Here is a 72089-nt window from a genome sequence, read left to right as displayed (position 1 = left end):
TTCCCTCACTCGACCATCTCTTCCCTGCCTGACAGGGATATACATATCAAGGACATGTAGTATATGTTGCTTGAACAAGTTCCACATTTTAATCGTGTCCTTCCTTGACAGCCTATGTTCCCAACTTATACACTTCAGTTCTTGTCTGACAGCATTGTATTTACCCTTCCCCCAATTGTAAAACTAGCCTTGTTGCACGCACCTATCCCTCTCTATTACTAAAGAGCAAGTCACAGAATTGTGGTCACTATCCCCAAAATGCTCCCCACTAACAAATCTATCACTTGCCCTGGTTCACTACCAAGTACCAAACCCAATATGGCCTCCCCTCTGGTCGGACAATCTACATGCTGTGCTAGAAAAGCTTCCTGGACGTATTGCACAAACACCACGCCATCCAAACTATTTGATCTAAAGAGTTTCTACTCAATATTTGGGAAGTTGAAGTCACCCATGAGTACTACTTTGTGACTTCTGCACCTTTCCAAAATCTGTTTCCCAATCTGTTTCTCCACGTCTCTGCTGCTACTGTGGGGGGGGGGGGGTGCTATGGGTGACTCCTCCTTTCCTATTTCTGACCAACTCATACTACCTCAGTAGGCAGATCCTCCTCGAAATGCCTTTCTGCAGCTGTTATACTACCTCTAATTATCAATGCAGCCCTCCACCTCTTTTGCCATCCTCCCTAATCTTATTGAAACATATATAACCAGGAACCTCCAACGACAATTGCTGCCCCTCTTATATACAAGTTTCCGTGATGGCCACAACATCGTAGTATCAAGTACCAATGCAGTTCACCCACCTTATTTCTGATGCTTCTTGCGTTGAAATATACACACTTCAACCCATCTCCGTGCCTGCAAGTACTCTCCTTTGTCGGTGTTACCTTCCCCACTGCCTCACTACATGCTTTGACGTCCTGAACATCGGCTACCTTAGTTGCTGGACTACAAATCCGGTTCTCATTCACCTGCCAAATTAGTTAAAACCCTCCAGAAGAGTACTAGAAAACCTCTCTCCCAGGATATCGGTGCCCCTCTGGTTCAGATGCAACCCGTCCTGCTTGTACAGGTCCCACCTTCCACAGAATGCACTACAATTATCCAAATACCCGAAGCCCTCCCTCCTACATCATTCCTGCTGCCACGTGTTCAACTGCAGTCTCTCCCTATTCCTAGCCTTGCTATCACGTGGCGCCGGCAACAAACCAGAGATGACAACACTGTCTGTCCTGGCTTTTAACTTCCAGCCTAACTCCCTAAACGTGTTTATTACATCCACCCCCCTTTTACTACCTACGTCGTTGGTAGCAACTTCTGTCTGCTCACTCTCACCCTTAAGGATCCTGAAGACACGAACTGAGACGTCATGGACCCTGGCACCCGTGAGGCAGCAAACCATCCGAGAGTCTTGCCCATGCCCACAGAACTGTCTGTCTGTACCTCTAACTATTCAGTCCCCAATAACTAGTGCTCTCCTAATCTCCCCCCTTCCCTTCTGAGCCCCAGAGTCGGACCTCGTGCCAGAAACCCGTTCACTGCTGCCTACCCCTGTTAGGTAATCCACCCCAACAGTATCCAAAGCGTTATACTTATTGTTGAGAGGAGCGACCACAGGGATCCTTGCATTGACTGCTTCCTCCTCTTCCCACCTCTAACTGTTACTCAGCTACCTTTGTTCTCAGGTGTAGTTATGTCCCTGTAGCTTCTATCTTCACCCCATCAGCTTCCTGAATGATCCTCAGTTCATCCATCTCCAGCTCCAGTTCCCGAACACGGTCTGTGAGGAGCTGGAGATGGCTGCACTTCCCGCATGCGAAGTCAGCAAGATTGCCGGTGGTCTCCCTTACCTCGAACATTCTGAAAGAGCAACATTCAACTACCCGAGTTGCTATCACTTCTACTTCCTCTCCCAGTAAAAAAAAGAAAGAAAAAAATAAAGGAAATAGCTTACCTGCTCACAGCACTGAGTCTCTTTTTCAGAATGTCGCGGCTGGAGGCTTTTCACAGTAACTTCATTGAAGCCTATTTGTGACAATAGGTGATTATTATCAAATGAAAGGAACGTAAATATGTCAAACACTCCCGAGTGATTTCCCTGATTCACTTCCTATTTCATTCATCAGCAAGGATTCACTGAATATTCAGTCAGAAATGGAACAAAAATTAAATTACCCGTCCGACCTGGGAAGTCACACTAGGAGAGACCATTCACCTGCACTGAATGTGGGAAGGAATTCAGGAAATTATTCAACCTATTGACAGATAAGTAAATTCACACTGGGGAGACACCATTCGCCTGCTCCCAGTGTGGGAAGGGATTCACTAATTTCTGCTCCCTGCTGTCACACCAACAAATTCATACTGGGGAGAGGCTGTTCACCGGCTCAGAGTGTGGGAAAGGATTCGCTACCTCATTCCACCTGCTGAGACATAAACTAGTACATACTGAGGTGAGATCTTTTCAATGTCCAGATTACGAAAGGTGCTTTAAAACTTCAGAGCCCAATGTTCCATCAACCTGTTCACACCGAGGAGAAACTAAGTTGAGCTTTACTCACTCACTTCATAAATCTTCATGGTGAAACCTTCTGTGTTTTTTGTTTGAGTGGAGATTTTTTTATTGACTCAATTACACAGCGGAGGATGATTGAAATTTTCACTGAACAACTTAAACAGACAGCGGACTCACTCGGTGTGATGGTGGGTACCAGTTCGATATCTGCAATCACACAATCAGTTTCTATCAGTTGCTTTGAACCAATATTGCTAATGAGTTGGATGTTATGCACATCTTGCTTGATGTAATGGTTGATCTAATTTATCTTATTTTAGTTGAAACTAATATTCATAAATCTATTCGTGTGGAAACTTACTGACTCACAACAGGCCAGACAAAGATTGGGCAATATTTTGTGATAGTCAAGGTGTGTGGTGAATGTACATCATGTAATTCATACTGTATAGTATTGCGTTCACACTGTATAGCATTGTGTCCTTGTGGGCTCTGTCTGTGAGCCATTGCGCAGCTCTGCCCACAGGGGGAGATGAGGACCTTGTACAGGGCTCTACCCTCGGCTCCGCCCATGGCTCCGCCCATGGCCCTTCCCACTACCGGAAGTATAAAGGGCTGCAGCCTTGTGAGCCTGTCCTCAGTTCTTCTGGTCGCATGCAGGCTCAGTTGTAAGTCTATTAAAGCCACAGTTTACCTCATATCGTGTCTCGAGTGAATTGATGGTCACATCAAGGTGCACAAACCAAAATTATGTTGGGAAAAGAGTAGAAGCAAGAGCGCGCAAGCAAAAATACAGCACACTCATTGGCCCTTTCTGGGCATCATTATGTGACTGGACCATCTTGAATTAAAGAAAACAAACCAAAGCAAGTAAAGGGCAGTAAGAAAGAGGATTGTGTGATTAATGTGGAAAAGGTATTGTGTTCCTGTCTCTGAGGGAGAACAGGAATCAATCAGTTTCAGAATCTCAGTGACAATGCCAACATGTATATCGGGAGTTTTCATTGCAATGTTTAAATGTTCACTCCCACGTTTTCTTCCGGATGATTAGACGATTTTCTCGGAATTTCAGCAAGGGTACACCGGATAGTGCTGACGGAGCTAGGGGATTGAACATTTCAGGGGAGAAGCTGGTGTAGTGGGTTAATTTTGGTTATTGATAGACAACTCGCCTCAAGAAAAGACAGTAATCACGTGATGCAAAAGTGGAATAAAAGGAACTTTCATGGCGAAAGGAACCAAATGGACTTGGTCACGTGGCCGAGCGGTCTAAGGCGCTGGATTTAGGCTCCAGTTTCTATGGAGGCGTGGGTTTAAATACCACAGCTGCCAGCATCCCAGCTGACTCTCTTCAGCGTATCTTTTTGATGAGTTCCAGGCAGTTTACTAGGATTTGGTTGGGTGGGTGGAGGAGGAGGCGAGGCAATGTAATTTGCAGCGTGACAAGGAACCTCGTTCTCCTCTGTAAGCATTCTATGATTTTGTTATGAATAAAAGTGGCATCATGACAGCTGCAGATGTGGCTGAGTGGTGAAGGCAGTAGATTTAAAATCCATTGGGGTCGTGTCGGCGAGGAAAATCTCACTGACCACGCTGCTCAGGGTTCCTTCCTCAAGAGCCTTCATCAAAATTACAATGCAGAAGGAGGGCATTCTGCCCATTAAGTCTACACCAGCCCCTGAAAATGCGTGTTACCTAAGCCCACACGGGGCCACACCCACCCGGAACCCAGCAACCCAACCTGATGGGACGACGCAAATGGATTTCAGCGGGGAGGAAGTGAATACTCCACACAGTCACCGGACTCTTGAATTGAACTCAGGACTCTGGATCTATGAGGCAGCAGTGCCACTCACATGTGGCACGTAAGTACAAATGCACATATCTGTCATTACAATGGGCTGGGCTGAGAGGTGGCAAATGGAGTTTAATGTGGAGAAGTGTGAGGTGATTCACTTTGGAAAGAATAACAGAAATGCGGAATATTTGGCTAATGGTAAAATTCTTGGTAGTGTGGATGAGCAGAGGGATCTCGGTGTCCATGTACATAGATCCCTGAAAGTTGCCACCCAGGTTGATAGGGTTGTGAAGAAGGCCTATGGTGTGTTGGCCTTTATTGGTAGAGGGATTGAGTTCCGGAGCCATGAGGTCATGTTGCAGTTGTACAAAACTCTAGTACGGCCGCATTTGGAGTATTGCGTACAGTTCTGGTCGCCTCATTATAGGAAGGACGTGGAAGCTTTGGAACGGGTGCAGAGGAGATTTACCAGGATGTTGCCAGGTATGGAGGGAAAATCTTATGAGGAAAGGCTGATGGACTTGAGGTTGTTTTCGTTAGAGAGAAGAAGGTTAAGAGGTGACTTAATAGAGGCATACAAAATGATCAGAGGGTTAGATAGGGTGGACAGCGAGAGCCTTCTCCCGCGGATGGAGGTGGCTAGCACGAGGGGACATAGCCTTAAATTGAGGGGTAATAGATATAGGACAGAGGTCAGAGGTGGGTTTTTTACGCAAAGAGTGGTGAGGCCATGGAATGCCCTACCTGCAACAGTAGTGAACATGCCAACATTGAGGGCATTTAAAAATTTATTGGATAAGCATATGGATGATAAGGGCATAGTGTAGGTTAGATGGCCTTTAGATTTTTTCCATGTCGGTGCAACATCGAGGGCCGAAGGGCCTGTACTGCACTGTATCGTTCTATGTTCTATGTTCTATGTTCTAATGTTCTTTGCTGTAAACTGCTCATTGAATGCCAGGGTCTATTCCCCATTACCCACATGTTGTTGCTGCAGCAAAATGTCTGCTTTAGGTGAGGATCGAACTCACAACCACAGCATAGTCCGCTGTCTACACTGCTGTATAAGTACCACGCGCTTGGGAATCCTCTGAATTCTGTAGCCCAGAGCTATGTGGATCCGTCGTCCATGAAGATATTGAAGGCTGAGATGGAGAGATTGTTGGATCTGAAGGGAATGAAGGGTTATGGGGGGTCGTGTTGGGAATTGGCTTTGAGCCTGGGGATCCTCTGTGATCTTACTAAGTGTCAGAGGAAGCTCAAGAAGACTTTTGGTCGATTGCAGCTCCTTTATTTATGTTTTATTTAAATGGCACTACAGAAAAGAGAGTCGCAAATAAAAAATTCCCAATCTGGTAGTATGGCCAAGTAATCCAAGGATTGGAAATGCCGGCGTTGGACTGGGGTGGGCACAGGAAGAAGTTTTACAACACGAGGTTAAAGTCTAATATGTTTATTTGAAATCACTAGCTTTCGAAGCATAGATTTGCCTTGTGTTGTAAGACTTCTTATAAGTGGTCCAAGTCAGTGGATTTCGACTCCAGTCTCCATAGCAATGTTGGTGTGATTCCCACTGCTGTCAAAGTTTATCTGTGGTGACTGAATGTTCTCTTCTGTAGAATCAGTTAATCCCAAAGTTAATGTAATTGTGTAGCTCCTGCTTTTAAAAAGTAGAACGAAGAACCACAATTCCAATAACAATTGTTTCGAAGGCAGGGCAGTGCAATTGGGTCAGCTGCTATTCCAGTGCCCGCTAGAGCAGTCGGTAGAGCCTGAGATTCGGATTGTGGTTTGGAGCCCCACTTTGGCCCAATTGTTTAAACCTTGCTACTTTCATGGATTAACTTCAGCTCTCCATTCCTCCAGGAGTACCACCCCTCAAACGTAGTCTTGTCTCCATTCCGCCTTGTTCGTATCACTGTTACTGGTTTATGAGTGAAAACTGCCTCAGTGTCACTGGAAGTCAGAGAGTTTAATGCTTAATTCAGCAAGAGGCTCTCTTGTCATTTTAAATTAAATTTGGACCCAGATCTGTGAGATATTTGTGCGAGTCTGATCGGCAAAATCTGACCCATTCCCACCCAGATTTTACCTCACTGCACGATATCCATGGTCAGTTCTTTTCAGCCTATCAGTGTCCTTCTGTTCTGGATTTGTTCCCGACCTGCTGCGCATGTGACATTTCCAGCCCTGATGGGAAAATGCAGCTCTCATTCCACTGATTATCAATTCAATCAGGAAGCAACTCAGGTTCGCTTATCAGCTTGATGGACTCGTGCCCAGGCCGGAGTGGTTCCAGGGTCAAATCCACTAAACCACCAGAGAATTGGGGGCAATGTCTTTAACCTTGTTTATCAAGGAGAGATTTACTTTTTAATAACAATAACAGCTTATTGTCACAAGTAGGCTTCAGTGAAGTTACTGTGAAAAGCCCCTAGTCGCCACATTCTAGCGGCTGTTCGGGGAGGCCGGGATGCGAATTGAACCCATGCTGCTGGGTTTGTTCTGCATTGCAAGCCAGCTGTTTAGCTCACATTTTCTTTTAATTTCTGACCTTTTTTTTATACTAGAGACAAGTATCTCTAACAAAATGCCATGTTCAGCTGTAATACAAGTAACTTCTTCAGCGAATGGCACGCCGATTGCCGTTGGCTGGAACATGAAACCGAGAATGAGATGAAATAGTCCCACAAGCTGCTCATGTACAAATTCCAATTTCCAAAACCCACCAACCTTATCACCGCATCTCCTGTGAAACTTGCAAGACAACAGACGGCAGATATTCATCACTGAAAGTAGCTGACACATTTCAAATTCTAAACCCATTCATGTCACATCTCTTCCTGCTTCTGTCGCTGCCTCACCTATGCAGCTCCCTCTGCCCGTCCCAGGGTCAACGAGCTGCTTGATGCAAACAGACAGTTGGCGAACCCGAGCTTTGCCTAGAAAGCAGGAACAGGGAGTGTAGGGCACAAGGTATTGAGAAGAGATGGAGTTTACAGATGAGAAGGTAAAGACACACCAGGATCTCGTCTTCCAGGTCCCCCCCCCCCCCCCCCCCGACATGGAATATATAAATGTGCGCAGTGCCAAATATTCACAGTCACAATCTCCTTCCAGTATTCTGCACGTTGCTAAGCTTTGACGCCTTTAACGTCTTTCGACAGCTTTTCAGGTTCTGATGAGACCACATCTGGAATACCGCGTGCAGTTTCGGTCTCCACATTGAAGAGGCAATATACTTGCATCGAAAGTCATACAGCAAAGGTTCACAAAATTCCTCTCTGGGTTGACGGGCTTTTCCTATGTTAAGTGGATGAGAAAATTGGGCTGAACGTCCAGGGAGTTTAGAAGACTTGGAGGTGATGTCATCGAAACCCACAGAATTCTGAACGGATTTGATAGTGTGGATGTTGAGAGATTGTTTCCACTGTTCGGAGAACCAAAAGCACGGAGGCAGAGTCTCAGGACAAGGGGCTGATCATTTGTGACTGAGATGAGGAGAAAATACTTCACTCAAAGGGTTATGAATCTTTGAATTTTCTGCACCAGAGGATTGTGCATGTTGCATCATTAAACACATTTCAGGTTGGGATAGACAAGTTGTTGGGATTTTGCGGAATGAAGGGAAGCGGGAAGGAAAATGGAATTGTAACTCAAGATCAGCCAACAGTTAAGGTTTTGATTCCAATTTTTAAGTTCAATCACATATTTGAAATGCATATTTTATTACATGTAATATGTTTCTAATGAATATTCATTGAATAAATAATGTTGGCAACACTGGGTAACAGTAGAGACGGTAACACTTGAGAGATATTTTGGCCAAGGACCCAATAACAACCTAGAACAGTGAACAATGAATGCTGATCGGGAGAAAACTGCAACTGAAATGAAAATCGCTTATTGTCACAAGTAGGCTTCAATGAAGTTACGGTGAAAAGCCCCTAGTCGCCATAGTCCGGCGCCTGTTCATGGAGGATAGTACGGGAATTGAACCGTGCTGCTGGCCTGCCTTGGTCTGCTTTAAAAGCCAGCGATTTAGCTCAGTGTGCTAAACTGACTTAGCACACTGACTCCATCCTTGGATGGCCTCGAACCACCAAACTTTCAGGTAACAGCCGAACGTGGTGGTCAATTGTACCAGAGAGACTGATTCTTCAGAAGTTCACAAGACCACCTAAACCAAGGGGTCACCAAGTTCTCTACATATCCCAGCCCAATTCAATTTCTGGAAAACCTGATCCAGACCAACATCCTGACCTCACTTCTAACAATTCAGTGCAAGGTATTTGGTTATTTTATCTCCAATGTTGCTGTGGTGTACAGGTTATTTCCTTTCTCCTAACACGAGCATGTGGGTATAATAAATCCATGTCTCTCAGAGAGACTGAATGCAATTGTAGGGAAAGGAATTGACCACCTGAAGCCCAAGACTCCACTGTTTTCCACGTTCCAGTACCATTATTCACAGCTGTACCTCCTTAAAACATTGTGATCCATTTGCCTCAGGATTTGTTCCTGGATTTAATGTTGACCAGCTTTGTGCCTTCATTTTGTCATCAGATTCACTTCAATATCCAACACAAATTGAATTACAAACCTGACTGTCAAACAATGGGAAACGGGCAGCACTGTGGCACAATGGTTATCACTGCAGGCTCATGGCGCTGAGGGCCAGATACGATCACTGTCTGTGTGGAATTTGCACATTCTCCCCGGGTCTGTGTGGGTCTCGCCCCCACAACAGAAAAGGTGGATTGACCATGTTAGATTGCCCTTTAATTGGAAAATAAATAACTGAGTACTCTGAATTTATATTTTTTTTAAACAAACAATGGGAAAAACTCGGTAATATAAATCCCATGGTACTCATTATTAGATTGACAACAGCCAGTTTTTCAATCAGGTGAAGCGATTTTACAGTGAAACAATTTAGAACAGTCATTTTCCAACTCAGAGTTGTAACCCGGGGTGGGCCACGGCATGCATCGAGAGGATCGTGGAACGATTGGTCGTGGCATTTCCGATCATGGGAAGAAGTGTCCAAAGGCTGTGGCTGGCTATTAAAAATGCCAGCTACGATCAGCTTTCAAGAATGGGTACCGTCCCACGCATGCATGCCCCCTGAGCTGGATCTCGCAGTGCGCAGGCCCAGAGGCCGTCTGATCCTGATGTCAGCGTGTTGCCCCAACCAGATTTTGAAAAAAATCAATGGAGTCATTGTCTTGGGTTATTCCAAGGGTTCTGTGATTCAGACACAATGTAATCAAGAGAACAATAATAGGGGTTTGTCTACTCTACTTTGGTGATAAGAATAATATGATATAAGAATATAATTTCAGAATAATATAAGATAGGAATACATCACAAGAATCTCTTGCCAATCAACTCCTTGGGGACCTCGGTGATGACGGCGGCTTCGCGATTCAGCTCCTAACAGCTGTCGCGACTCAGGTCAGAGGTGAAGTCCAGCGAACAAGCAGAAAGGCCTCTCAGTTATACAGTGGAATAAGCAAGTCGTGGAGAGATAAGCGCTGGGAAAGACAGCAGGATGTTGTAAATAGTTGGATAAATGAAGTATTAAACAAGCATAGCTTTGCTTGAGAATCCTTGAGTTTAAACACCTGCCGCTTTAAGTCTCAGTCAACATCCAGGCTCTGGAAGGCTGCCAAGTATCCTCACAGTGGACAGAATTAATCCATCCCTTCCATCTTCCCACTGGAAGCTTCAGCAGAGAGCAGGTCTTGCGTCCCGCATACTGATGTCACGTGCTCTATGACAAATGCAAGATTCCTCTATTTTGTAGCAGCCAGCAAGCAAGCAACAAGAGTGTGAAGAACTGAAGATGGATCATTTTGTGATAAAGAAAGAGAAGACCAGAGATACACACAGTCCAGGATCCCACAAATGACTGCTGGAGAGAGCTTTTCAACAGTGTCCATGGCAGGACAAAGGTTGAGCTGTATCTTGACCTCCATAGTCTCTGGTAAACAAACAATTAAGAAGAAACTGAAATCGGGAACAAGGCAGTATACAGATGATTCTTGAGGTATATCAGTGGTAATTTTGCCTGCGCAAACTAGGTTGCAAAGCCAATGTGACTTATATACAGGGATGTACTGGCAAATGAAAGGTTAAAACCTTCAAAACTTCAAAGACATTTGAAGACTGGCAAGTTCGAAGACCTTTTTCAAAGGATGCTGTGAGAACTTAAATCAGCTGAAGTCCTTCGAATAAATGTAACATTTTATGACAAAGCAAGTGAGATCATGAGGACCAGGCAGTCTCACCTGTCGCATTAATGGTAAGAAATAACAGTATGTCACGAAGGTCTACTGGCGTGGGTCGCGTAGGTTGGATTTGGTCCTGAAGATCGGCTGGTTGCTAAATGTGGGCCCAGCGAAAAAAGTTTGAAAAACACGGGTTTAGAAAATTGCTGTGTGTCGAATTTCTGATTCTCCCACTCGGGTATCGTGTGAATGCTGCTCGGAGGTTTAGTAAACGGGATTTAATCCACATACATTTTTCGCGACTTGTGGTAGGTGCATTGGGAGGTTTGACACGGGCTGGATTTTATTGTTTCCCAGGGATGGATTGTAACCCTCTGGTTGACGATGCAGTCACTATTTTCTGCTGGCAGCGGGTGATTGGAGAGTGTGGAGTAAAGTCCTGCTGCTTGTCCCTGTCCCAGTCACTATGGTGCTGGGGAAGAGAGAATCTTTGAGGGTTGTCTTTGGAGTCCTACACTGCAGAAGAGCCCATCATTTAGCCCATTTAGCCCATCAAGCCTTCACCGACAAAACTGCACTAAATCTACACTAATGCTACTTTCCATCACTTGGCCCATCGTCTTGACTGTTATGACAGTGCAAGTGATCATAAGTATATAAGAAACATAAGAACATAAGACCTAGGATCAGGAGTAGGCCATTACTCCGCCATTCAATGAGATCATGGCTGATCTTTTTTGGGCTCAGCTCCACTTTCCGGCCCGAGCACCATAACCCTTAATCCCTTTATTCTTCAAAAAACTATCTGTCTTTATCTTAAAAACATTTAATGAAGGAGCCTCAACTGCTTCACTGGGCAAGGATTCCATATATTCACAACCCTTTGGTGAAGAAGTTCCTCCTAAACTCAGTCCTAAATCTACTTCCCCTTATTTTGAGGCTATGCCCCTAGTTCTGCTTTTACCCACTCGTGGAAACAACCTGCCCGCACCTATCATATCTATTCCCTTCATAATTTTATACATTTCTATAAGATCCCCCCGCATCATTCTAAATTCCGAGTACAGTCCCAGTCTACTCAACCTCTCCTCATAATCCAACCCCTTCAGCTCTGGGATTAACCTAGGGAATCGCCTCGGCACACTTCTCCAGCGCCAGTATGTCCTTTGTCAGGTCAGGAGTCCAAAACTGAACACAAAACTCCAGGTGTGGCCTCACTAACACCTTATACAATTGCAGCATAACCTCCCGAGTCTTAAACTCCATCCCTCTAGCAATGAAGTACAAAATTCCATTAGCCTTCTTAATCACCTGTTGCACCAGTAAACCAACTCTTTGCGACTCATGCACGGGCACACCCAAGTCTCTCTGAACAGCAGCATGCTTTAATATTTTATTATTTAAATAATAATCCCTTTTGCTGTTCTTCCGACCAAAATGGATAACCTCACATTTGTCAACATTGTATTTCATCTGCCAGACCCTAGCCCATTCACTTAACCTATCCAAATCCCTCTGCAGACTTCCGGTATCCTCCGCACTTTTTGCTTTACCACTCATCTTAGTGTCGTCTGCACATTTGGACACATTGCATTTGGTCTCCAACTCCAAATCATCCATGTAAATTGTAAACAATTGTGGGACCTGAACCTTGAGGGTCACCACTAGCTACCGATTGCCAACCAGAGAAACACCCATTAATCCCCACTGCTTTCTATTAATTAACCAATCCTCTATCCATGCTACTACTTTACCCTTAATGCCATGCATCTTTATCTGATGCAACAATCTTCCGTGTGGCACTTTGTCAAAAGTTTTCTGGAAATCCAGATATATCACATTCATTGGCTCTCCATTATCTATCGCACTGGTAATGCCCTCAAAAAATTCCACTAAATTAGTTAGGCACGACCTGCCCTTTATAAACCCATGTTGCGTCTTCCCAATGGGACAATTTCTATCCAGATGCCTCGCTATTTCTTCCTTAATGATAGATTCCAGCAGCTTCCCTACTGCTGAAGTTAAGCTAACTGGCTTATAATTACCCACTTTCTACCTCCCTCCATTTTTAAACTGTGGTGTCACGTTTGCTAATTTCCAATCCGCTGGGACCACCCCAGAGTCTAGTGAATTTTGGTAAATTATCACTAGAGCATTTGCAATTTCCCTAGCCATCTCGTTTAGCACTCTGGGATGCATTCCATCAGGGCAGGAGACTTGTCTACCTTTAGCCCATTAGCTTGCCCATCACTACCTCCTTAGTGCTAACAATCCTCTCAAGTTCCTCAGCTGTCATAGCCTCATTACCATCAGTCACTGGCATGTTATTTGTGTCTTCCACTGTGAAGACCGACCCAAAAAACCTGTTCAGTTCCTCAGCCATTTCCTCATCTCCCATTATTAAATCTCCCTTCTCATCCTCTAAACTTAAGGACCAATATTTACCTTAGCCACTCTTTTTTGTTTCATATATTTGTAGAAACCTTTACTGTCTGTTTTTATATTCTGAGCAAGTTTACTCTCATAATCTATTTTCCTCTTCTTTATAGCTTTTTTAGTAGCTTTCTGTTGCCCGCTAAATATTTCCCAGTCCTCTAGTCTCCCACGTATCTTTGCCACTTTGTATGCTTTTTCCTTCAATTTGATACTCTCCCTTATTTCCTTAGATTTCCACGGTTGATTTACCGTCTTTCTACTGTCCTTCCTTTTTGTTGGTATAAACCTTTGCTGAGAACTGTGAAAAATAGCTTGGAAGGTTCTCCAATGTTCCTCAACTATTTCGCCATAAAGTCTTTGCTCCAAGTCTACCTTAGCTAGCTCTTCTCTCATCCCAATGTAATCCTTTGTTTAAGCACAAAACACTAGTGTTTGATTTTACCTTCTCACCCCCCATCTGTATTTTAAATTCCACCATATTATGATCGCTCCTTCCGAGAGGATCCCTAACTATGAGATCATTAATCAATCCTGTCTCATTACACAGGACAAGATCTAGGATCGTGTGTTCCCTTGTAGGTTTCATTACATACTGTTCTAGGAAACTATCGCGGATACATTCTATAAACTCCTCCTCAAGGCTGCCTTGACCGACCTGGTTAAACCAATCGACATGTAGATTAAAATCCCCCATGCTAACTGCTGTACCATTTCTACATGCATCAGTTATTTCTTTGTTAATTGCCTGCCCCACCATAATGTTACTATTTGGTGGCCTATAGACTACTCCCATCAGTGACTTTTTCGTCTTACTATTCCTGATTTCCAACCAAGTGGATTCAATCTTATCCTCCATAGCACCGATGTCATCTCTTATTAATGCTCGGATGTCATCCTTAAATAACAGAGCTACACCACCTCCTTTACCATCCACTCTGTCCTTCCGAATAGTTTGATACGCTTGGATATTTAACTCCCAGTCGTGACCATCGTTTAACCGTGTTTCAGTAATGGCCACTAAATCATAGTCATTCATGATGATTTGCGGCATCAACTCATTTACCTTATTCCGAATACTACGAGCATTCAGATAAAGTACACTTATGTTGGCTTTTATACCTCTGTTTTGAATCTTAACACATTGATCAGTAACCTCTCCAAAGTTATTTTTCCTCTTAACGTTTCTCTTAATTCACTGAGAAATATTTTAAAGATTGTGATGTTTCTCACTTGTACTACCCTCCAAGACTCCCCCACCCTCTGGGTGAAAAAATGCTTCCTCAATATCCTCTAAACCTCCTCCCACTCACCTGAAAATTATGCCACATCATTATTGACCATTCAACTACAATTCATCCAGAAGCTGCTGAGGTGTCTAATGAGTTAGATGTAGATAAATGGTAGGTTTTATTCTTTTTTTAAATCTTTTTATTGGCATTTCTCATATTTATAAACGACTGTATATACATTGCATTTTTCTTACCCGCGTTAGTTTACTTTATTGTACAGAAAGGTTTATTTTGCCTTTCTTTTAATTGGTCCTATATGCATTTCGCCACCCTCTGGGTCAGTCTAAATCCCCTCCCGCCGACCCCCTCCCTTGCGTACTCCCCCTATCCCTTCCCCCTCCCCCATTGGCTTCAGCTGTGCTTTGCTTTTATTTTTTGGGGGTGGGGGTACCCCCTCCCTCCTCTTCTCTTCTTTTTCTGGTTTCTCCACCTTCCTTCCGTCCTGCCCCCCACCTCCGTTTTGTGCAGTCCTTTGGTTCCTCATCTATTTTGCTTTTTTATTCTTCACTTCTTCCTCGTTGCTGGCCTCCAATAGGTTTTGGAACAGGCCATTAAACTGCCTCAAGTATCTAGGAAGCCTTCTCGGACCCTCGGATGGCATACTTAAACTTCCCCAGGAGCGAAGCACTGAGCAGGGCTACCTGGAGAAATTCCGAGATGTTCGCAAGCCAGTCTGCAGCTTTGGGTGGTGCTGCCGATCGCCAGCCAAGCTGGATTCCCCGGCGTGTGATTAGGGAAGCGAAAGCAAGGGCATTAGCCCCCTTCCCCATGTGTAGTTCTGGTTGCTCTGATACCCCAAAGATTGCTGCTATTGAGCATGGCTTCACCCTCACCCCCACAACCGTAGACATTGCCTTGGAGAATGCGGTGCAGAACTCAGTACGTTTGGGACAAGCCCAGAACATGTGGGTGTGGTTGGCAGGGCACCTCTGGCACTTTTAACATTTATCCTCCACCTCCGGGAAGAACGTGCTCATTCAGGTTCTGGTCAGGCCCGCTCTGTACACCACTTTGAGCTGCATTAGACTGAGACTTGCGCAGGAGAAGGTGGCCCTGCTCGGTGCTTCACTCCAGAGTTCCCACCCTATCGCTGTCCTCAGTTTGTCCTCCCATTTTTGTTTGCTCTTGTGCAGTGGTGTTTGAGCTCTGTCCAGTAATGGTCCGTATATTTTCCCAAATAGCCGTGCCTATCAGGTCCTCTAGTTCTGTGTTTTCTGGGGTCCCAGGGTATCTTACTGTCTCTTTGCGGAGTAAGTGTTTTATTTGGAGGTGTCTCATTTCCTGCCCTTTTGCTAATTTCCACTTCCTCGTCAGTTCATCCAGTGTTGCCAGTCTGTACCCTATGTAAAGGTCCCTGACCGTCAGGGTGCCCCCGTCCGGCCTTCATCGTTTGAAGCTGGTATCTAGTATGGCTGGGGGGACCTGTGATTGCCGCAGATAGGGACCATTTTAGTGAGCCCAAAGTGTTGTCTCAGCTGGTCCCACGTTCTCAGCGTGGCCGTCACCACTGGATTCCTTGTGTATCTTGTTGAAGGGGATGGGAGTGCTGCTGTGGCCAGGGCCCGGAGGGTTGTTCCTTTACAGGAGGGCTCCTCTATCTGTACCGAATCTGTGCCAGGTTCATGTCCCCTCCCATCACTCTTTCTGCCATTGTTGCCCAGTGGTAATATTGTACGTTCGGTAAAGCCGGCAGTTAATTTTCCTTCTTTGCACTGTTGGTTTGGGAATTCTCGGATTCTTACCCCCCTCCCCCCCCCCCCCTCCCTCCCCCCCCCCCCCCCCCCCCCCCCAACACAAGCGCCATGATTAGACTGTCTACACTTTGGAAGAAGGCCTTAAATGAAGATCAGAATGGGTCTAAACAGGAAGAGGAACCTCATTAGTACGCTCATCTTGATCGTCTGCACTCTCCCCACCAGGGAAAGTGGGACTGGGTCCCCCTTTGTAGGTCCTTTTTTACTTCCTCTAACAGGCTGGTCAGGTTCCAGTTGTGGATCTGTGTCCAGTCTCTGGCTATCTGGATCCCTAGGTTTCGGAACCTGTTCTGGGACATTTTAAACGGAAGCCCCTCCAGCTCTGCCCCTCCCCCATTTGGGTTCACTGGGAATGCCTCAATTTTGCCCAGTTAAGTTTGTAACCCGAAAAAACTCCTTCAGGTTCTGCAGTATTGCTTTCAGTCCCTCCTGTGGCTTCGAGACATAGAGTGAGACTCTGTGCTCTCTGTCTCCTCTCCGGATTCCCTTCCAGCTTTTCACCTCCCACAGGGCTATCGTCAGGGGTTCGATTGGGACAGGGGGCAGCCCTGTCTTGTTCCTCTCTGTAGCTGGAAGTATTCAGAGCTGGTGGTGTTAGTTTGGATGCTCGCTTTGAGAGCGTTGTACAGGAGCCTCACCCAGGCGGTGAACCCCACTCCTAGCCCATACCATTCCAGTACCTCGAGGAAGTAATTCCATTTGACTCCGTTGAAGGCCTTTTCTGCATCCAGGGAGATGATGGCCTGTGTGGGGGGTGGGTGGGGGGGGGGGGGGGGAAGGGTCATTATTATGTTCAGCAGCACCTGATGTTCGCTGTGTGCTGCATGCCCATGACAAAGCCTTTTGGTCCTCTGCGACCACCTCCGGTATGCAGCTCTCCAGCCTTTTGGCCAGGACCTTGGCGAGTATTTTCGCGTCCACGTTCAGCAGTGAAATGGGTCTGTACGATCCACAATCCGTCAGGTCTTTATCTTTTTTGTGTACCAGTGAAATTGTGCCCTGCGCTAGCGTGGGGGTCAGGGTGCCCTTTGCCAGTGAGTCTGTGAACATGTCTCTTATGTGTGGGGCCACGAGGGCAGCACGGTGGTGCTGCCTTACAGCGCCGAGGTCCCAAGTTCATTCCCGGTTCTGGGTCACTGTCCGTGTGGAGTTTGCACATTCCCCCCGTGTTTGCGTGGGTTTTGCCCCCACAACCCAAAAGATATGCAGGGTAGGTGGACTGGCCACACTGAATTGCCCCTTAATTGGAAAAATGAATTGGGTACTCCAAATGTATTAAAAAACATTTGTGGGGCCAGGAATGTTGCAAATTGTTTGTAGAAGTCCGCTGGAACCCTTCGGGTCCCGGTGCCTTCCCCGCCTGCATGGAGCTGATGCTCTCCATGATTTCTCCCAGATCTACTTGTGCTTCCAGCTCTCCCCTTCTGACTTCCCCTACAACTGGTAGTTCCAGTCCATCTCAGAACTGTTCCATCCCCGCTTCCCCGTTGGGGGGCTCAGACTTGTACAGTCCCAGGTGGTAGCTCTCAAATGTCCAATTTACCTCCTTTGGTCATGTTACCAGTATGCCTTTGCTATCCTTTACCTGTGCTATTTCCCTTGTGGCTGCCTGCTTTCTCAGGTGGTGAGCCGGTGGCCAGCCTTGTCTCCGTATTCGTAGAAGGTCCCCCGTGTCTGGTGGAGTTGCCACACTGCTTTCCTGGTAGATAGCAGGTTAAAGTCCATTTGCAGCTTCTTCCTCTCTGCCAGCAGCTCTACAGTAGGGTCTCGCAGTATTTTCTTTTTTTTTAATAATTTTTATTAAGGTTTTCAAAAAACATATCAAAAACATAAAATAACCGCGAGAAAACCGTAGTAACAACAACAAAAAGAAAAAAACACAATAACCCCCAAAACCAACCCCCCCCCCCCGCCCCCCCCCCCCCCACCCCGCCCCCCCCCCCTCCCCCCCCGCCCCCAGTAACTACAAAAAGAAGAAATAGATAAGCACCCGGCATATTCAATAAACACATGGACACATTTCTCCCTTCCCCCCCGGGTTGCTGCTGCTGCTGGCCTATTTTCCTACCGTTCTGCCGGGAAGTCAAGGAAAGGCTGCCACCGCCTAAAGAACCCCTGTACTGAACCCCTCAGGGCAAATTTCATCTTCTCCAGTTTGATGAACCCCGCCATATCATTGATCCAGGCCTCCACGCTTGGGGGCCTCACATCCTTCCATTGAAGCAAAATCCTCCGCCGGGCTACTAGGGACGCAAAGGCCAGAACACCGGCCTCTTTCACCTCCTGCACTCCCGGCTCCACTGCAACCCCAAAAATTGCGAGTCCCCAGCCTGGCTTGACCCTGGATCCTACCACCCTCGACACCGTCCTTGCTACCCCCTTCCAGAACTCCCCCAGCACTGGGCATGCCCAAAACATATGGGCGTGGTTCGCTAGGCTCCCCAAGCACCTAGCACACCTGTCTTCGCCCCCGAAAAACCTACTCATCCTCGTCCCGGTCATGTGGGCCCTATGCAGCACCTTCAACTGTATGAGGCTAAACCTCGCACAGGAAGAGGAGGACCACTCTTTACAGAGCATCCACCCACGTCCCCTCCTCAATCTCCGCACCCAGCTCCTCTTCCCATTTACCCTTCAGCTCCCCCACCGAGGCCTCATCGACCTCCTGCATGACGTGGTACACGTCCAAAATCCTCCCCCCTCCAACCCACATCCCTGAGAGCACCCTGACCTGTACCCCACGTGGGGGCAGCAGAGAGAACCCCTCCACCTGCCGCCTGGCAAACGCCCTAACCTGCATGTACCTAAACATGTTCCCCGGGGGAGCCCAAACGTCCCCTCTAACTCACCCAGGCTCGCAAACCTCCCATCCACAAACAGGTCCCTCAACCTTCTAATACCTACCCTATGCCAGCCAAGAAACCCACCATCGATGCTCCCTGGAACAAACCGGTGGTTTCCCCCGTATCGGGGACTCCATTGAGCCCCCCTCCTCCCCCCTATGCCGTCTCCGTTGTCCCCAAATTTTAGGGGTAGCCACCACCACCGGGCTCGTGGTACACCTCGTTGGAGGGAGCGGCAACGGCGCCGTTACCAGCGCCTCCAGGCTCGTGTCCACGCAGGACGCCATCTCCATCCTCTTCCATGCTGCCCCTGCCCTGTCCATTACCCACTTACGCACCATCGCTGCGTTGGCAGCCCAATAGTACCCACAGAGTTTGGGCAACATCCTCCCCATGTGTGCGTGGGTTTCCTCTGGGTGCTCCGGTTTCCTCCCACAGTCCAAAGATATGCAGGTTGGGTGGATTGGCCATGATAAATTGCCCTTAGTGTCCAAAATTGCCCTTAGTGTTGGGTGGGGTTACTGGGTTATGGGGATAGGGTGGAGGTGTTGACCTTGGGTAGGGTGCTCTTTCCACGAGCCGGTGCAGACCTGATGGGCTGAATGGCCTTCTTCTGCACTGTAAATTCTATGAAACGCCAGCACCCCCCTGTCCCTGCCCCACTCCAAAAACACCCTTCTCACCCTCGGAGTCCCATGCGCCCATACAAATCCCGTAATACTCCTATTGACCTCCTAAAAAAGGCCCTCGGAGTATTTTCTATCAACTTCCAGAATGGAATCCACTCGTCGTTCCCTTGCCACCGTCTCTTCCCTATCTCTGCTTGCCTTGTCAGCTATGATCTTTCCTCTAATCGCGGCCTTCAGTGCCTACCAAAATGTGGAGGGTGAGACCTTCCCGTTTTGGTTGTTATTAACTAATTGCCTATGGCCCATAATGTTTTTTGGCAGAAGGCCTTGTCGGCCAGGAGGTCCATGTCCACCTCCAAGTGGGGTGCTGGGCCCAGCCAGTCTCCAACCTCACATCCATGTAGTGTGGATCGTGGTCGGAGATAACGATTGCAGAGTATTCCGCTCCCGTGATCCCTGGAAGCACTGATTTCCCCACTGCACAGAAGTTAATACGGGTGTACATCTTGTGCACTAGTGAAAAATATGAGAATTATTTTTCTCCTGGGTGCAGGAACCCCCATGGGTCCACTTTGACTAGGTGCCCAACAGAATAAGCAACATGAAACCCAAGAAGGGATCGGTGAAATAGGTGTGTATGCAAGCCTGCATCTTAATTTTGGATACTCTCGGATGACCTTTGTGCAAGTCCTTCAAGGCGATAGCCTGTCCCTTTGCTGAGTCAACCCTTGTTCCCCACAGGAGGATATCGTTTTCCACAGTCAGCCCCGCCAATTTGGAAGAGAAAGCCTTCAACTCCTCTGGTGGCTATTGCTGCTGCGCACTGCATAGCACTGGTTGTTGCACCTTGGCAAGCACAGGTTAGGTTTGCATCCAGTGACGAACACACGAGGCAGTGACAGGCAGGGAATCCATGAAATTCAGCACAGCAATCACTTTGTCTGCTATAGGGGGTTCCACAGATTCGATCTCATAGAATCCCTACAGTGCAGGAGGCCATTTGGCCCATTGAGTCTCCACCAACCCTCTGAAAGAGCACCCTACGTAAGCCCACTCACCCGCCATATCTCTGTAACCTGTGGTGCTGAAAACAGGCTGAGAAGATACACATAAGTGAGGAACAAAAACTGTCTCATGAGACGCTGACTGGAATCGATCCTGGCCATCTGCAAGAGCACCCAAGCCGAGGTATAAACCTGTTATTGCTATATGGACTTTGTGAATGCCCACTCCAAGTCTATGAATATGTAACAAACTTCCAGACAGAGGTGATCAACTTTGCAGCACGACGAAGGACAAAATAAGCCATCAGACACCTTATTGAGCTGATGGCTGGTCAGACAAGGGGGAGTTTCATAAGAACTAGGAGCAGGAGAAGGCGGAGCCTGCTCCGCCATCCAATGAGATCATGACTGATCTTTTGTGGACTCAGCTCCTCTTTCACACCCGAACACCATCACCCTTTATTCCTTTATTCTTCAAAAAACTATCTATCTTTATCTTGAAAGGAGGACAATGGGTCTTGATTGAACCATCATGGATAAACAGGAGTATCCTGTCTTTCCCATTAACCAGTTGCGGTCTGGTTAGGAAATAGCCAATGGTGGGTGTATATATATATATGACTCAATCCAAGTTTCCCAGTATAAGAAAGCAGCATAGAACAGAACTCGAGAGTTCCCCAGGCAAGAAAAAAGGACTCTGGGGTTCAAACCCAGAGAAGATACCAACACCAAGAGATCAAAGCCTGCCAGCGTCCTTTACTAAGTGCGGGTAAAACTCAAAGCTCAGCTGTGAGTCTGAGTCATATTTTCTTGAGTGATAAAATTATGAATAAAATTGGGTTAAACTGTGAACCTGTTTTGTCCTTTGTTCATCTCGCAAATAAGGGTGCCTGAGTAAAAATGTTTGACTAATTAAACTGGTCGACCGTATCAGAGGTTTTAAAGGTACAACAAACCCCACCTAACCTAAGGGATACCAAGGGAAATTTAGCATGTCCAATTAATCTAACACACTGATCTTTGGACTGTGGGGGGAAACAAGAGCACCCGGAGGAAACCCACGTAGACAACAGGGAGGAAGTGCAATTTCCACAGTCATCCAAAGCCGAAATTGAACCTGAGTCCCAGGCGTCATGTGGCAGCACTGTGCCATCAATGCATCAGCATGCACAATCTGGGTCCCTGGGTGGTGCTCGAAAGTGTATTTATAAGCAGCCAATAACAAATCCCAGTGCTGAATCCTCACATATGCTATTAACAGAATTGCCTTCTCTTCACAGAAGAGGCCCAGCAATGGCATGTGATTGGTGGTGATTAATAAAAAAGGTCACCACAGATGTACTGGTGAACCGGCTTTTCGCCAGATACCATCGCCAGTCCTACTTTTTCCAAATGGGCATATTTTCCTTTTGCCGCAGCCAGCATCCGGGAGGAAAAGTGATGGCACGGTCACGGCTGTCATTCTTCAATGGGACAGAACTGCCCCAATGCTATGCAATAAAGCATTACACATGATGTACAATGGTTTTGAAGCGTCAGAGTGTGCCAGCACCTCCTCCACCTCCCCCCCCCCCCCCCCCAGAAGAGGACACCCGTGGTTTCATCTTTTTAAATGCCACATCCTGGGACTCGGCCCAAGCCTGGTGCTTCTTCAAGAGCAAATGGAGAAAGGCTAGGATAGTAGCCAAATTTAGAATACATCACCCACAGTAATTTACTAGTCCAAGAACAGAGCGGATTTCTGTGGTGTCTCCCGGAACGGGGGCCATTTTAATTGCCTGCATCTTCTTGGCCGTCTCGGTTAATCTGATATCCCAAATATACTACTTCTTTTGCGTGAAACATGTTGTTCCATATTTGGAAAACCACTTCAACACCGCCTCGAGGTTCTGCAAGTGTTCCTGGTCCATGGTACCTGTAACTAACACGTCATCTAAGTAACCCGCAATGTGAGGCAAACTACGCAGGAGGTTCTCCATGACGTGCTGGAATACTGTGCAGACCGAGGATACTCCGAATGGGAGCCGGGTGTACTCATACACCCAGTGCGTATTAATCGTGATATACTTCCGTGAGGATTTATCGAGCTGCAGCTGTAGATACGCATTGCTCACTTCCAATTTTGTGAACGTATAGCCACTGGCCAATGTTCCTTACCAAATGCGTGGTGAAGGATAACAGTCCAATCTCGAAGCCGTCTTCACCGTCAATTTATAGTCTCCACAGAGGCTGACTGTCTTATCCCTTATTCATTATGGGGACCACCGATACCACTCAATCAGTGAAACGCACAAACTTTCTAAACGCCAAGGTTCAGTCTCAACCTTCTCCACTATTGCGTAGGGGACCGGGTGGGCATGAAAATATCAAGGCTGGGCTTCCGTGTCCACCGTCCCTTTGTGATACAGAAAACAGGCTGGAAAACCTCTGGAAATTTGCTCAGCACCGTATATAGACTGCCAGACCCCACTTGAAGGATAGACTGTCAATCCACCTGCAGTTGGTGCAGCCAATCGGAGTACAAAAGGCTAGAGCCCCAAAACGTTCACCTCCACCCATTACATGCCATGTTCTGCGCTTTCTTGGGACAGGGAGATCTGTAGTGCCTGAAAAGTTAGGGAAACTTCACCCAAAGGTTTTTCTGAGTTTCCATATCATTACTGCAGACCAAACGATTGCAGAGCATATCTAACAAAACAGTTCCACACTCAGAAATGCAGCTATCATCCGTAACCAAGAAACAAACTCGGTAACGGACTCACCAGAGGACCCCGCCAGCATAATAAACTGATACCTTTGAATGATTATCGACGGGGTTGGGTTAAAGTGTCGCGCTACAAGTGTCATGAGCTGCTCAAATCATTACGTATCCATTGTCGCCGGGTGGGTGAAACTCTGGATCACTTAACAATATGATCGTCTGGCACTCGTTCTCTAAGATATTGTTGGGCCGCAGTAAATAACACATTTGTTCAATGAATTGGCTCCAGTCTTCAACACCAGCGTCAATTGCATCTAACCGCGCAAACAGAGGCATGGCAAATCAAAGAAATCCAAGCCTGGCTCCAGAAAATGGGGAGGTGGCTCAGCTGAGTAGGTTGCAGCATTGAAAGCAAACCAGTTTACTCCTCATCACCAGTTTAATAAAGACACAGAGAGTCTACACCGAATAAAATAAGAAACAAGGTCTTATTTACACAAACAATATGTACACTACCCAGTAGAGCCCCAACGGGTTTCTGTTCTAGTCAGTGCCTTACTGGCTGACTTTTTATACATTGGTTAATGAAGATGCCTTGCACCTAACGGGGGAACTCATACTTCACAAGCAGCACGGGGAAGATAAGCATTCCCACCTATTCCCACCTGGGGGGTATTACACAAAGTAAAGGGTGGGACATTCATTGTGGATACATGGGTTTAGTCTGATCCCATCCTCTTCAGACACATCCATATCAACAGGAACCAGCTCACCTATAACCAATGCCATTTCCCTTCGAGCTTTTTGGTATCTTGTCTGTTACCAAGTATTCTGATTGTCCCAAGGTTGATATTAGGTTTGAATTCCAGATGTGCAGTAACGAGAATCCTTTCAATGTCTCAGATCAGTTAATTTCACTATAACGTCAGAATCAATGTTCCAGCGTCTTAAAGAAGCGAAAGGTACCTTGGCTGTCTCTGCTCCGTCGGACAGTTCACCCATCATTCTCCTGATTTTGGTTCCCAGAGTTTCTAAAAATTCACAAAGCTGGAGATTGGGTTTTTCAATTTAGTTCACAGGAACAGAAGGCCATTCAGCCCATCGAGCTTGCTCTGCCATTCAATGAAATTGTGGTTGATCTGTGACATAACGCCAAACACCCGCCTTTGGCCCATATCCCTGAATTCTTTGCTTAACAAAAATGTATCAATCCCAGATTTGAAATTAACTGATCTAGTATCAATTGCCGTTTGTGGAAAAGAGTTCCAAATCTCTACCATCCTTTGTGTGTAGAAGTGCTTCCTAAAATCTCTCATGAATGGTCAGGCCCTAACTTTTAATCTATGCCCCCTAGTTCTAGAATCTCCAGTCAGTGGAAACAATTTATCATTATCAACCCGTCGTTTCCTGTTAACATCTTGAAGACTTTAATCACGTCTACCTTTAACGTTTTCAATTGTAGAAAAAAAACAGGCTTAATTTGTCTATTCTCTCCTCACAACTTAACTCCTGAAGTCCAGGTATTATTCTTGTAAACTTACTTTGCACTCCAGGGCCAAAATATCCTTTGTCAGGTGTGGTGCTCAGATCTGCTCACAGTACTCCATGTGGGTTCCAACCAGGGTTTTGTAAAGGTGCAGCAGAACATCTGTGTTCTTATACTCCAGTCCTCTAGATATCAAGGGCAGCATTCCATTCACCTTGTTGATTAATTTCTACATTTGTTTGCAGCATTTTAAGGATCTATGCACCTGAACCCCCAAGTCTCTTTGGACGACCACTGTATTTAGCTTCATACCATCTAGAAAGTGCCCTGATCTATCCTTTTTTTGGTTCAAAATAGATAACCTCATACTTGTCTACACTGAAATACATCTGCAGTTTTTCCCATTCACCTAGTCTATCAATATCCCTTTGTAATTTTGTTCTGTCATCCACACTGTCTATAATGCCACCCAACTTTGTGTCATCAGTTCCTTCTCCATTATCCAGACCTGCCAATATTTTTCAAAATCTCCTCAATCATGTCCAGGGATGAGGAAATTCAGTTTTGTAGATATTATAGAGACCGGGATTGTTCTCTTTAGAGCAAAGAAGGTTAAACATAGAATTCATGGAACTGTTCAATATTATGGGTTGGGGGTTATGTGGACAGGTGGTTTGATAGAGCAGGTGGGAGAAACTGTTTCCACTGATAAGGATCAGTAACCAGAGGGTAGGGATTGAAGATGATTAAAGAAAGACAGATTTGAAATTATACAGCGCCTTTCCGGACCAGTGAATGTCACAATTAAATCATTATTATAATGCCGGGTTCTGTTTCTACTATTCCTTTGTTCCCTTGAAAATGGACTAATCCCAGCTTCCCACATAAATATGGAGTCATTCAAAAATTAAAACCAAGCTGACTTATTTAATTTTTACTCACAATATTAACATCTGAAACTGGGCTGAAGTTTATCAACATCAACAGAAAAAGACCCTAAATAACATGGTCCAGTCCTGGATGTGATTAGCAGCAAATCCAACAACTGTAGTTAGTTGTGAACTCGCTGATGTCTCAGAAGATGGGATAACTGAGTGAATCCCTTTCCACAAAGGGAGCAGGTGAATGGTCTCTCCCCGGTGTGAATTCGCTGGTGTGTCAGCAGGTTGGATGACCGAGTGAATCCCTTCCCACACTGGGAGCAGATGAATGGTCTCTCCCCACTGTGAAGTCGCTGGTGTTCAGTGAGTTGGGATGACCACCTGAACCCAGTCCCACACTGAGAGCACCTGAATGGTTTCTCGTCAGTGTGAACTCGTTGATGGGACCTAAATTCCCAGGAACTCCTATAGCACTTGCTGCAGTCTGGGCATTTAAACGGTCTCATATCGGTGTGAACTCGTTGATGGGACATCAGTTCCGAGGAACTTTTAAAGCACTTCCCGCAGTCTGGACATTTAAATGGTCTCTCCTCAATGTGAACTTGCTGGTGTGTCAGCAGGTGTGAGGATGTAGTGAATCCCTTCGCACACTTGGAGCAGGTGAATGGCCTCTCTCCCGTGTGAACTCGCCGGTGTTTCAGAAGGTCAGACGACTGCGTGAATCCCTTCCCACAGTCAGAGCAGGTGAATGGCCTCTCCCCAGTGTGAACTCTCTGGTGTATCACCAGGCTAGACATCTGAGTGAATCGCTTCCCACATTTGGAGCAGGTGAACGGCCTCTCCCCAGTGTGAATTCGCTCGTGACTCAACAGGTTGGCCAACTGAGTAAATCCCATCTTGCACTCGGAGCAGGTGAATGGTTTCTCCCCAGTGTGAACTCGCTGGTGCCTCAGTAAGTGAGATGACTTTGTGAATCCCTTCCCACACTCCGAGCAGGTGAATGGTCGTTCTCCAGTGTGAACTCGCTGGTGCATCATCAGGGCGGATGACTTAGTGAATCCCTTTCCACATTCGGAGCAGGTGAATGGTCGCTCTCCAGCTTGAACTAGCTGGTGCGTCAGTAGGTGCGATGACATGGTCAATCCCTTCCCACACTCGGAGCAGGTGAATAGTCTCTCGCCAATGTGATACCGCCTATGAATTTCCGACACTCGTGGGTAATTGAATCCCTTCCCACAATCTTCACACATCAACAAATTCTTCACGTTCCGATTATGCTTCTGGTCAGATCAGTCAAATAATCAGCTGAATCCTCGTCCATACACAGAACACCTGTGGGGTTTCTCCGCACTGTGAACAGTGTTTTTTCCTTCCATGTTCAAAATCTGATGATATTCTGGTGACGAGAAATTGGGCAGTTGTCAAGCCTGATGTGATGTTGGACTTCAGTTTCGTGACTGCAAATCCTTCATCTAATCCCCTGTGAAATTGATATGAAACAGAAAAAAAAGAGTTAGAGAAAAGTCACAAAAACAAAAAGGCAGGTTGTAAAATTGAGCTGAATGAATCTAGTAACTTGTGGGGCCGGCACAAGGAAAAAGTGAGCATGAAAACTGCTGGATTGTTGTAAAAACCCACTGGTTCATGACTATCTTTCAGAGAAGGGATCCAGCCACCCAATCTTGGTTTGCACAAGGCCGTGCTTTGATGTGAGGATGGGGGAAGATGGGCTGGGTTAAGACAGATGGAACGAGAAGAGGCGAATGTAAGGAACTTTATATATCGACAACCAGACAGAATCTCTCAAACCCTCAATCTCCACCATTTTGAATGGCAGGTAGCACAGTGGTTAGCACTGTTGCTTCACAGCACCAAGGTCCTCGGTTTTATTCCTAGCTTGGGTCACATTCTGTGCGGAGCCTGCATGTTCTCCCTCTGTCTGCGTGAGTTTTCTCCGGGTGCTCTGGTTTCCTCCCACAAGTCCTGAAAGAATTTCTGTTAGGTGAATTGGACCTTCTGAATTCTCCCTCTGTATATCCGAACAGGTGCCGGAGTGTGGCGACTCAGGGATTTTCACAGGAACTTCATTATAGTGTTAATGTAAACCTTCTTGTGACACGAATAAAGATTAATTAAATTAGAAAGACCTAATTCACATGTGTCTGTGAACACCATCACCTCCAATTCACACACCATCCTGACTGGACTGAGATCCAGTCCTGGATGAACAGAAATTGCCATTTAAATACTGCGAACACTGAAGCCACTGTCTTCAGTCCCCATTACAAACTCCACCCCATGCACTCCAACACCATCCCTCGCCCTGGAAACTGAGGCTGAACCAAACTGTTCACAACCATGTTGAAATACTTATTTCTAAATTCAACTTTGCAGGATTGTCAGGGCTGAGTTTGCTGTTGGTGTTTCTGGTATGTCTATGCCTGGTGGCCAGCCCTGTTTCATATCTTTTTATTCACTTTGGAGCACTTGGATACAACAAAGGGGTTTCTTCCACCATTTCAGAAAGCACTAAGAGTCATCCAGATTGCGGTGGATCTGGAGTCACATGTTCGCCAGACAAGGTGAGGATGGCAGATTTGTTTGCTAAATAGCATGGGTGAACCAGATGGTTTTTTTAATGATCATTAACAATGGTTCACCATTGGACTTTCAATTTCAAACTTTTCTTCAATTCAAATTTCACCTCCTGTCCTAGTGGTATTCAAACCTGGGTCAACAGAGCATTATCCTGGGTTCACCCCAAGATGACCTAGCAACCACATATCTGTGCTATCTCCAAGAAGGTTTCCATCTATGTTAGAAAATACTTCTTGATATCCTCATGGATTATACAATCATAGAATCTATAGTGCAGAAGGAGGCAATTCGGCCCATTGAGTCTGCATCGGCCCTTGGAAAGAGAACCCTAGTGAGGCCTCCACCATATCATCGTAACCCAGTAGTCCCACCAAAACCTTTTGGACACAAAGGGGCAATTTAGCATGGCCAATCCACCAAACCTGCACATCTTTGGACTGTGGGAGGAAACCGGATCACTCGGAGGAAACCCACAGATACAGGGAGAAAGTGCAAACTCCACATAGTCATCCGAGGCCGGAATTGAATCCGGGTCCCTGGAGCTGTGAGGCAACAGTGCTAACCACTGTGCCACCGCGCCGCCCACATGGGATGGTAGGGATTGTGGAATTGGAAGGTGACGCTGAAGAAAACTTGGTGAGTTCCTGTAGTGCATCTTATAGGTGGGACACATGGCTGCTGCAGTTCAACAATGATGGAGGGATGGAATGTTTGTGGAAGGGCAGCAGTCAAGCGGGCTGCGTTGTCCTGGATTGTCAGAATCGGAATCATAGAATTTACAGTGCAGAAGGAGGCCATTCGGCCCATCGAGTCTGCACCGGGGCTTTGAAAGAGCACCCAACCCAAGCCCACACTTCTATCCCCATAATCCAGTAACCCTATCCAACACTGAGGGCAATTTTGGACACTAAGAGCAATTTAGCATGGCCAACCCACCTAACCTGCACATCTTTGGACTGTGGGAGGAAACCGGAGCACCCGGAGGAAACTCACGCACCCACGGGGAGAACGTGCAGACTCCGCACAGACAGTGACCCAAGCCGGGAATCAAACCTGGGACCCTGGAGCTGTGAAGCAATTGTGCAAACCACTATGCTACCGTGCTGCCCAAATTGTGTCAAGCTTCCTGAGAATTGTTGGAACTGCACTGATCTAGGCAAGTGAACATTTTCCACTGCACTCCTGACATGTCCTGTTTGGTGCTGAACAGGCTTTGGGGAATCAGGAGGTGAGTTACTCGCCGTAGGACTCCTATCCTTTGATTGCTCTGGTAGCTGCTGTGTATTGATATGGCTAGTCCAATTTAGTTTTAGGTCAATAGTAACTTGAGGATGTTGATAGTCCTTCTCATGCAAAGATGGCGCCGGAGCGAGGCGACTCTCTGCAAGCTCTCCCCAACAGATCCACTTTTCCCTACTCCACTCCGAGGTCCCCACCTGCTTCAAGAAGACCACCATCATACCGGTACCAAAGAAGAACCAGGCAACATGCCTCAATGACTACCGCCCGGTGGCCCTGACGTTAGTTGTAATGAAGTGCTTCGAGAGGCTGATCATGAAGCGCATCACCTCCATACTCCCGGAACGCCTTGACCCACTTCAATTCGCATACCGTCGCAACCGGTCCATATCAGACGCCATTTCCCTGGCCCTACACTCATCCCTAGAGCATCTCGAAAACAAGGACTCCTACATCAGACTCCTATTTATTGACTACAGCTCCGCCTTCAACACCATAACCTCAGCCAAGCTCATATCAAAGCTCCAAAACCTAGGACTTGGCTCTCCACTCTGCAACTGGATCCTTGACTTTCTGACCAACAGACCACAATCAGTAAGAATGAACACCAACACCTCCTCCACAATAGTCCTCAATACTGGTGCCCCGCAAGGCTGCATCCTTAGCCCCCTGCTCTACTCCCTGTACACACACGACTGCGTGGCAAAACTTGGTTCCAACTCCGTCTACAAGTTTGCTGACAATACAACCATAGTGGGCCGGATCTCGAATAACGACGAGTCTGAATACAGGAGGGAGATAGAGAACCTAGTGGAGTGGTGTAACGACAACAATCTCTCCCTCAATGCCAGCAAAACTAAAGAGCTGGTCATCGACTTCAGGAAGCAAAGTACTGTACACACCCCTGTCAGCATCAACGGGGCCGAGGTGGAGATGGTTAGCAGTTTCAAATTCCTTGGGGTGCACATCACCAAAAATCTGTCCTGGCCCACTCACGTTGACGCTATCACCAAGAAAGCACAACAGCGCCTATACTTCCTCAGGAAACTAAGGAAATTTGGCATGTCCACATTAAACCTTACCAACTTTTACAGATGCACTATAGAACATCGTATCGGGCTGCATCACAGCCTGGTATGGCAACTGCTCGGCCCAGGACCGCAAGGAACTTCAGAGAGTCGTGAATACCGCCCAGTCCATCACACGAACCTGTCTCCCATCAATGGACTCCATCTACACCTCCCGCTGCCGGGGGAAAGCGGGCAGCATAATCAAGGATCCCTCCCACCTGGCTTACTCACTTTTCCAACTTCCAACGGGCAGTAGATACAGAAGTCTGAGAACACGCACGAACAGACTCAAAAACAGCTTCTTCCCCACTGTCACCAGACTCCTAAATTACCCTCTTATTGACTGACCTCATTAACACTACACCCTGTATGCTTCAACCGACACCAATGATTATGTAGTTACATTGTATATCTATTATATATTCTCATGTATTTTCTTGAATTTAGTTTAATTCCCTTTTCTTCCATGTACTGAATGATCTGCTGAGCTGCTTGCAGAAAAATACTTTTCACTGTACCTCGGTACACGTGACAATAAACAAATCCAATCCAATCCAATCCAAGTGGGAAACTCAGTGATCGCAAAGCCATTGAATGTCATGGGGTATTGGTTAGACCTCCTCTTGTTGGAGATGGTCATTGCCTGGCACTTGTGTGGTGTGAATGTTTCTTTCCTGTATATTTGTAAAATTGAATGAGAAAGATTTTGTTAGGGGAAATCATGTCTTATGATTAAAACACTTTTTTGAGGCAGTGATAAGTGGGATTGAGGGTAATGCAGTGGATATCGTCCACATTGAGTTCAGTAAGACATTTGACAAGGTTCCACATGGCACACTGGTCAGAAAAGTGAGATCCCATGGGATACTGGAGATGGTGGCAGGCTGGATCCAAAATTGGTTCCGTGACAGGAAACAAAGCGTAATGGCCAATGGATGTTTTTGCAAATGTTCCACAGGGCTCAGAGCAGGGCTCTTGCTGTTTGTTGGAAATATTAATGATTTAGACCTAAATGTGGGAGGCATGATTGGAATATTTGTAGATGACATAAAAATTGAGCATGCAGCAAATAGTGAAGAGGATAAACATTGACTCCAGAATGATATCAATGATTTGGTTGAGTGGACAGAGAAGTGATGAACGGAATTCAACCCAGAAAAGTGCAATAAATTTGGGAGGGAAAACAAAGCAAGGGAATACTCAATAAACAGGAAGATATTGAGAGGCTTTGAGAATAAGAAACCTTGAAGTGCAGGTCCACAGGTCTGCATCTGAAATGATGTAACCTGAGCAGGTGCTGGAAAACGGGATTAAAATTAATCAGTTTCTTATTTCTCCTTTTTGACCGAAGCAGACGTGATGGGCTGAATGGACTCTTTCTGTACCGCGTCCTTTGTACGATTCCAGATTGAAGAACATTTCCCCCAAAAAACATGGAGGCCACACATGCGCACTGCTAAACGTTCCGAAACGAATCCAATCCACTCGAAACATGGCGGTCCTGAACTCGGGTCTGTAACTGAGGGGGAAAAAAACTGTTTCCCCGTCCAGTGCAAAGGGGACCCGAGAATTTCTTTTTTGGGAGCAGTAGTTTACACATGTTTCCAAAGTATTTCCGCCCGCCCATCGGATCTATCTTCCCTCCCCCACTCCTCTTCATTTCGCCCACTTACTGATTCCGCATCAGATTAACTTCTCTCCACCGCCATTACTCCCACTGCGCATGCTCCACTCCCAGCCTGGCCTGTCACTCCGATTGGCTGGAGGATCAGTTGCTCCCGGTCAGCCAGTGCCGCCCCTCTCCTCCTATTGGTCCAGGGTTGCCTTCAATCAGCCGGGCATTATGACGGATTTAGATGGTCATGATGTGGAGATGCGGCGTTGGACTGGGGTGGGCACAGTAGCAAGTCTTACAAGAAGATTATTTGGAATCGCTGGCTTTCGGAGGAGAGCTCCTTCATCAACTGCAGACTTCACCAGATCACCTGATGAAGGAGCTGCACTCAGAAAGATAGTGATGCCAAATAAACCTTTTGGACTTTCACCCGGTGTTGTAAGGTGTGAAATGGTGAGAGCGGCCACAGACTCAGCCTGACTTGCTGATTCTTGGCAGCATTTTCTGTTTGAGAATTAGAGCTAGAGATGGATGGTCAGTTCCCCCTTAGTGGCAGTGGCGGCGGCGGCGGCGGCCGGGGGGGGGGGGGGGGGGGAGGATCCACACTCATTTCCTTAGTGCGCTGATTATCATCTTTACATGAGAAATTCCCCGCTTCAATCCTGTCTGGAAACTTTGTGTTTCAAATTGATACTGCTACAAATCCCACCCCAAAACAGAAAATGTTGGAAACACTCAGCAGGTCAGAGCAATTATTGGGATTGTACGTGTTGCGTACTTTTATTTATCCCAGTGTTGATCGAACCATTGAATTCCTACAGTGCAGAAGGAGGCTATTCGGCCTATCAAGTCTGCACCGACCATATTGCGATTACCCCACATAACCTTTAGACACTAAGGGGCAATTTAGAGCGGCCAATCCACCTAACCTGCAAATCTTCAGACTGTGGGAGGGAACCAGAGCCCCGGAGGAAAGACACGCAGACACAGGGAGAACAAATCAATACCGTTGCCTGAGGTCAGAATTGAACCCAGCCTGGTGCTGCGAGGCAGCAGTGCTAACCACTGTGCCACCATGCACCTATACCGCCCCCCACCACCACCCCCCACCACCACTCCACCACCACCACTCCACCACCCCAGACACTCAGAATAAATAAACAGGGAATAGCTGGAAATTTGCTGCAAGATCGTTTTTGTCTGGAGATCAAATGTCTGTTGTATAATTGTCCCAGGCTCCTGGGAACTCATCCATCTACTAAACTATGCTGACTGTAACTGATATATTTTAAACAGGTTTATTTTAAATGCATAACACCTGTCTTAAAGCTCAGGATAGTCACAAACAAATTAAATTTTCACAGAATAATTACCAGTCATTGTCAGACTGGAAACTTAAACCTGCCATTTCACTCTCAGTCAGGAACAGGTCACAGTTTGACATCAATCTCTGATTCGACAACACCCGTTTATAGCATTCACCATTTTTCTTCATATTTGTTAACACAGCTGTAATGGAGTCTTCTGTTCCATGTCTTGGAGCTCTGAGCCATGGCAGAGTGTGGCTGGGACACATTTCGTACACATCTCAGGGTTAACCCACACAGGGTGAAGAGACAGAAGAAAGATCAAGTGCTGTTTGTCCCTCTCAGTGTGACCAGGCTGATTTCTGTTCCTTCCCCCAGATTTCCTTTCTGAGCTGCAGCCAGCTGATGTCAAACACTCAGGTGGGAAAGACAAAAATCTACAATATGTTTCAAACAAAGCTCATTATTTCCCAATGATCCAGAATATTAAACTCCAGCCCAGTTACAGCAATTATTAACAACAGCAGAAACAAATCTAGCTGTCTGAATAAACATGGGTCAGTCTTGGATGTGACCAACAGCAGCTGGAACAGCAAAATCCAATCCCTGCAGTTAATTGTGAACTCACTGGTGTCTCAGAGGGTGAGATGACTGAATGAATATCTGCCCATACGCAGAGCAGATAACAGCCTCCCAACAGTGGGAATGTATTTTTCTGTCAGCAGATCCAAGCAGGCCAGCAGCACGGTTCAATTCCCGTACCAGCCTCCCCGGACAGGCACTGGAATGTGGCGACTAGGGGCTTTTCACAGTAACTTCATTGAAGCCTACTCGTGACAATAAGCGATTTTCATTTCATTTCATTTAGTTTTAATCACTGGTCACTGACAGAACTTTGAGGATCCTTATCAGTGTGAACAAGTTGATATGTATTGTGGTTAGATGACCGGAGTGAATCTCTTCCCACACATGGAACAATGTGAGTGCGTTAGTGGACACTTAAGTTCACAGGTTCAGCTGAACCCAGACCCACAATTATAGAACTTGGCAATGTGAATGTTTTTGAAAACTATTTTTTTAAATTAATTTAGAGTACCCAATTTTTTTTTCCCAATTAAGGGCCAATTTAGTGTGGCCAATCCACCTATGCTGCACACAGGGAGAATGTGCAAACTCCACATGGATAGTGGAGGCATCAGTGCTAACCACTTTGCTACAGCGCAGCTCCGTCAATGTGAATATAAGAACATAAGAACTAGGAGCAGGAGTAGGCCATCTGGCCCCTCGAGCCTGCTCCGCCATTCAATTAGATCATGGCTGATCTTTTGTGGACTCAGCTCCACTTTCCGGCCCGAACACCATAACCCTTAATCCCTTTATTCTACAAAAAAACTATCTATCTTTACCTTAAAAACACGTAATGAAGGAGCCTCAACTGCTTCACTGGGCAAGGAATTCCATAGATTCACAACCCTTTGGGTGAAGAAGTTCCTCCTAAACTCAGTTCTAAATCTACTTCCCCTTATTTTGAGGCTATGCCCCCTAGTTCTGCTGTCACCCGCCAGTGGAAACAACCTGCCCACAATATGTTGATATACGTCAGCTCCACAGAACATTGACAACACTTCCCACAATCCAGACATTTAAAAGATCTCCCATCAGTGTGAACTGGCTGATATCAACGGATTGGATGAATCAGTGAATCCCTTCCCACACTATGACTCTATGACATGGAGCAGATGAATGGCCTCTCCCCAGTGTGAACTCACTGATGTTACAGCAGGATGGACAATTGCCTGAACTTCTTCCTGCAATGAGAGTAGATGAATGAAATGGAACTGGAGTGAAGGTGCTGGTGAACCATGAATGAATGTGGGTTTTTAAACCTCTTATCACAGTCTTAGCATTTAACCCCTCTCACTCCAGTCTGAACTCGCTGTGTGTGTATGTGTGTGTGTGGAGGCTGGTTGGAGAAATATGGGAATTCAGGACTCGGGGTAGGTGTGAGTTTGGAGACGGTTTGGTCCAGTGGGCTAATAGCAGGGACAGAAACAGCAGAGACAGCTGATCGCATTTTCTCAATCTTAGTGACAAAGAAGCTTATTGTTGAAGGTGAGATTGAGGGGACAGGGGAGAGGGACAGCCTATCAAAAACAACAGCAAAATACAATTACTGTACACATTTGTGTACCTGCTGGTGTCTCAGTGAATTGGATGAGCAAGTGAATTCCCACATTCGGAGCAGGTGAATGATCTATAGCCAGGGTGAACTGGCTGATGTTTAGTGAGGTCAGATGATCTCTGAACCCAGTCCTACAGTCCCAGCACCTGAATGGTCCCTTGTCAGTATTTTTTCGTTCCTTAGGAGATGTAGATGCCACTGTAAAGTTCAGCTATTATTGTGCAAGACTCAATTTCTCTTGAACTGAGTGGTTTGCGCGCCATTTCAGACGTCAATTAAGAGTCAATTGCATTGTTATGGGTCCGGAGTCACATGTAGCACAGACTGTCTAAGAATAGATTATTCCCTTCAGGACTTCAGTGAACCAGATGGGTTTTAATGCTAATCAACAATGGTTCCATAGTCGTGAGACTTTTCTTACCACGTTTTTATGAAATTCCAGAGTATTACCCTGGCTGTCTGGATTACTACGACACCGACCTCCGTTAAAGTCAACCACATTGCTGTGGGTCTGGAGTCAGGAGTAAGCCAGACCAGGTATGAATGATAGGTTTTCCCCGAAAGGACATCAGTGAATCAGATTTTATTAATTTAATTTAAATCCTCCAAACTTTCATGGAATTTGAACTCTTGTCCCCATTGCCCGGGGCCACTGGGTTTATAGTCCAGTGCTTTCACCATCATGCCATTGTCTCTGTCGCAGTGTGCGCACGTTGATGGGTTGTCAGGTTCCCGGCACTTTTATAGCTCCTACCGCAGTCAGGGCATTTAAAAGGTTTCACATCGCTGTGAACTCGCTGGTGTCTCAGCAGGGTGGATGACTGAGTGAATCCCTTCCCACACTGGGAGCAGGTAAAAGGTCTCTCATCAGTGTGAAGTCGCTGGTGTCTCAGCAGATATCGTGACTGAGTGAATCCCTTCCCACACTCAGAGCAGTTGAATGCACTGTCCTTGTTGTGAACTTGCTGGTGTCTCAGCAGGGTGGATAACTGAATGAATCCCTTCCCACAATCTGAACAGGTGAACGGCCTCTCCCCTGTGTGAGTTCGCTGGTGTACAGTGAGGTCACCCGATTGCCTGAACCCAATCCCACAGTGAGAACACTTGAATGGTCTCTCATCAGTGTGAGTGCGCTGGTGTACAGTGAGGGCAGAGGAAGTCTTAAACCCACTCCCACAGTAGTTGCACATGTACGGTCTCTCGTCGGTGTGAACACGTTGATGGGACATCAGTTCCCTGGAACCTTTACAGCACTTTCCACAATCTGGACATTTAAAAGGTCTCTCATCAGTGTGAACTCGCTTGTGTGACAGCAGCTGAGATGACTGAGTAAATCTCTTCCCACACTTGGGGCAGGTGAATGGTCTCTCCCCAGTGTGAACTCGTTGGTGTTTCAGCAGGTTGGACGACCGAGTGAATCCTTTCCCACACTCGGAGCAAGTGAATGGTCTCTCCCCAGTGTGACTTCTCTGGTGCCTCTGCAAGTTGGACAACTCAGTAAATCCCGTACCACACAGGGAGCAGGTGAACGGTCTCTCCCCGGTATGAATTCGCTGATGCACAGTGAATTGAGATGATTGCCTGAACCCAGACCCACAATGAGAGCACTTGAATGGTCTCTCGTCAGTGTGAATACGTTGATGGGAGATCAGTTCCCCAGAACTTTTATAGCACTTCCCACAGTCTGGACACTGAAAAGGTCTCTCACCACTATGAACCCGTTGGTGTCTCAGCAGGTGGGATAATTGAGTGAATCCCTTCTCACACTCAGAGCAACTGAACGGCCTCTCGCCAGAATGACTACGTTGATGCTTTTCCAGGTCAGATGGGTACTTGAATCTCTTCCCACAATCTGTACATTTCCACCGTTTCTCTTCAGTGTGACTGCATTTATGTTCTGACCGACCAGACGATTGGTTGAAGCCTTGCCCACACACAGAACACATGTACGGTTTCTCCACACAACGAACAGTAGTTTTTCCTTCCATGTTCAAATACTTATGATATTCAGATTATGGTCAATTGGGCGACCCCGTCAGATCCAGCCGTGTTGTCAGGTTTCAGTTTACCAACTGCAAATCCTCCACTGTGAAACTGATTTGAAACAGAAATAAGGGTGTAAGAGAGAAGCCACAGATTGTGAAATTGAGTTGAATGAATCTGGTAATGTGGGTGGCCAGCACAAGAAAAAAGTGAGCATGGAAGTGAAGGACAGAGATTTCATATATCTATAACACAATAAAACCCTTGATGGAATCACCCAATACCCCCTCCCGCACTCCCTAGAAGGATTAGGGTAACTGGTCACATTGTCTGACTTGTCTGAAATCAAGTACTGTCGAAGGAGACATTTTCTCTACTTATGTATTAGGATGACTGAACGCCTTGTCTTCAGCCCCCACTACAAACGCTACTCTCTAGCCACTGACTCCATCCGTGGGCAGAACAGTAGCACAGTGGGTTGAACTGTAGCTTCACCGCTTCAAGGTCCCAGGTTTGATTCCTGGCTTTGGTCACTGTGTGGAGTCTGCATGTTCTCCCCGTGTCTGCGTAGGTTTACTCCAGGTGCTCTGGTTTCCTAACACAAGTCCTGAAAGATGTGCTTGTTAGGTAATTGGACATTCTGAATTCTCCCTCTATATGCCCAAACAGGTGCTGGAATGTGGCAATTGGGGGCTTTTCACAGTCACTTCATTGCAGTGTTAATATGAGCCTACTTGTGACAATAAAGATTTATCCCTCTGGGAAACATGTGATGCTGAAACAAATTATTCACAATATTGGCGTCACAACTGACCTGAGGATGAGCCTGAAATTCCATATCACATCATCACCTCAGTAACATCGCCTGAGTCTCCCCAGTCTCAGCTCAACTGTTGCTGAAACTCTCATCCATTCCTTTGTTACCTCAGACTGAACTATCCTAACACACTCCTGGCTGGCCTCCCACATTCTACCTTCCTGTATTGTTGAAGTCATCCAAAACTGCTGTCCATGTGTTCACTCACACCAGGTTTTGTTCATCCATCACCCTATGTTCACTGACTGACAAAGGTTTCTGGTTAAGAAGTATTGAAATTTTAAAATTCTCATCCTTGTTTTCCCTCCATGATTTTGACTATCCCTATCTCTGTAATCTCCTCCAGCCACACACCCTCAAAGATCTCTACACTCTTCTGCCTCTTGAAATTTCCTGATTTTAATCACTCTACGATTGGTGAGTGTTCTTTTATTTGCCTGGGCCACAAGCTCTGGAATTTCCTCCTTGAACCTCCCTACCCACTTTCTTCCTCTAAGATTGTCCTGCAAGATCACATGCCCCAATATCTCCTTATGTGGCTCACTGTCAAATGTTTTTAAAGTTTCTGCAAAATCACAGAATTTACAGTGCAGAAGGAGGCCATTGAATCTGCAGTGGCCCTTGGAAAGAGCACCCGACTTCAGCCCCGTAACTCCACCAAACCTTTTTGGATACTGAGGGCAATTTAGCACAGCCAATCCACCTAACCTGTACATCTTTGGGCTGTGGGAGGAAACCGGAGCACCTAGAACATAGAACAGTACAGCACAGGACAGGCCCTTCGGCCCTCAATGTTGTGCCGAGCCATGATCACCCTAGTCAAACCCACGTATCCACCCTATACCCGTAACCCAACAACCTTACTTTTATTAGGACACTACGGGCAATTTAGCATGGCCAATCCACGTAACCCGCACATCTTTGGACTGTGGGAGGAAACCGGAGCACCCGGAGGAAACCCACGCACACAGGGGGAGGACGTGCAGACTCCACACAGACAGTGACCCAGCCGGGAATCGAACCTGGGACCCTGGAGCTGTGAAGCATTTATGCTAACCACCATGCTACCCCTTGGAGGAACCCCTGGAGGAACCCCACGCAGATTAGGGGCTGGTTTAGCTCTAAATCGCTGGCTTTTAAAGCAGAGCAAGCAGGCCAGCAGCACGGTTCAATTCCCATACCAGCCTTCCCAGACAGGCGCCGGAATGTGGCAACTAGGGGCTTTTCACAGTAACTTTATTGAAGCCTACTCGTGACAATAAGCGATTTTCATTTTTCATTTTCATTTCAGATACGGGGAGAAAGTGCAAACACCAAATAGACAGTCACCTGAGGCCGGAATTGAACCCGGGTCCCTGGAGCAGTGAGGCAGCAGTGCTAACCACTGTACCACCGTGCTGCCCCAAGTCCTATGACTTGGAAATTTTCATTAAGTTAAAGGTACATTGTCAAAGGTACGTTGACTTGAAATATGTCGTTGTTCTGCCTTACTCTGTCTTTGAAGAGATTGAAGAACATTGCCCTCAAATAACATGGAGACTGCACATTCGCTCTGTAGTCCATTGCCCCTCAGAAAGACGGCGCTTACGCAAACGCCCAGCTTGCACATTGTCCGCTGGAAACATGGCAGCCGGTAACTCGGCTCTGTAACCATGAAAAACCTGCAGTTACGCTCAGTGCAACCGGGGGACGGGGAAGTTCGTTTTCGGGGTTTGCAGTTTAAACAACAAACTCGCAAGACCTCTCTGCTACCCCGCCGGATCCATGGTTCCTTCTTTATGCCTTTTTAATCCACATACCCATTGCTCATTGCATCAACGACTCTCCATCGCTATTACTCTCACTGCGCATGCTTCACTCCCAGCCCGGCATTGTCCCTCATTCACTCCGATTGGTTGGAGGACCTGCCGTTCATCCAGACCGGACCCCTCTCTTCCTATTGGTCCGGAGCTGCGTCAATCAGCCGCGCATTGTGACGGGTTAAAATGGTGAGAGCGGCCACAGAGTCAGTCTGATTTTCTGTTTGGGAGTTTAATCACAGAATTACAATGCAGAAGGAGGCTATTCGGCCCATCGAGTCTGCACTGGCCCTTTGAAAGTGTGCTCTACCCAAGCCCACACCCTGTCCCCAAACCCAGTAACCCCACCCAACCTTCTTGGACACTAAGGGCAATTTAGCAGGGTGAATCCACCTAACCCACACATCTGAAATGAAAATCGCTTATTGTCACGAGTAGGCTTCAATGAAGTTACTGTGAAAAGCCCCTAGTCGCCACATTCCGGCGCCTGTCCGGGGAGGCTGGTACGGGAATCGAACCGTGCTGCTGGCCTGCTTGGTCTGCTTTAAAAGCCAGCGATTTAGCCCTGTGAGCTAAACCAGCCCCTTTGGACATCTTGGACTGTGGGAGGAAACCGGAGCACCTGGAGCAAACCCACCCCCAGACAAGCTCTGTAATTTCCTCCTTAAACCTCTCTACTTCACTTTCTTCCTTTAAGATAGTCCTTTTGGTCACATGAGAAAGTGCAGACTCCGCACAGACAGTGACCCAAGCCAGGAATCGAACCTGGGACCATGGAGCTGTGAAGCAACAGTGCTAACCACTGTGCTACCGTGATGCCCTTGAAGCGCTGCCCTCGAGTTCAAGCTCGAGGCATCAATTTCAGACCCTGTTAGTCCTGTTTGGACTGTTTTCTAGCTTTTGGGCTTGGTGCAAGGTTCTGCTGCTCTTCTGTCTGTCTGCTGCCTAGCATGTGTTTCTTGCCTTATCTACCTGGCTGTGTGGAGACGAAGGAGTGAAGGAAGGAAGAAAGGGAGGGGCAGATGTGTTGGGGAACACTCATCCAGTGTGACCCAAAAACAACATTCTGGAGATGCTGCAACTCCCCTTTCGAAGCGGAACATGTTGGAAATACTTAGCAGATGGATTGATTGCTGCTGCCTCCTTTGTTCCTGTAATGAACTCCAATTGGCTTTATTGGTTGGCCAATTGGAGTATGAGCTCCCTCAACGATAGCTCATTGAGGGGGCCCATATAATCACCTGTGTAGGCTTTGTGAGCAGTCTTAAGTTGACTGGACTGCTAGCAGCACTGTTTGTAGCTACCCCTGTAATATCGTTATTGTAAATAAATATTGGTGTGGTGACGGAACTCCTGCCTCCCGTGGATTACTACAGTTCCCATGCCACGGACTTTGGACTTGGAGGTGTCAGGTGATCTTCTGCTATGCTGCAGGAGAGCACGGGCAACGGCTCAATTCGGTTGTGCACATCAGGTCATGTCAGGATACCTTGTGAACTATTGGTGACCTGTGTTTGTGACTATGTGCTGCTCCCGGTTTGGGAGCCATGTAAATTGCTGATGTTGTTTTATGTTGCTACTTGGTTTAATTTTAAGTGTGGTAGTTGTATGGGGTCTGCATATGAGGATATTAATAATGTTTTTAGTGTCACAAAGTAGACTTACATTAACACTGCAGTGAAGTTACTGTGAAAATCTATCATGGCGCCTTTTCGGGTACACAGAGGGTGAATTCAGAATGTACAATTCACCTAACAAGCACATCATTCGGCACTTTTGGGAGGAAACTGGAGCATTTGGAGGAAACCCATGCAGACACAGTGAGAACGTGCAGACTCCACACAGACACAGATTACAGAAGGGAGATAAATCACTTGGTTGCATGGTGTACCGAAAATAACCTCTCTTTAAATGTTGGAAAGACTAAGGAACTGATCATCGACTTGAGGAAGCGTCACACATCACACACTCCTGTCTGCATCAAAGGCTCCGAAGTGGAGATGGTCGATAGCTTTAAGTTCCTGGGGGTCACCATCAAAAACAGTCTGTCCTGGTCCCTTCATGTTGATGCAACAGACAAGAAAGCACAACAGTGTCTATTTGGCATGTCTGCATCGACTCTCACAAACGTCTACAGATGTGCTATAGACAGCATCCTATCCAACAGTATCACAGCTTGGTAGGGCAACTGCTTGGTCCAAGATCGCAAGAAACTGCAGAGTGTGGTGAACTCAGCCCAACGCATCACACAAGCTTGCCACCCTCATTGATTCTGTATACACATCCTGCTGCCTCAGAAAGGCAGACAGCATTGTCAGAGACCCCTCACACCCAGGCTTTTCCCTCTTCCAGACTCTTCCATCAGGCAGAGGATACAGTAGTCTGAAGACCTGCACATCCAGACATAGGAACAGCTTCTTCCCCACTGCGTCAAGACTCCTCAACGACTCCCCCTCGGACTGATCTGTTACCTTTAAGAACACTATTCATGACGCGCTATGCTGCTCATGCTCATCTATTTGCTTTGTTTAGCCCCTTGTTCCACACCATAACAAATCACTGTTTGTCGATGTACCGGTCGAATCCGGGTCCTCGGCACTGTGAGGCAGCAGTGCTAACCACTGCGCCAACATGCCATCAGGGATTCCTTGGTTTTAAAATTAAAGATTGAAATCCACCTGAAAGGTACAAATCCCAGCAACTGTCCAGCCAAACCATAAGACATATAGGTAGAATTAGACCACTCGGCCCATCGAGTCTGCTCTGCGATTTAATCATGGCTGATTAATCATGGCTCATCCCCATTCTCCTGCCTTCTCCCCATAACCCCTGATCCCCTTTGCCTTTATAACACACAAGTTATAAAGGCCAAGTTTAAAAAGAAATACACAAAGGAAACCAAGTTCAAACATGAGGATCCACCCCATAATTAACCAATGCGGATTAATATCGGGAATAGATGCTAGCACGTTCTTAATAAATTCTGTGTCATCCCAATTTGGTGCATACACATTGACAAAAACCACTGGCTCTCCCATTAAAACCCCACAAACAAGTACGTACTTCCCTCTTGAATCCACCAAAATATTAGCCACTGAAAAGGTCATTCTCCTATTGATCAGCATTGTGGCCCCCCATGTACGAACACCAAATCTTGAATGAAGCACTTGCCCCACCCATGCTTTCCGCAGCCTTGTGTGATCCCTGATTCATTAATGGGTCTCCTGATAAAAACAATTATGTCTGCTTTCCAAATTTTAAGGTGGGCAAACACCAACAACTTTAACTGGTCCATTTAATCCCCTCACATTCCATGTAATCAACCTAACAGGGGGCTTCTGGACCCCCCCCCCCCCCCCCCACCTCTTTCCATGGATAAACCATATCACCCGTTCCCCCATGTAATCCAACAGGATCCAGGCTCACCCAAGATTTGGGGCAGCAGGGTAGCATGGTGGTTAGCATAAATGCTTCACAGCTCCAGGGTCCCAGGTTTGATTCCCGGCTGGGTCACTGTCTGTGTGGAGTCTGCACGTCCTCCCCCTGTGTGCGTGGGTTTCCTCCGGGTGCTCCGGTTTCCTCCCACAGTCCAAAGATGTGCGGGTTAGGTGGATTGGCCATGCTAAATTGCCCGTAGTGTCCTAATAAAAGTAAGGTTAAGGGGGGGGTTGTTGGGTTACGGGTATAGGGTGGATACGTGGATTTGACGAGGGTGATCATGGCTCGGCACAACATTGCGGGCCGAAGGGCCTGTTCTGTGCTGTACTGTTCTATGACTGCCACTATTCCCATCAACCAAATCCAAAACAAACAAACCTTTTTTAAAGTGTTCTTGTTGAAGAGAATTTCGTTGATAACAAACAGAGTGTACAATATCAACATGAAAAAGGGATGTTACAGAGTGCGATATTAGAGAAAAGGAAAAAACAGCAGAGGGCAAAGACGAAACAGATACCAAAGGGAGACACATGAATTCAGGTGGTGCAGATATATGGTTGTGTCCCCTTAAGATAAGCCTATTCCTTCCTCCCTCCCTTCCCTTCCTCTCTTTTTTCGTTGTCTGTTTCTCTCCCCCACCGCCCCCCCCCCCCCCCCCCACCTTCTGTCCTCTGAGGGAGGCGAAGGACACGGTGGCTGCCCCTCCCCCAGAAAGAGCGCTGGCTGATCTGTAACCCCAAATACAGCCACTAGTGGGCATGCGCCACCCTCACCCTCAAAACCTTGGACATGGCCTCAAAGAAGGTCATCCTGTAACTGACAAGCCTGGGGCAAGGTCAGAACATGTGAGTCTGGTTGGCCGGGCTTCCCTGGCACCATTCACATTTGTCCTCCACCTCCGGGTAGAACCCGTTCATTCTTGTTCTGGTTAAGTGTGCCCTGTGCACCACTTTTAGATGCATACAACAAAGGAATGTTCATCGACAGCAGACTAACCCTATCCCAACCTCTCTGCATCCCAGTCCCACCTGCCCAAACACTAAACAAACAACGCAGCAAAATCCAAAGGGCCCCATCCCACCACCACAGACAAAGCAAAACCAACAAACCTAGGCTTGGTACCTTAAAAAACAAAAGACCCGCCTCCCCCTCGCACCGCCCCCCACCCCGCCCAGGTAACCAGCTGCTGCCATCTCCCCCGCTCCACTTCTGTTCATAACAGCTAGCAGGGTTGGGTGGCATGGTGGCGTAGTGAATAGTACTGCTGTCTCACGACACCGAGAACCCGCATTCGATGCTGGCCCTGGGTGCAGTTTGTACATTCTCTCCGTGTCTGGGTGGGTCCCATTCCCACAATCTTATTCAGTAACTTCACTGAAGCTTACTGGTGACAATAAGTTATTATTCTTATTATGTGCAGGGCAGGTGAATTGGCCACAGTAAATTGCTGTTTAGCACAGGGCTAAATCGCTGGCTTTGAAAGCAGTTCGATTCCCGTAACAGCCTCCCCGAACAGGCGCCGGAATGTGGCGACTAGGGGCTTTTCACAGTAACTTCATTTGAAGCCTACTTGTGGCAATAAGCGATTTTCATTTTTATTTCATTTCATTGGGAAAAAATAATTGGGTACTCTAAAATTCTTAAGAAAAAAGATAACTGCCAAGCAGCATGAGCCTCACCTGGGAAAAAATCGAAGTCATATACACAACGGATCAGCTAACAGCCCCCCTATCCATACTCAACTTTAATATCAAACATTGTAGGAAGAAAACAGAAACGCACACCCAACACCCCTCCTCTAAACATTTCCAACAATACAGTAAACGACCCCCAATTCACCCAGGTACAACTCTCACCAACAGGCCCCTTGTCAACCATACAGCCTTCTCCACATTGCAACTATCGCTCAGAAAAAGAGAAAAAACAGAGATATGGAAAAACACAGGTGTAATCAACAGCTCCGACTTCAGTCCCTCCTCCCCCCGTCCCTTCACCCCCAGTTCATGTTTCTTTGCAAAGTCATTTACGTTCTCTGATAATAGTCCTTGTCCCCGAAGATAACCCGAAGATGAGCCAGGTACGCCACCCAAAATTGCACATTGCCCTTGTAGGGTGCCTCATGGTCTTATTGAACTCTATCCGCCTTCTTGCCAGCTCTGCCCTAATGCCCTGACATATCCTGATGGGATAGCCCTCCCATCTACATTCTTCAGTGTCCTTTGCACATCTCTAGACCCACTCCTTTAGCTCATTGAGCTCGTTTAGCTCACAGGGCTAAATAGCTGGCTTTTAAAGCAGACCAAGCAGGCCAGCAGCACGGTTGGATTCCCGTACAAGCCTCCCCGAACAGGCGCCTAAATGTGGCGACTAGGGGCTTTTCACAGTAACTTAACTGAAGCCTACTCGTGGCAATAAGCAATTTTCATTTAATTTCATTTCAAGTACCTGTGAAATCGCGCTACAATCGCCCGTGGTGACTCCCCCGATCTGGGCTCCTGCCTCAATTATCGGTTGGCCTGGTCCACTACAGGAGGATTTGGAATGAACCCCTCCCGCTTCAACTTTTCAAACATCCTCGACACACACTCAGTTGGACTTGTACCTGTGAGGCTCTCTGGCAGCCCAACAATGCATAAATTCCGGCAACCGGAGCAATTCTCCATGTCATCGACCTTGACATTTAATACCTTCTGCCCCTCCGTCAGCAATGCCACTTCGGCCTCCAAAGAGACAATCCAATCGCGATGATCCATGAGCGCCTCCTCCAGCTTCCTAATCACCATTTCCTGTACCTCCCGCCGCTGTTCCACCCTGTCCAAATTTCATGAATGGTGCAGGACCTTTGTCATACCCACAGCCACCGCTTGCGAGTTTCCTGAACTCCCTCATTAAGAAGTCCACCAACTTCCTGATCATCCGCTGAGAGAGCAACCACATCACAAAGGACTCCGACATTTTTTCTCCCCTTCTGAGGCTCGAGGACCTTCTGAGTCGGACGAAAATCTCTTTCTCGGGTTATTCCTTGTACTATACCCTCCAGACATCACTGTTGAGGGGATCAAAAAACTGATGAACTGTACCACTTTTCTTCCCCACAATCACCCGTTAAACAGGAAGAAAGAGCCAAAAACAAAACCCCAGGCGGAGTGAGCTCATGAAAATGAAAATCGCTTATTGTCACGAGTAGGCTTCAATGAAGTTACTGTGAAAAGCCCCTAGTCGCCACATCCCGGCGCCTGTCCGGGGAGACTGGTACATGTGAGACGGTTCACCTCAAAGCGGCTACCAGAAGTCCCTCGACTGTCGGGATTCTATGGAACTAAACTGGACTAGCCAAATCAATACTATGGGGACAAGTGCAGCTGACCTCCTGACAGGCCAGAAATAAAACAAAATCAGTCTCTCATTTTAGGACATGCAAACACGGGGAGAACATGCAAACTCCACACGTACAGTAACCCAGAGCCAGGATCGAACCTAGGGCCTCGGCGTCGTGAGGCAGCAGTGCTAACCACTGCATCACCATGCTGTCCCTCTGGTCGGGTAATCTAAAACACGGGGGCAGAATATCAGGATAAGGCTGAAAATTTAGGATTGAGAGAGAAATTACTTCACTCAAAGGGTTGTCTTTGGAAATCTTTACCCCAGACTGTTGTGGATGCTCCATCATTGAACACATTTCAGGTTCCGATAAACAGCCTGCAGAGAATTGATGGATATGGGGAGCAGGTGGGAAAATGGAGTTAAAATCCAAGATCAGCGGTGGTAGTATTGAATGGCGGAGCAGGCTCTCGTGGTCTTCTCCTGCTGCTATGTCTTGTGTACACGTGTATGATAGAGCCAGTAATTCATGTTGTAATAAAAACAGAAAGTGATGGAAATTCTCAACAGACTTAAGGTTTCGACTCCAATATGATTCATATTTAACCTTTTAACTGGCTGTGAGTTAACAATGCTGTGCTCAACACCGAGACGGGGAATTGAAGCAAGCCAGTAAAAGGATTGTATCCAAACAGCTGGGATGATTATGCATTAAACTTGTTCAGCAAATTTAACTGCCAACTGAAAGGGTGAAAGTTCGACATTACCCCAGGCCAGGTAGTACCCTCTATTCCTGTTTCTACTTACATTCCCGACGTAGTTCTGCTTTGTGTCATTTTGACACAAATATTGGCCGAAGTTTGCCAGTCCTGCCTTTATTCAGTACGTTTCTGCGCAAATAAGTTTATTAATATTCATTTCAAATAAAATGAGATAAATTTAATGAAACATGGGCATAACATCTAACCTATTAGAAATATTAAGTTCAAAAGAACCGATATAAATTGATTGTGTGATTGCAGATATCGAGATATCCGTAGAGACCCACCATGACACCGGGTGGATCCATTGTCTGTTAGATGTTGCTCAGTGAAATTTCAATCATCCTCCACTGCATGGCAAATGGCCACTGAATCAATAAGTTGTCAGAACTAAAAAAACACACAAATTTCTTCTCGCAACTTTCAAACCTGTTTATATTTTCTGTATCATTTATCGTGAAAATTGATGAAGTAAGTGATGGTAGAGATGTGTTCATCTCTTCGGGTGATTGAACCAATTGACACACATGAACACTCACAGACATATGTACTGAGAGTGACAGAGGTCTTGAGCAGAGACAAAGCAAATTGGGCTCAGTTGTGTTCCAATTCTCACTGGATATTCGGTGACGGTTTGCTGATGAACGGAAATGATCGAACGAGTAAGTGAATCAGGAAAATCACTCAGTGTGTTATCACTGTTTGCATCACTGTTTGCTCTGAGAAGATGAAGTAATCCTGGGCAGCGGAGCCGGCAGGATTTGAAATCTCGCGGTGATCGCCTCTATCACCTTAACCACTCGCCCACGATTCAGCCGACATAAATGTGCTAATGTAATTCATCTAAAATCAGAGAATGGTTACGCTGTAATTTATATTGCCTTTATTTCTCCCTCCCCCAAATACTGTCCAGAACCGATTAAAAGGATTTGCTCAAGTGACTGAAATGCAAATCAGCAACAGGCTGGCAGCGGTGGGATTCGAACCCACGCCTCCGTAGAGACTGGAGCCTAAATCCAGCGCCTTAGACCGCTCGGCCACGCTACCACAGGGTTTTGGGCTCTTGATAATTCCTTTCACCGTTTCCAACATTCCGCTTCCCCCATTATGTGGTCAGTGCTCAGTTTGTAAGCCAGCTGCCGATCGACAAAATGTCCCATTTCCCAGCTCTTTCGCTCTCCGTGTACCTTGGCAGAAATCCCGGGAGATTGGTCAGATCAAGGGGAAGATAATGTGGGAGTGAACACTTACAAAATAATGTGCAATGAAAACTTCTGATATCCATTCATTAATGCCACTGAGATTCGAAAACTAATCATAGAACATAGAATCGTGCAGCACAGAACAGCCCCTTCGGCCCTCGATGTTGTGCCGAGCATTGTCCGAAACCAATATCAAGCTATCCCACTCCCTGTCATTCTAGTGTGCTCCATGTGCCTATCCAATAACTGCTTGTAAGTTCTTAAAGTGTCGAGTGCTGTTCTCTTCCCACACAATCCTCCTTATTGCCCTCATTCTAATTTTGGTTTGTTTTCCTTAATAATAATAATAATAATAATAATCTTTAGTGTCACAAGAAGGCTTACATTAATACTTCAATGAAGTTACTGTGAAAAGCCCCTAGTCGCCACATTCCGCGCCTGTTCGGGTACACAGAGGGAGAATTCAGAATGTCTGAATTACATAACAGCTCGCCTTCCGGGGCTTGGGGAGGAAACCAGTGCATCTGGAGTAAACCCACGCAGACACGGGGAGAGCATGCAGACTCCACACAGAGAGTGACCCAAGCCGAGAATCAAACCTGGGACTCTCGAGCTGTGAAGAAACAGTGCAACCCACTGTGCTACCATGCCGCCCACTTCAGTAGCAAGCAGAGATCAAAAAACCAAATCAAGATAAGAGGAATGATGATACATTGTATCATTGCTACGTTACCCTATAGTTCAGTGGTAGAGCATTTGACTGCAGATCAAGATTGCCACCTGGTTGTGAAGCACACCAATGCCTGACCACCCTCCCTAAGAGTGAGACGCAGAACCTCAGTCGCTTGTCCCAGAAGAACTCTACAAGCATTCTCTAAATTCTTGTGACAAAGTCAGTGGAGGGGTCAAAGTGACCAGCCGACACCACAGCATGGAGACAATCAGCTGGTTTATTACGACGCCTGCAAGCCAGCACTCGGAACCATCTTGTCCAGCATTTCAAGTGAGTGGTGGCCTTGGCCTCCAGCTTCTGCCAGTTAGCCGGCCAGGATCCCTCAGCCGGGCACAGATGGATTCCCAAGTAGAGGATGCTGGTTATGGTCCAGGTGAAAGGCCTGAACTCCACTGGGAGTTTGCCATGGACAGACCAGGATTCCAGAACACTTGGCCAAGTTGATTGTGGCAGACGACGGTGCACGGAGCCTGGCACACTCGCACCCTCTGCAGGTCAGTGGGGTCCATGAACATGAGGAGCATGTCATCAGTGTAAGCCTAAATGCACAGACTGCGCAGAATCTGTCCCAAAAACCTCCTCAGCATGAGGCATGGGAAAGGCTCCACTCAAATGGAATAAAGTTGGTTAGATAAGGGGCAACCTTGATTCACTCCACCCCCAATGAGAAGAGCACCTTCAGGGATCCGTTAACCTTAACGACACACTCAGCGCCAGTATACAGAAGTCGGATCCAGGAGGCAAAGTATGTTCTGAACCTGAATGCTTGCAGAGTTCCAAATAAATATTTGTGATCCACCCTTTCGAACACCTTCTCCTGATTCGGGGGTGGGTGGGGGGTGGAGGGGTGTTGGGGTCGGCTTTCCTCTGGCGAGGGGGCACAAGTGAATCCTGCATGTCACTGGGGGAGGAGTGAATGTTAGCCCGCTTGTGACTTCAGGAGGATGGTGTACGTGAGACCGGCTTGTTACAGGAGGAGAGGGCACATGCGTGAGCCTGACTTGTCACTGGGCGGGGGGGGGGGGGGACAGACTGCGCGCTAGGCTGGCTTGTCACTGGAGGGAGGCGCGCTAGGCTGGCTTGTCACTGGAGGGAGGCGCGTGAGGCTGGCTTGTCACTGGGCGGGGGGGGGGGGGGGGGGAACAGACTGCGCGCTAGGCTGGCTTGTCACTGGAGGGAGGCGCGCTAGGCTGGCTTGTCACTGGAGGGAGGCGCGTGAGGCTGGCTTGTCACTGGGGGCGGGGAGAGGACATGCGCGCTGGGCTGGCTGGTGACTGGAAGGTGGTGTGCAAGGCTGGTTTGGTAGGGGTTGCCCATGAGGCCAGCTTGTCAGTGGGATGGGGGTGACACACGTGCAAGGCTTTCTTGTCACTATATCCTAATGTGCAATGAACAATGACACTTTTAAGCGGCAAGTTCCACTCAAGCCTCCGTACCAACAAAACTGCTAAGTCACAAAATTATTATATTCACTTTCTGTGGGACTGATAGCAGTGGGTCAATGCCAAACAGGATCCAAGTGAGAATTATCTGATTCATAAGATTAGGGTAGAGTGTTCGGGATCTCCTCCTGAATCTTATTCACATCAAAGTATCTGTGAGGAAACATTGGATACAATGGGGTTGTTTTATTTGGAACATTGGACTCTAATGGAACATTTGATTGGAGATATGTAAGATTCAGACCGAGATGAGAGTGAGTCAGAAGGATCGATTTGTGAGCAAAGAGATCAATAACCTGGGACACAGATCCAGAAAGAAAGAAATCCACACATTTGTATAGCATCTTTCACCACCGCCGCAATTCCAAAGTACTTCCCAGTCAACGAAGCCCTTTTGAAGTGAGCTCACTGTTGTATTGTAGGAAACGTAACAACTTCCACAAATAGCATCACGATAAGCAGCGAATCTGTTCTTGTGATGTTGATTGAAGGATAAATATTGGATAGGACATGGTCCCCTGTTCTCTGTTAAAATGGTAACATGGAATCTTCTATATCCACCTGATAGGGCGGAGGGGACCTCAGTTTATAACCTCAAACAAAGGACAGCGCATTTGCCAGTGCAGCACTCTCTCAATGCTCTGAGGGTGTGTCAGCAAAGATGACAATGGGATTTGCCATCAGGACCTTCTAACATAGCGGATAATGTGTTACTGAGTGGGAATGTGTTACGGAGTGTTCCATTAATTCTGTTGAGGAATTTATTTCACCCAGAGGTGGGGCATGGAGCTTGACTGAGGGAGAATAACACCCCATCCCGCCTCCCCCCCCCCCCCCCCCCCCCCCTCCTCATCATTGGACTAAAGAAAAGAACACTTGGAAAAACAGCTGAGTGCTGTAATATACAGGGTGAGACAGTAAGACCTAGACCGTGACATTGCACTCGATTGTTCTTTTGCAAGGCATAGACCTGAAGGATTGAATGGCAAATTTCAGGTCATAAGTATTTCTGTTCATTAAGTTCAATGCTTAAAACTAATGAGACTTTTACTGTATGATTCGTGTGTGTTTGCAAGAGATATATTTGTAAATGGTAACGGCGAAGCAGGGTGGAGAGTTTTCAGTGTGGAATAAAGTGGTCAAGAGAAGCAACACATTTCAAATCAGACCTGGACTAGATGACAGATACAGAATTACTTTTCCACTTTAGCTTCGTCACTGGTTTCATTCCCGTTGATTTGACCTTGCATCCTCATTCTTTTTGTTATGTAATCGCCCACATATTCAATCACAAACTTATCTTTTTGTTCTTCCCTCATCCCCTTTCGCTGTCTGTAATCGTTCCTAAAATCTGTTGTAACTCCAATTTTTCCTGCCGATCTGATGGATGTTCAGTGATCTGAATTATTAACTGTTTCTCTCTGCACAGTCTTGGCCTGACAATTAAGTATTTCCAACATTTTACTTTTTGTGAGTTAGAGAGAGATACAGATGGGCACTACTCCATTTCTTGGGTGCTTGACACTGATTTATGAATTATAGTGCTTATTATAATAATAGCTTATAGTCACGAGTAGGCTTCAATGAAGTTACTGTGAAAAACCCCTAGTCGCACATTCCGGCACCTGTTCGAGGAGGCTGGTACGGGAATTGAACACACACTGTTGACATTGTTCCGTATTACAAGCCAGCGATTTAGTCCCCTTTGCTAAAACCGCCCCTGTTTACTTTACATGTGAAATTGCCCATGTGATGCTACCTGGTAAAGTTGTCTTTCAATTGTGATGGGGAGATGGTTGCATAGTGATAAAATCAAAGTGGGAAAATCTATCAATAGGAAGTTCTTCGAGAAGCAGGTCATGAGACTTATCAATCCCATACTCCCAGAACGCCTTGATCTCCTCCAATTTGCATACTGCCACGACTGATCCACAGCAGAAGCTATCTCCCTAGCCCTGCACTCACACCTGGAGTGTCTCGACAACAAGGACTCCTATTCATTGACCACAGCTTCACCTTCAACATCATAATCCCAGCCAAGCTCATGTCAAAACACCAAAACTTAGGACTTGGCTCCTCCCTCTGCTACTGGATCCTCCACTTCCTGAGCTATAGACCACAATCAGCAAGGATAAACACCAACGCCTGCTCCATGATAATCCTCATTACTGGAACCTCGCAAGGCTGCATAATTAGCCCACTACTATACTCCTTATACACACATGATTGTGTGGCAAAATTTGGCTCCAACTCTGTCTACAAGTTTGCTGATGACACAACCGTAGTGGGTCGGATCTCGAACAATGGTGAGTCAGAGTACAGGAAGGAAATAGAGAACCTAGTGGAATGGTGTAACAACAACAATCTCTCCCTCAACATCAGAAAATCTAAGGAGCTGATCATTGACTTCAGAAAACGAAGTACCATACACAGCACTGTCTGCATCAATGGTGCCAAGGTGAAAATGGTTTACTTCAAATTCCTAGGTTTGCACATCACCAACAATCTGCCTTGGTCCACCCACATTGACGCTACAACCAAGAAAGCACAACAGCACCTATACTTCCTCAGGAAACTAAGGAGATTCAGCATGTCCACATTGACTCTTACCAATTTTTACAGATGCACCATAGAAAGCATCCTATCTGTCTGTATCACAGCCTGGTTTGGCAATTGCTCAGCCCAAGACCGTAAGAAACTATAAAGAGTCGTGAACACAGCTGTCATCCTGTGAACCTACCTCCCATCCATTGACTCTGTCTACATCTCCCGCTGCCTTGGGAAACCAGGCAACATAATCATGGGTTATTCTCTCCTCCAACTTCTTCCATCAGGCAGGAGATACAAAAGTCTGAGAACATGCACTAAAAGGTTCAAAAGCAGCTTCTTCCACGCTGTTACCAGACTCCTGAATGACCCTCTTATGGACTGAACTGATCTTTCCATGCATCTTCTCTACTGAGTAGTACTACATTCCATATGCTTCACCCAATGTCAATGTATTGACATTGTGCAAATATTGTCCTATATTTTCTATGTATGGAATGATCTGTCTGGACTGTACGCAGGACAATACTGTTCACTGCACCTCATAACATATGGCAATAAACCCAAATTCAAATTTGGGCAGCACGGTAGCACAAGTGGCTTCACAGCGCCAGGGTCCCAGGTTTGATTCCCTACTGGGTCACTGTCTGTGCGGAGTCTGCACGTTCTCCCCGTGTCTGCGTGGGCTTCCTCCGGTTTCCTCCCACGGTCCAAAAACATGCAGGTTAGGTGGATTGGCCATGCTAAATTGCTCTTAGTGTCCAACAAAGTTAGGAGGGGCTATTGGGATAGGGTGGAAGTGAGGGCTTAAGTCGGTCGGTGCAGACCTGATGGGCTGAATGCCCTCCTTCTGCACTGTATGTTCTATAAATATCTATAAATCACTCTTGTGATAATCCAGTAGCAGAGGTTCAAATCCCAGCAAAGTGGCTGATAGAATTAGAATTGAACTTAATTGAATCAGTAAAAGTACGCAATTGAAAGTCAGTGTCAGAAATGTTGAACAGAATATAGATAATTATAATTATTGTTCTTTCGGAATATTAAAACATCCATGTTCAAGTTATTTGATCCACAATCAGCACATTCTTGCTGACAAGGCACAATTCAAATGTACCCACGTACGGGGGGAAAATAACATTTATTCACCCCACCAGCGGATTTTCCAATGAGTTTGTGTGTCAGTTCACATCTAACTGTTCCATAGAACCCCGACAGTGCAGAAGGAGTGGTTTGTTCAGCTGGTAAATACATTCAGAACAGGAGTGGAGGACCTGTGCACTTTGGTTTTTCTGTCCAAAATCCAATAATTATAAGTCTAGGTCCTATGGCTCCATCGTCATCAGACAAGAAACGATAATTAGGAATTCAACAATATAATCTTCCAATGGCGATGTCATTTCCCAGCATGCTGGACAACAGAGAATGTATCCAGCCCTGACTGGAGCCTTTTACGCAGGCGCAGTTGAGTGTTTTGAATCGAGCATGCGCAGTATGGTTGTTGCAGCTGCAGGAAGGCGGTGACCTCGACTGAACAAAAAATGAGGAACAGCCGATTGTAGGAGGGCAATGGAGGCGACGGAGTGGGTGGGGAGGCTTCATAAACACCCAGCGAAGGGCAAAGGGCCAAAATAGTGATGTACAACCCCCCCGTTTATCGCGAATAGGGCGGTAATTCCGGGGCCGCTTCTTCCGCATCCAGTTCCGCATGTTTACAGTGGCAAGGTGCAGCAGGGCGCATGCGTGGTAACCCTGCTCCAGCCAGCAGGAGAAAAGGTGTGTGTGAATTTCCACCATGATTTGATTTGATTTATTATTGTAACATGTATTAGTATACAGTGAAAAGTATTGTTTCTTGCATGCTGTACAAACAATGCATACTGTGCATAGGGAAGGAAGGAGAGACCGCAGAATATAATGTTTTAGCATACTTAATGTTACAGTCAGTCCTGGACTGACACTGATAGATTCTGGAAATATCTTTTACAGGGGATTAGTTAGGGAGGATTTACACAGAAAACTCAAACCAAGACAAATGTTTGTCTCTTAATTTCTATTCTGGACTGACACTGTGTTTATAGCAATGCTTTTTACTTTACCATCTCTTTTGCCGATGTGTTCACTTGAGGTTTCGACTGCTACCCACCCACGAATCATGTGCAGTTGGCTTATCAGCTTTACCTTCCCACAGTATCTTTCATAGTCGGGAAATATTTTTTCTTGCCCACTTCTCTTAGGTTTCAAATCTGCACTATATTTATTCCCAAGAATGCATTCTGCACAAGCTGAAAGGCCTACTCTCTTTCTCTCTCCAGAGGAACTCCCTGCCATCCTTCTGACACTGCTTCCAACACCACTCTCTCTTTCTCCTGCCATAAAGACTGTGTGACAGGTTCCCTTCCCTGAAGGACTTCAATGAGCAACAATCCCAACAACTTTATTCAACACCTTTTGTGAGCATCGGCCCTACAAATGATCAAATTAATTCAATTGAGTTTCACAACCTGCCTTTATGTTTTTGTAAATTCTCCCTTTTTCTGTTTTCAATCAATTTCACAGGGGATTAGAAGATGGCATTTGCGAAATTGAAACCAAACATCACATAAGGATTTGACAGTCGCCCAATTTATCCTTTTCTGAATGTAATCGGATTTTGAACATGGAAACGAAAAGTACTGTTCACAGTGTGGAGAAACTGTACACATGTTCTGTGTGTGGTCGACGCTTCAGCCAATCACATGGCCTGTCAGAGCATAAATGCTGTCATACTGCGGTGAAACCATGGAAATGTGCGGATTGTGGAAAGGGATTCAAATCCCCATCAAAACTGGAAATTCATCGACGCACACACACTGGGGAGAGGCCATTCACTTGCTCCAAGTGTGAGAAAGGGTTTACTGATTCCTTCAACCTGCTGACACACCAACGGGTTCATACTGGGGAGAGGCCATTTATCTGCTCTGAGTGCGGGAAGGGATTCACTGATAAGTCCAACCTGTTGAGACACCAACGCATTCACACTGGGGAGAGGCCGTTCATCTGCTCGGAGTGTGGGAAGGGATTCATTCAGTCTTCCTACCTGCTGACACACCAGAGAGTTCACACTGGGGAGAGACCATTCATTTGCTCGAAGTGTGGGAATGGATTCATTAATTCATCTAATCTTATGACACACCAAAGAGTTCACACTGATGAGAGACCTTTTAAATGCCTCGAATGTGGGAAGTGCTATAAAAGTTCCCAGGAACTGATGACCCATCAACGTGTTCACACTGATGACAGACCGTACAGGTGCTCTCACTGTAGCAATGGGTTTAGGAGATCATCTGAGCTCATTCTGCACCAGCGCGTTCACACTGGGGAGAGACCATTCACCTGTTCCAAGTGCAAGAAAAGATTCACTCATTCATCACACCTGCTGAGACACCAGCGAGTTCACAAGTAACTTCATTGAGTGGATTTTGTTGTTCGCTACATTTAATACATTGGCAGAAACATGGCCGATGGAATATAATGTAGGAAAATGTGAAGTTATGCACTTTGGTCGAAAGAATAAAGGAGCTGAATATTATTCAAATGGAGAAAGACTGCAGAACGCTGCAGCACAGAGGGATCTGTGGGTTCTCGTGCATAAATCTCAAAAAGCTAGCATGCAAGTTCAGCAGGAAGACAAATTAAATGGTGGTCTTTATTTCTAATGGAATGGAGTATAATAAAGGGATTTGTTTTGCAAAAACAATATAAGGCACTAGTTAGATCATACTTGGAATACTGTGAACAGTTTTGGTTCCCTTATCTAAGGAAAGATATATTGGCATTGGAGGCAGTCCAGAGGAGGCTCACTAGCTTGATCCAAGATATCGAGGGATTTTCTTATGAGGAGAGGTTGAGTAGATTGGGTCTGTACTCATTGGAGTTTAGAAGAGTGGGAGGTGACTTTATTGAGACACATATGATTCTCAGAGGGCTTGAGAGAGTAGACGATGAGCAGTTATTCCCCCTTATGGAGCAATTTCTGCTACCAGAGGGTAGTGAATCTGTGGAATTATATAATGCATGGGGCGATAGAGGCTAGACAGTTAAATATGAAACAGGCAGATTTTAATCAGTAGGGGAATGAAGGGTTATGGCGATAAGATGGGAAAGTTGAGGAATTTCATATCAGATCAATCATGAAAACATTGAATGGCGGAGAAGACTTGATGACCGAATGGCGTACTTTTGTTCCTACGTCTTATGGTCTAACAATGTTCATTAGAGTCTGTTTGTGCTGATAATCACTTCCAGCCCAGTTAAAGGGGTTAATATTCTAGATCATAATAAAATAAATTAACTTTGTGTTAAATACAGAGTGTCCTGACTTTTTAATATCTCCAACACAAGTTAGTTCCTTTTGACGGGCTTTCCCTCTCCCTGTTTCCTCCATTTTCATCTCTTAACGACAAGTGTGAGGAGCTCATGGAGTTTCTTTCTCACTAAGATTGAGGTAATCTGATTAGCTGCCTCTGCTGCATCACTCCTGCTCTGTAGTCTGCCAGGCCAAACTGCCTCTAAAGATCTTTTCTACCTCGTCATCAACTCAGATGTATCTTTAGTTTCCTACCTATCTCTCCACCTCATCATACTCTCTCAAAAACTTATTTTGTCCCTTTGACCTATTCACCCTATTCCCACTAAACTATTGAATGCCCAGAAGAGTTTGGTAGAAGTAAATTTATGGAGGGGAGAGATGGGGTTCCAGTGGGGAGAGCATTGGAAAATTCAAATCTGGAGGTAGCAGAGGCAAGGTGAAGATTTCACCCCAAAAAAAGACTTGGCAGCATGGTGGCGCAGTGGATAGCACTGCTGCCTCACGCGCCGAGGTCCCAGGTTGGATCCCGGCTCTGGGTCACTGTCTGTGTGGAGTTTGCACATTCTCCCCTTGTTTGCGTGTCCCCACAACCCAAAGATGGACAGGGCAGATGGATTGGCAACGTTAAATTTCCCCTTAATTGGAAAAAGATAAATTGTGTATTCTAAATTTAAAAAAAGACTTGAGGTGGATGAAATAAAAGAAGGAGTGTGAGTGATGGAGAGGTTCTGTAGTCAGCAGTTCAACGTAGGATCAGATCAGAAAGTAACATGGCAATTGGCTTTAAATTGAGGGGAGATAGATATAGGACAGATGTCAGATTTAGGTTCTTTACTCAGAGAGTAGTAAGAGCGTGGAATGCCCTGCCTGCAACAGTAGTGGACTCGCCGACATTAAGGGCATTTAAATGGTCATTGGATAAACATATGGATGATAAGGGAATAGTGTAGATGAGCTTTAGAGTGGTTTCAGAGGTTGGCGCAACATCGAGGGCCAAAGTGCCTGTACCGTGCTGTAATGTTCTATGGTCATGTTCAGTCTCAGGCCGTGTCCAGGGAGGAGGGAGACATGAGGAAGTCAGTGATAACAGATAACTGTTAAACAGAAATTCAGACTTGCCTTTAATAACTGATTGCATCCTGATCTTATTTCCAAAACCTTTACTGGATCAACTGACAAAAGTGCCTGATCGAATAAACACTTGTTCATTGACCGGAAACTTATACTTTAAACTATAAAAACAACTGGTTTATGTTCTGTGATACGTCACATGCTCCATAACATTACATTTCTTATAGAAAAAAGATCATTTATTTCCAGCCTCCAGGTGGTCGCTTTCTTTTTACATTTCCAGACAGGTAACTTACCAACTGAGTACATAGCTCACTGTGAGAACTACACGCTACAAGGGCTATGTTGTGGCACATTGGTCAGCATTGTTGCTTCACAGCGCCAGGAACCTGGGTTCGACTCCCAGCTTGGGCTACTGTCTGTGTGGAGTCTGCACGTTCTCCCGGTGTCTGCATGGGTTCCCTCCGGGTGCTCTGGTTTCCTCCCAAAAGTCCCGAAAGACGTGCTTGCTGGGTGAATTCTCCCTTAGTGTACCCGAACAGGCACCATAGTGTGGCGATGTGGTGATTTTCACAGTAATATCATTGCATTGTTAATGTAAACCTACTTGAGACACTAATAAAGATAATTATTATGTCATCGTTCACCCATGAGCTAGGTAAATCTTACAACCTCTTTTAGCTACTCATAATCTCAGTATGAATCTGCTTGTGAGCTGCCACTCTCATTTGTGAAGGGTAGGTCGTGCCTCACAAACCTCATTGAGTTCTTCGAGAAGGTGAACAAACAGGTGGATGAGGGTAAAGCAGTTGATGTGTATATGGATTTCAGTAAAGCGTTTGATAAGGTTCTCCACGGTAGGCTATTGCAGAAAATATAGAGGCATGGGATTCAGGGTGATTTAGCAGTTGGGATCAGAAATTGGCTAGCTGATAGAAGACAAAGGGTGGTGGTTGATGGGAAATGTTCTGACTGGTGTCCAGTTACTAGTGGTGTACCACAAGGATCTGTTTTGGGCCGCTGCTGTTTGTCACTTTTATAAATGACCCGGAGGAGGGCGTAGATGGATGGGTGAGTAAATTTGCAGATGACACTAAAGTCGGTGGAGTTGTGGACAGTGCAGAAGGATGTTACAAGTTACAGAGGGACATAGATAAGCTGCAGAGCTGGGCTGACAGGTGGCAAATGGAGTTTAATGCAGAAAAGTGTGAGGTGATTCATTTTGGAAGGAATAACAGAAAGGCAGAGTACTGGGCTAATGGTAAGATTCTTGGTAGTGTGGACGAGCAGAGAGATCTCGGTGTCCATGTCCATAGATCCCTGAAAGTTGCCACCCAGGTTGAGAGGGTTGTTAGGAAGGTGTACGGTTAAGAAGGCTTTTATTGGTAGAGGAATTGAGTTTCGGAGCCATGAGGTCATGTTGCAGTTGTACAAAACTCTGGTGCGGCCGCATTTGGAGTATTGCGTGCAGTTCTGGTTGCCACATTATAGGAAGGATGTGGAAGCATTGGAAAGGGTACAGAGGAGATTTACAAGGATGTTGCCTGGTATGGAGGGAAGATCTTATGAGGAAAGGCTGAAGGACTTGAGGCTGTTTTTGTTAGAGAGAAGAAGGTTCAGAGGTGTTTTAATTGAGGCATACAAGATGATCAGAGGATTAGATAGGGTGGACATTGAGAGCCTTTTTCCTCGGATGGTGATGTCCAGCCCGAGGGGACATAGCTTTAAATTGAGGGGGGATAGATTTAGGACAGATGTCAGAGGTAGGTTCTTTACTCAGAGAGTAGTAAGGGCGTGGAATGCCCTGCCTGCAACAGTAGTGGACTCGCCAACACTAAACGCATTCAAATGGTCTTTGGATAGGCATATGGACGATAAGGGAATAGTGTAGAGGGACTTTAGAGGGGTTTCACAGGACGGCGCAACATCGAGGGCTGAAGGGCCTGCACTGCGCTGTAATGTTCTATGATGAACAACATATTCCATACTATTGACTTCCTCTTCGCCTTTCCGGTTCTCAAAGATCAAAGAAAATTACAGCACAGGAACAGGCCCTTCGGCCCACCCAGCCTGCGCAAATCCAGATCCTTTATCTAAACCTGTCTCCTATTTTCCAAGGTCTACTTCCCTCTGTTCCCGCCCGTTCATATACCCGTCTAGATGCCTCTTAAATGATGCTATCGTGCCCGCCTCTACCACCTCCGCTGGTAAAGCGTTCCAGGCACCCACCACCCTCTGCGTAAAAAAACCTTCCACGCACATCTCCTTTAAACTTTCCCCCTCTCACTTTGAAATCGTGACCCCTTGTAACTGACACCCCCACTCTTGGAAAAAGCTTGTTGCTATCCACCCTGTCCATACCTCTTATAATTTTGTAGACCTCAATCAGGTCCCCCCTCAAACTCCGTCTTTCCAATGAAAACAATCCTAATCTACTAAACCTTTCTTCATAGCTAGCCCCCTCCATACCAGGCAACATCCTGGTGAACCTCCTCTGCACCCTCTCCAAAGCATCCACATCCTTCTGGTGATGTGGCAACCAGAACTGCACGCAGTATTCCAAATGTGGCCTAACCAAAGTCCTATACAACTGTAACATGACCTGCCGACTCTTGTACTCAATACCCCGTCCGATGAAGGCAAGCATGCTGTATGCCTTCTTGACCACTCTATCAACCTGCATTGCCACCTTCAGGGTACCATGGACCTGAACCCCCAGATCTCTCTGTACATCAATTTCCCCCAGGACCCTTCCATTGACCATATAGTCCGCTCTTGAATTTGATCTTCCAAAATGCATCACCTCGCATTTGCCTGGATTGAACTCCATCTGCCATTTCTCTGCTCAACTCTCCAATCTATCTATATTTTGTTGTATTCTCTGACAGTCCTCCTCGCTATCTGCAACTCCACCAATCTTTGTATCATCTGCAAACTTGCTAATCAGACCACCTATACCTTCCTCCAGGTCATTTATGTAGATGATAAACAACAGTGGTCCGAGCACAGATCCCTGTGGAACACCACGAGTCACCCTTCTCCATTTTGAGACACTCCCTTCCACCACTACTCTCTGTCTCCTGTTATCCAGCCAGTTCTTTATCCATCTAGGTAGTACAGCCTGAACCCCATACAACTTCACTTTTTCCATCAATCTGCCATGGGAAACCTTATCAAACGCCTTACTAAAGTCCATGTATATGACATCTACATCCCTTCCCTCATCAATTAACTTTGTCACATCCTCAAAGAATTCTATTAGGTTTGTAAGGCATGACCTTTCCTGCACAAAACCATGCTGCCTATCACTGATAAGTCTATTTTCTTCCATATGTGAATAGATCCTATCCCTCAGTATCTTCTCCAACAGTTTGCCTACCACTGACGTCAAGCTCACAGGTCTATAATTCCCTGGATTATCCCTGCTACCCTTCTTAAACAAAGGGACAACATTAGCAATTCTCCAGTCCTCCGGGACCTCACCCGTGCTCAAGGATGCTGTGAAGATATCTGTTAAGGCCCCAGCTATTTCGACCCTCGCTTCCCTCAGTAACCTGGGATAGATCCCATCCGGTCCTGGGGACTTGTCCACCTTAATGTCTTTTAGAATATCCAAAATTTACCCCTTCCGTATGACAACTTGACCTAAAGTATTTAAACATCCATCCCTAGCCTCAACATCCGTCTTATCCCTCTCCTTTGTGAAAACTGATGCAAAGTACTCATTGAGAATCTCACCCATTTCCTCTGAGTCCATGCATAAATTCCCTCTTTTGTCTTTGAGTGGGCCAATCCTTTCTCTAGTTACCCTCCTGCTCCTTACAAATGAATAAAAGGCATTGGGATTTTCCTTAACCCTGTTAGCCAAAGATATTTCATGACCCCTTTTAGCCCTCTATTGCGCGTTTGAGATTCGTCCTACTTTCCCGCTACTCCTCCAAAGCTTCATCAGTTTTGAGTTGCCTCGATCTTATGTATGCTTCCTTTTTCATCTTAGCTCGTCTCACAATTCCACCCATCATCCATAGTTCCCTAATCTTGCCACTTCTATCCCGCATTTTCACAGGGACATGTCTGTCCTGCACTCTAATCAACCTTTCCTTAAAAGACTCCCACATTTCAAATGTGGATTTCCCCTTAAACAGCTGCTCCCAATCCACATTCCCTAGCTCCTGCCGAATTTTGTTACACTCTGCCTTTCCCCAATTTAGCACTCTTCCTTTCGGACCACTCTTGTCCTTGTCCATGAGTACTCTAAAACTTACGGAATTGTGATCGCTATTCCCAAAGTAATCACCAACTGAAACATCAACCACCTGGCCGGGATCATTCCCCAATACCAGGTCCAGTATGGCCCACTGCCGAGTTAGACTATTTACATACTGCTCTAAAAAAACTCTCCTGGGTGCTCCTTACTCTGCTCCATCTACACCTCCAACACTACACGAATCCCATTCAATGTTGGGGAAGTTAAAATCTCCCATCACAACCAACCTATTGCTCTGACATTTTTCTATAATCTGTCTGCAGATTTGGACCTCTACTTCATGCTCACTTTTGGGAGGCCTGTTGTAGTCCCAACAATGTTACTGCACCCTTCCTATTTCTTAGTTCCACCCATATTGCCTCAGTGCTCGAATCCTCCATCGTGCCCTCCTTAATCACAGCTGTGATATCATCTCTGACCAGTAATGCAAATCCTCCTCCACTTCTACCTCCTTCTCTATCCCTCCTGAAGCATCTATACCCTGGTATATTCAGTTGCCAGTCCTGCCCTTCTCTTTCTCTCATGTATTCTCCCATTTCCTCTTAAAAACACCTAAGCTATTTCAACTCACCCATGTTCTGCGAGAGTGAATTCCATATTCTAACCACTCTGAAGTAAACATATTTCCCCTTATTTACCTGCTAGGTTTATTAGGAAGTGTCTTTTACTAATGGAGGTTTTATGGTGCAGCGGGTATTGTCCCTGCCTCTCAGTCAGAAGCTCTTGGATCGACTCCAACCCCAGGACTTGGATGGCCAATGAAGGTACATTCATATTGCAACCAAACAGGTTGATTGTCAACCTACAACATACCATTGGCTGGTGATAATAGCCAGAGAGAATCCTGGTCAGCCACACTTGATGTGGACCTGTCCCTTCTGCCTGCCAAAGGCAGGGCCCTGGGTTGAATAAATGTGTCTTCCGGCATGTGCACAAAGAAAATTACAGCACATGGGCAGCACGGTAGCATTGTGGATAGCACAATCGCTTCACAGCTCCAGGGTCCCAGGTTCGATTCCGGCTTGGGTCACAGTCTGTGCGGAGTCTGCACATCCTCCCCGTGTGTGCGTGGGTTTCCTCCGGGTGCTCCGGTTTCCTCCCACGGTCCAAAAATGTGCAGCTTAGGTGGATTGGCCATGATAAATTGCCCTTAGAGTCCAAAATTGCCATAAGTGTTGGGTGGGGTTACTGGGTTATGGGGTTATGGGGATAGGGTGGAGTTGTTGACCATGGGTAGGGTGCTCTTTCTAAGAGCTGGTGCAGACTCGATGGGCTGAATGGCCTCCTGCACTGTAAATTCTATGATTCTATGAGTAACAGGCCCTTCGGCCCTCCCAGCCTGCGCTGATCCAGATCGTTTATCGAAACCTGGCGCCTATTTTCCAAGGATCTACTTCCTTCTGTTCCCCGCCGTTCATATATCTGTCCAGATGCACCTTAAATGATGCTATCGTGCCTGCCTCTACCACCTCTGCTGACAAAGCGATCCAGGCACCCACCACCCTCTGCGTAAAAAACTTTCCACGCACATCTCCCTTAAACTTTCCCCCTCTCACCTTGAAATCGTGACCCCTTGTAATTGACACCCCCCACTCTTGGAAAAAACTTGTTGCTATCCATCCTGTTCATACCTCTCATAATTTTGCAGACCTCAATCAGGTCCCCCCTCAAACTCCGTCTTTCCAATGAAAACAATCCTAATCTACTCAACCTTTTTTCATAGCTAGCATCCTCCATACCAGGCAACATCCTGGTGAAACTCCTGTGCACCCTCTCTAAAGCATCCACATCCTTCTGGTAATGTGGCAACCAGAACTGCACGCAGTATTCCAAATGTGGCCGAACCAAAGTCCTATACAACTGTAACATGACCTGCCGACTCTTGTACTCAATACCCTGTCCGATGAAGGCAAGCATGCTGTATGCCTTCTTGACCACTCTATCGACCTGCGTTGCCACCTTCGGGGTACAATGGACCTGAACTCCCAGACCTCTCTGTACATCAATTTTCCCCAGAACTCTTCCATTGACCGTATCATCCGCTCTTGAATTAGATCTTCCAAAATGCATCGCCGCATTTGCCTGGATTGAACTCCATCTGCCATTTCTCTGCCCAACTCTCCAATCTATCTATATTTTGCTGTATTCTCTGACAGTCCTCGCTATCTGCAACTCCACCAATCTTAGTATTGTCTGCAAACTTGCTAATCAGACCACCTAATACCTTCGTCCAGATCATTTATGTATATCACAAACAGTGGTCCGAGCACAGATCCCTGTGGAACACCACTAGTCACCTTTCTCCATTTTGAGACACTCCTTTCCACCACTACTCTCTGTCTCCTGTTGCCCAACCAGTTCTTTATCCCTGAATCCTATACAACTTCACTTTTTCCATCAACCTGCCATGGGAAACTTTATCAAATGCCTTAGTGAAGTCCATGCATATGACATCCACAGCCCATCCCTCATCATTTAACTTTGTCACTTCCTCAAAAGAATTCTATTAGGTTTATAAGACATGACCTTCCCTGCACAAAACCATGCTGCCTATCACTGATAAGTCTTTTCTTTCAAATGTGAATAGATCCTATCTCTCAGTATCTTCTCCAACAGTTTGCCTACCACTGACGTCAAGCTCACAGGTCTATAATTCCCTGGATTATCCCTGCTACCCTTCTTAAACAAAGGGACAACATTAGCAATTCTCCAGTCCTCCGGGACCTCACCCATGCTCAAGGGTGCTGTAAAGATATCTGTTAAGGCCCCAGCTATTTCGTCCCTTGCTTCCCTCAGTAACCTGGGATAGATCCCATCCGGACCTGGGGACTTGTCCACCTTAATGCCTTTTAGAATACCCAAAACTTCCCTCTTCCGTATGCCGACTTGACCTAAAGTATTTAAACATCCATCCCTAGGCTCAACATCCATCATGTCCCTCTCTTTGGTGAATACCGATGCAAAGTACTCATTAAGAATCTCACCCATTTCCTCTGACTCCACGCATAAATTCCCTATTTTGTCTTTGAGTGGGCCAATCCTTTCTCTAGTTATCCTCTTGCTCCTTATATACGAATAAAAGGCTTTGTGATTTTCCTTAACCCTGTTAGCCAAAGATATTTCATGACCCCTTTTAGCCCTCTTTATTGCACGTTTGAGATTTGTCCTACTTTCCCGATATTCCTCCAAAGCTTCATCAGTTTTGAGTTGCCTCGATCTTATGTATGCTTCCTTTTTCATCTTAGGTCGTCTCACAATTCCACCCATCATCCATAGTTCCCTAATCTTGCCACTTCTATCCCGCATTTTCACAGGGACATGTCTGTCCTGCACTCTAATCAACCTTTCCTTAAAAGACTCCCACATTTCAAATGTGGATTTACCTCTAAACAGCTGCTCCCAATCCACATTCCCTACCTCCTGGCAAATTTTGTTATACTTGGCCTTTCCCCAATTTAGCACTCTTCCTTTAGGACCACTTTCATCTTTGTCCATGAGTATTCTAAAACTTAGGGAATTATGATCGCTATTTCCAAAGTAATCACCGACTGAAACTTCAACCACCTGGCCGGGATTATTCTCCAATACCAGGTCCAGTGTGGCCCCTTCCCGAGTTGGACTATTTACATACTGCTCTAAAAAAAACTCTCCTGGATGCTCCTTACCAATTCTGCTCCACCTACGCCTCCAACAATACACGAGTCCCATTCAATGTTGGGAAAGTTAAAATCTGGTTTAGCACACTGGGCTAAATCGCTGGCTTTTAAAGCAGACCAAGGCAGGCCAGCAGGATGGTTCAATTCCCGTACCAGCCTCCCCGAATAGGCGCCGGAATGTGGCGACTAAGGGCTTTTCACAATAACTTCATTGAAGTCTACTCGTGACAATAAGCGATTTTCATTTTCATTTCATTTTCAATCTCCCATCACAACCACCCTATTGCTCCTACATATTTCTATTATCAATCTACATATTTTTACCTCACTTCACGCTCGCTTTTGGGAGGCCTGGAGTAAAGTCCCAACAATGTTACTGCACCCTTCCTATTTCTTAGCTCTACTCATATTGCCTCAGTGCTCGAATCCTCCACCGTGCCCTCCTTAATCACAGCTGTGATATCATCTCTGACCAGTAATGCATCTCCTCCACCACTTTTACCTCCCTCTCTAACCCTACTGAAGCGTCTATACCCTGGGATATTTAGTTGCCAGTCTTGCCCTTCCCTCAACCAAGTCTCAGTAATACCAATAACATCATATTCCCAGGTACTAATCCAAGCCCTAAGTTCATCTGCCTTACCTGCTACACTTCTCACATTAAAACAAATTTACCTCAGACCATCTGCGTTCATCAGCTCTTCCCTGCCTACTCTTCCCCTTAGTCACAGTGAGTTTATTGTCTAGTACCTTACTGGCTTTAGTTGCTGCCTCTTTCCTGACCTCTAACTTCCTAATCTGGTTCCCATCCCCCTGCCACATTAGTTTAAAACCATCCCAACAGTGTTAGCAAAAGCACCCCCTCGGACATTGGTTCCAGTCCTGCCCAGGTGTAGACCATCCGATTTGTAATGGCCCACCGCCCCCAGAACCGGTTCCAATGTCCCAAAAATTGTAACCCCTCCCTCCTGCGCCATGTCTCAAGCCACATATTCATTCTGACTATTCTTGAATTTCTATTGTGACTGTCTTGTGGCACTGGTAGCAATCCTGAGATGACTACCTTTGAGGTCCTACTTTTTAAACTTATCTCCTAACACCCAAAATTCTGATTGTAGGACCTCATCCCGTTTTTTACCTATATCGTTGGTGCCTTTTGCACCACGCCAACTGGCTGTTCACACTCCCCCTTCAGTATGTCCTTCAGCCGATCTGAGACATAAGAACATAAGAACTAGGAGCAGGAGTAGGCCATCTGGCCCCTCGAGCCTGCTCCGCCATTCAATTAGATCATGGCTGATCTTTTGTGGACTCAGCTCCACTTTCCGGCCCGAACACCATAACCCTTAATCCCTTTATTCTTCAAAAAACTATCTATCTTTACCTTAAAAACATGTAATGAAGGAGCCTCAACTGCTTCACTGGGCAAGGAATTCCATAGATTCACAACCCTTTGGGTGAAGAAGTTCCTCCTAAACTCAGTCCTAAATCTACTTCCCCTTATTTTGAGGCTATGTCCCCTAGTTCTGCTGTCACCCGCCAGTGGAAACAACCTGCCCACATCTATCCTATCTATTCCCTTCATAATTTTAAATGTTTCTATAAGATCCCCCCTCATCCTTCTAAATTACAACGAGTACAGTCCCAGTCTACTCAACCTCGCCTCATAATCCAACCCCTTTAGCTCTGGGATTAACCTAGTGAATCTCCTCTGTACACCCTCCAGCGCCAGTACGTCCTTTCTCAAGTAAGGAGACCAAAACTGAACACAATACTCCAGGTGTGGCCGCACTAACACCTTATACAATTGCAACATAACCTCCCTAGTCTTAAACTCCATCCCTCTAGCAATGAAGGACAAAATTCCATTTGCCTTCTTAATCACCTGTTGCACTTGTAAACCAATCTTCTGTGACTCATGCACTAGCACACCCAAGTCTCTCTGAACAGCGGCATGCTTTAATATTTTATCGTTTAAATAATAATCCCGTTTGCTGTTATTCCTACCAAAATGGATAACCTCACATTTGTCAACATTGTATTCCATCTGCCAGACCCTAGCCCATTCACTTAACCTATCCAAATCCCTCTGCAGACTTCCAGTATCTTCTGCACTTTTCACTTTACCACTCATCTTAGAGTCATCTGCAATCTTGGACACATTGCCCTTGGTCCCCAACTCCAAATCATCTATGTAAATTGTGAACAATTGTGGGCCCAACATGGATCCCTGAGGGACACCACTAGCTACCGATTGCCAACCAGAGAAACACCCATTAATCCCAACTCTTTGCTTTCTATTAATTAACCAATCCTCTATCCATGCTACTACTTTACCCTTAATGCCATGCATCTTTATCTTATGCAGCAACCTTTTGTGTGGCACCTTGTCAAAGGCTTTCTGGAAATCCAGATATACCACATCCATTGGCTCCCCGTTACCTACTGCACTGGTAATGTCCTCAAAAAATTCCACTAAACTAGTTAGGCATGACCTGCCCTTTACGAACCCATGCTGCGTCTGCCCAATGGGACAATTTCTATCCAGATGCCTCGCAATTTCTTCCTGACATCCCTGACCCGTGCACCCGGGAGGCAACATACCATTCGGGAGTCTTGTTTTCGAACACAGAAATGCCTGTCTCCTCCCCTTGGGATTGAATCCCCAATGACTATAGCACTGCCAGTCTTTTTCCCGCCCTTCTGTGCAGCAGAGCCAGCCACAGTGCCATGAGCCTTGCTACTACTGCCGTTCCCTGTTGAGTCATCTCCCCCCAACAGTATTTGGAGTGAGATGACGGCAGGGGACACCTGCACTGCCTTCTTGCTCTTTATCTGCCTTTTGGTCACCCATTCTCTGTCTCCCTCACCAATCCTAATCTGCGGTGTGACTAACTCACTGAAAGTGCTATCCACCACCTCCTCAGCATCGCGGATGCTTCAAAGTGAGTCCATCCGCAGCTCCAGAGCCGTCATGCGGTCTAACAAGAGCTGCAGCTGGACAAACATACCACACATGAAGGAGTCAGGGGCATCGGCCGCGTCCCTGAACTCACACATTGAGCACGAGGAGCATAACACGGGTCTGGGATCTCCTGCCATTTTTACACTTTACCTTAACTGACTACAAATATATCAAATAATGAATAAGTGAAAGGAATAAAGATTTTACTTACCAATCACAATATTTACCAACACACAAAGAGTTGAATTTCTCCCAGCTACTGCTAATTGGAGCACTTTCCTTACCATTCACTCAGGTCACTGCTTTGCTGTGATGTCACTCTTCCCGACAGACCCCTGGCCACTGCCATCGCAGAAAATCTGAAGGCCGCTTCTCTGGCAACTGTGTCCCCGCTGCTCTCCTCGCGCTCTTTCACTGTGTCCCCGCTGCTCTCCTCGCTCTCACTGAGTCCCTACCGCTCTCCTCGCGCTCTTTCACTGTGTCCCCGCCGCTCTCCTCGCGCTTTTATGCTGTGTCCCCTCCGCTCTCCTCGCGCTCTTTCACTGTGTCCCCGCCGCTCTCCTCGCGCTCTTCCGGGTCTCCGCCGCTCTCCTCACGCTGTTTTATCCTGTGTCCCCGCCGCCCTCCTCGCACTTATATCCTGTGTCCCCGACACTCTCCTCGAGTTCTTTCACTGTGTCCCCGCCGCTCTCCTCACGCTCTTTTATCCTGTGTCCCCACCGCTCTCCTCGTGCTCTTTCCCTATATAAGTGAGCCACACTGCTATGCTGACTGAAATTCAGTATATCACTGAAGGAGTAAACCATTTGGTTACCAGCAGCACTTTGCGATTACTGGAACTCAGTAGAAATTTAAGTTAAAACTTCTCAGATGCAAATAAGAATTGTTTTATTTGTCTTACAATTGAAAGTCATTTTAAAGTCCAGCCATCATATGGCTCACAAGGTGGCAATTTGTAGACAATTGCACTTTCAAACAATGACAGATAAAATTTTACTTGCTTTAGGCAAACAGCTCAAAATAACTTCTCAGAGTTAGAAAGTGAAATATGAAGGGCAGTTTGATAGATAACGAATAGTAAGTCGAAAATGAGAGAGAGAGAGAAATCCAGCTAAACTTCAGCTTCAAACCAACACCACAAACTAACTAAAAATGGCAGAACAAAACTTACAGCTATACTGTTTCATATCTGTCTTAAGCCATCTAATCACACCCCAATATAATCCTAATTGGTTTGGGTTAGACACATCTGATTTGACAGCAAGCCGTCCATCTTTAATATGTAACATTACTTCTAATTGTTTTGTCTCTGCATACTTGTGTATGTTAAAGAATGCGATATTGTGCTTTATCAAGGCCAGCAGAAACTGGTTTTCTGATGACTTGGCTATTGTAACAATGGAGATTTCATGTTATCTCGTCATGCCATGCTGGACAATGACTTGAAAAATGTAAATCAAACTGTTTTAATCTAGTAAAGTGAATTATGCTGCTTCTATGAAATTGTTATGTTTTGAGAATGTTGGAATCAAATATATTTGATTTGATGTTTTAATTGTCCATTTTTTAAAAAAGCAGTCTAGAATGTTTCAGCCTGTATAAAAGTTATGGAATATGGTTCAGGCCGTAATCACTCATGGCCCAAAATCAGAACAATAGAGCCTTCAAGTTACTGGGCTCTTGTCACCTCGTTGCCATGGATTCAGCCCTTGTCTTTGGAGAAATGTAGTGAAGAGTGCTTGTCTTATCATACTTCTGTGTTACTTTAAAACTATTTATTTAAAAGTTGTGTTAGCATGCTGTCTTGAAATAAATTTGCAGAATATGGTGTTTTTTAAAATCCTTAATTTAAAACTGGTGCTTAATATTTACGCTAAACAGCTATCTTTTACCTATATTAGGTGTATTAGAAATACCCGACTTCTATAATCACAAGCACAATCAGGTATTGTTCAATCATAGAATCTCATCTAAGGGTGAAGGTGTGGGCTTGAGTAGGGTGTTCTTTCCAAGGCCAGTGCAGACTTGATGGGCTGAATAGCGTCCTTCTGCACAGTAAATTCTATGATAAGTACCTCTATGATCCCAGGATTCAGTCTGGTAAACCTTTGCTGCACTCCTCTAGAGTACCTTCCTCAGATAAGGAGACCAAAA

At 46.1% G+C, this 72089-nt stretch overlaps 3 protein-coding genes and 1 non-coding gene across 6 annotated transcripts; 1 reads left to right on the top strand and 3 right to left on the bottom strand.

Moving 5' to 3' along the window:
* Positions 1-25597: 25597 nt before the first annotated feature.
* On the bottom strand, positions 25598-32242 carry LOC119951995 (zinc finger protein 239-like). 2 transcript variants are annotated; one of them, XM_038775446.1, is made up of 2 exons: positions 32152-32242; positions 25598-27051 (listed from the first exon to the last, which is right to left on the bottom strand). In XM_038775446.1, the coding sequence occupies exon 2, from the start codon at positions 26819-26821 to the stop codon at positions 25742-25744; it is 1080 nt and encodes a 359-aa protein (XP_038631374.1). In that variant the 5' UTR covers positions 26822-27051; positions 32152-32242; the 3' UTR covers positions 25598-25741. The 2 variants fall into 2 exon arrangements, with proteins under 2 accessions (XP_038631374.1, XP_038631376.1); XM_038775448.1 differs by lacking the exon at positions 32152-32242 and adding an exon at positions 31722-32107.
* A 3695-nt stretch (positions 32243-35937) lies between these two features.
* Positions 35938-40270, bottom strand: LOC119951994 (zinc finger protein OZF-like). 2 transcript variants are annotated; one of them, XM_038775445.1, is made up of 2 exons: positions 40182-40270; positions 35938-37676 (listed from the first exon to the last, which is right to left on the bottom strand). In XM_038775445.1, the coding sequence occupies exon 2, from the start codon at positions 37568-37570 to the stop codon at positions 36263-36265; it is 1308 nt and encodes a 435-aa protein (XP_038631373.1). In that variant the 5' UTR covers positions 37571-37676; positions 40182-40270; the 3' UTR covers positions 35938-36262. The 2 variants fall into 2 exon arrangements, with proteins under 2 accessions (XP_038631373.1, XP_038631372.1); XM_038775444.1 differs by having other exon boundaries at positions 39874-40218.
* Positions 40271-48666: 8396 nt separating this feature from the next.
* Positions 48667-48748, bottom strand: trnal-uag. The gene has a single exon. It is a non-coding gene; the product is annotated as a tRNA-Leu (tRNA).
* Positions 48749-54738: 5990 nt separating this feature from the next.
* On the top strand, positions 54739-57970 carry LOC119952002 (gastrula zinc finger protein XlCGF7.1-like). The gene is made up of 2 exons (XM_038775459.1): positions 54739-55401; positions 56185-57970. Exon 2 carries the CDS (start codon positions 56285-56287, stop codon positions 57068-57070), a length of 786 nt encoding a protein of 261 aa, XP_038631387.1. The 5' UTR covers positions 54739-55401; positions 56185-56284; the 3' UTR covers positions 57071-57970.
* Positions 57971-72089: the final 14119 nt, after the last annotated feature.

This window comes from Scyliorhinus canicula, chromosome 17 (assembly GCF_902713615.1).
Source record: "Scyliorhinus canicula chromosome 17, sScyCan1.1, whole genome shotgun sequence".
Lineage (NCBI taxonomy): Eukaryota > Metazoa > Chordata > Chondrichthyes > Carcharhiniformes > Scyliorhinidae > Scyliorhinus > Scyliorhinus canicula.
The sequence above is the reverse complement of the archived record's forward strand: the minus strand, read 5'-3'. Positions and strand labels throughout refer to the sequence as shown.

Bases quoted from the DNA above. Each gene is read 5' to 3' on its own strand.
- LOC119951995 (XM_038775446.1), bottom strand. From the start codon at position 26,821: ATGTGTGAAGATTGTGGGAAGGGATTCAATTACCCACGAGTGTCGGAA.
- LOC119951994 (XM_038775445.1), bottom strand. From the start codon at position 37,570: ATGGAAGGAAAAACTACTGTTCGTTGTGTGGAGAAACCGTACATGTGT.
- LOC119952002 (XM_038775459.1), top strand. From the start codon at position 56,285: ATGGAAACGAAAAGTACTGTTCACAGTGTGGAGAAACTGTACACATGT.